Genomic DNA, 57500 nt, shown 5'->3' with positions numbered 1-57500 from the left:
AGAGACCACCTCTACTGCTATCTTTATAGTTGGATGAAAACTATAACTCTCCCTCCCTCTTTCTCGCCTTCCTTACCCAAGAAATCACAAAAGTCCTGCTTTTCCCAGAAATCCCGGTTTATTCTGAGGAAAAGAGAGAAACATTCTAGTCTGTTGTGCGCTGAGGGGGGGGGGGGGGGGGGAAGAAGAGGAGGAGGATGGTGGGAAAGACAGAGAGGAGGAGGAGAGGAGGATGATGGGAAAGACAGAGAGGAGGAGGAGAGGATGAGGAGGAGGAGGATGGTGGGAAAGACAAAGAGGAGGAGGAGAGGATGAGGAGGAGGAGGATGGTGGAATCTATAACTGTGGAGAACATCAAGCTGCATGCTTTTCAACCGTTCGCTGCCCGAACCCGCCCGTCCGACTAGCATCACTGCTAGCATCACTGCTAGCATCACTGCTAGCATCACTGCTAGCATCACTGCTAGCATCACTGCTAGCATCACTGCTAGCATCACTGCTAGCATCATGCGCTCCAGCAGGTTTATCTCACTGGTCTTCCCCAAAGCCAACACCTCTTTTGGCGCCTTTCCTTCCAGTTCTCTGCTGCCTGTGACTGGAACGAATTGCAAAAATCGCTGAAGTTGGAGACTTACATTTCCCTCACTAACTTGAATCATCAGCTATCTGAGCAGCTAACCGATCGCTGCAGCTGTACATAGTCCATCTGTAAATAGCCCACCCAATCTACCTACCTCATCCCCATACTTTGATACTCTTTTGCACACCAGTATCACTACTTACACACCATCATCTGCTCATCATCTAATTACTTTACTACTATGGCCTATTTATTGCCTTACCTCCTCACGCCATTTGCACACACTGTATATAGACTTTCTTTTTTTTCTATTGTGTTATTGACTGTACACTTGTTTATTCCATGTGTAACTCTGTGTTGTTGTTTTTGTCACACTACTTTGCTTTATCTTGGCCAGGTCACAGTTGTAAATGAGAACTTGTTCTCAACTGGCCTACCTGGTTAAATAAAGGTGAAATAAAATAAATATATATATATATTAAATAAAAAACATCTACAACTGTGGACAATATCATTCCATCAAACATCTATAATTGTGGACAATATCATTCCATCAAACATCTATAATTGTGGACAATATCATTCCATCAAACATCTATAATTGTGGAGAATATCATTCCATCAAACATCTATAATTGTGGACAATATCATTCCATCAAACATCTATAATTGTGGAGAATATCATTCCATCAAACATCTATAATTGTGGACAATATCATTCCATCAAACATCTATAATTGTGGACAATATCATTCCATCAAACATCTATAATTGTGGAGAATATCATTCCATCAAACATCTATAATTGTGGACAATATCATTCCATCAAACATCTATAATTGTGGACAATATCATTCCATCAAACATCTATAATTGTGGACAATATCATTCCATCAAACATCTATAATTGTGGACAATATCATTCCATCAAACATCTATAATTGTGGACAATATCATTCCATCAAACATCTATAATTGTGGACAATATCATTCCATCAAACATCTATAATTGTGGACAATATCATTCCATCAAACATCTATAATTGTGGACAATATCATTCCATCAAACATCTATAATTGTGGACAATATCATTCCATCAAACATCTATAATTGTGGACAATATCATTCCATCAAACTATAATTGTGTGGATGTTTCTTATCCGTTTATATCACTGTAGACTTCAGAGGAAGACCACACACACACACACACACACACACATACACACACACACACACGGTCCAGTGTTATCTGGTAAATATAATTATTAATTGTTATTATTATAAGATAATGAGTTAAGCAAACATATCTGTTCTTTAAGTTCTCTCAGATCAGTTACTGATGGGAACATGAACCAGTTTGAACTTGTCACTCAGGACAGATTCTCTTAAACTTCTTCTTCTAGGTATTTACAAGTGTTCCATAGAGTCACATGACGCCAGAGGCCAAAAGGCAACACTTAAGGTTACTATACAAGCTTCAATCTGTTTATCTAAGGAAGAGTCGTCTTCCTTGCTAGTAGTAGCTAGCTGGTAGCCTGGCTTTAGCATAAAAAAGAACCTAGCAAGGTACAGCTAGCTGGTGGCCTGGCTTTAGCATGAATAAAAACCTAGCAAGGTATAGCTAGCTGGTAGCCTGGCTTTAGCATGAATAAAAACCTAGCAAGGTATAGCTAGCTGGTAGCCTGGCTTTAGCATGAATAAAAAGGTTGGTAGCCTGGCTTTAGCTGGTATAGCTAGCTGGTAGCCTGGCTTTAGCATGAATAAAAACCTAGCACGGTATAGCTAGCTGGTAGCCTGGCTTTAGCATGAATAAAAACCTAGCAAGGTATAGCTAGCTGGTAGCCTGGCTTTAGCATGAATAAAAACCTAGCAAGGTATAGCTAGCTGGTAGCCTGGCTTTAGCATGAATAAAAACCTAGCAAGGTATAGCTAGCTGGTAGCCTGGCTTTAGCATGAATAAAAACCTAGCAAGGTATAGCTAGCTGGTAGCCTGGCTTTAGCATGAATAAAAACCTAGCAAGGTATAGCTAGCTGGTAGCCTGGCTTTAGCATGAATAAAAACCTAGCAAGGTACAGCTAGCTGGTAGCCTGGCTTTAGCATGAATAAAAACCTAGCAAGGTACAGCTAGCTGGTAGCCTGGCTTTAGCATGAATAAAAACCTAGCAAGGTACAGCTAGCTGGTAGCCTGGCTTTAGCATGAATAAAAACCTAGCAAGGTACAGCTAGCTGGTGGCCTGGCTTTAGCATGAATAAAAACCTAGCAAGGTACAGCTAGCTGGTAGCCTGGCTTTAGCATGAATAAAAACCTAGCAAGGTATAGCTAGCTGGTAGCCTGGCTTTAGCATGAACAAAAACCTAGCAAGGTACAGCTAGCTGGTAGCCTGGCTTTAGCATGAATAAAAAGGTTGGTAGCCTGGCTTTAGCATGAATAAAAACCTAGCAAGGTACAGCTAGCTGGTAGCCTGGCTTTAGCATGAATAAAAACCTAGCAAGGTATAGCTAGCTGGTAGCCTGGCTTTAGCATGAATAAAAACCTAGCAAGGTATAGCTAGCTGGTAGCCTGGCTTTAGCATGAATAAAAACCTAGCAAGGTATAGCTAGCTGGTAGCCTGGCTTTAGCATGAATAAAAACCTAGCAAGGTACAGCTAGCTGGTAGCCTGGCTTTAGCATGAATAAAAACCTAGCAAGGTACAGCTAGCTGGTAGCCTGGCTTTAGCATGAATAAAAACCTAGCAAGGTACAGCTAGCTGGTAGCCTGGCTTTAGCATGAATAAAAACCTAGCAAGGTACAGCTAGCTGGTAGCCTGGCTTTAGCATGAATAAAAACCTAGCAAGGTATAGCTAGCTGGTAGCCTGGCTTTAGCATGAATAAAAACCTAGCAAGGTATAGCTAGCTGGTAGCCTGGCTTTAGCATGAATAAAAACCTTGCAAGGTATAGCTAGCTGGTAGCCTGGCTTTAGCATGAATAAAAAGGTTGGTAGCCTGGCTTTAGCATGAATAAAAACCTAGCAAGGTACAGCTAGCTGGTAGCCTGGCTTTAGCATGAATAAAAACCTAGCAAGGTATAGCTAGCTGGTAGCCTGGCTTTAGCATGAATAAAAACCTAGCAAGGTACAGCTAGCTGGTAGCCTGGCTTTAGCATGAATAAAAACCTAGCAAGGTACAGCTAGCTGGTAGCCTGGCTTTAGCATGAATAAAAACCTAGCAAGGTATAGCTAGCTGGTAGCCTGGCTTTAGCATGAATAAAAACCTAGCAAGGTATAGCTAGCTGGTAGCCTGGCTTTAGCATGAATAAAAACCTAGCAAGGTATAGCTAGCTGGTAGCCTGGCTTTAGCATGAATAAAAACCTTGCAAGGTATAGCTAGCTGGTAGCCTGGCTTTAGCATGAATAAAAAGGTTGGTAGCCTGGCTTTAGCATGAATAAAAACCTAGCAAGGTACAGCTAGCTGGTAGCCTGGCTTTAGCATGAATAAAAACCTAGCAAGGTATAGCTAGCTGGTAGCCTGGCTTTAGCATGAATAAAAACCTAGCAAGGTATAGCTAGCTGGTAGCCTGGCTTTAGCATGAATAAAAACCTAGCAAGGTACAGCTAGCTGGTAGCCTGGCTTTAGCATGAATAAAAACCTAGCAAGGTACAGCTAGCTGGTAGCCTGGCTTTAGCATGAATAAAAACCTAGCAAGGTATAGCTAGCTGGTAGCCTGGCTTTAGCATGAATAAAAACCTAGCAAGGTATAGCTAGCTGGTAGCCTGGCTTTAGCATGAATAAAAACCTAGCAAGGTACAGCTAGCTGGTAGCCTGGCTTTAGCATGAATAAAAACCTAGCAAGGTACAGCTAGCCTTTTTACCTTCCCACATCTCCATGTGAAATAATCAGATTTATTTCAAATATATATATATATATATGTATGCCCTGGCAAATATTTTTCTACCTGCCGGTTTAACCTTAAACAATATACCAGTTTTAATATGATGATTGTGTCTTCATTACCATATCAGCTAAAAAAAAAAAAAGGTCATGGGGGAGGAGGGGGGGGGGGGGAGCACATGGCTGGCTACTGTTCTACCATTTCACAATAGCCTGGAATCACTAGTTGTTACTTATCAACAAAATACCTTTTTTGGGGGGTGGATTCTTGTTGTTTGGCTTAGTGGGTCTGCTGGTTTCTGGAGGGTCTGCTGTCCGGACCTCTGGCAGTCTCTATGGGGGTGCCACAGGGTTCAATTCTTGGACCGACTCTCTTCTCTGTATACATCTTGCAGCTGGTGAGTCTCTGATCCACCTCTACGCAGACGACACCATTCTGTATATTTCCGGCCCTTCTTTGGACACTGTGTTAACAACCCTCCAGGCAAGCTTCAATGCCATACAACTCTCCTTCCGTGGCCTCCAATTGCTCTTAAATACAAGTAAAACTAAATGCATGCTCTTCAACCGATCGCTACCTGCACCTACCCGCCTGTCCAACATCACTACGCTGGACGGCTCTGACTTGGACAACTACAAATACTAAGGTGTCTGGTTAGACTGTAAACTCTCCTTCCAGACCCATATCAAACATCTCCAATCCAAAGTTAAATCTAGAATTGGCTTCCTATTTCGCAACAAAGCATCCTTCACTCATGCTGCCAAACATACCCTTGTAAAACTGACCATCCTACCAATCCTCGACTTTGGCGATGTCATTTACAAAATAGCCTCCAATACCCTACTCAACAAATTGGATGCAGTCTATCACAGTGCAATCCGTTTTGTCACCAAAGCCCCAAACACTACCCACCAATGCGACCTGTACGCTCTCGTTGGCTGACCCTCGCTTCATACTCGTCGCCAAACCCACTGGCTCCATGTCATCTACAAGAACCTGCTAGGTAAAGTCCCCCCTTATCTCAGCTCGCTGGTCACCATAGCATCACTCACCTGTAGCACACGCTCCAGCAGGTATATCTCTCTAGTCACCCCCAAAACCAATTCTTTCTTTGGCCGCCTCTCCTTCCAGTTCTCTGCTGCCAATGACTGGAACAAACTACAAAAATCTCTGAAACTGGAAACACTTATCTCCCTCACTAGCTTTAAGCACCAACTGTCAGAGCAGCTCACAGATTACTGCACCTGTACATAGCCCACCTATAATTTAGCCCAAACAACTACCTCTTTCCCAACTGTATTTCATTTTAATTAATTTATTTATTTTGCTCCTTTGCACCCCATTATTTTTATTTCTACTTTGCACATTCTTCCATTGCAAAACTACCATTCCAGTGTTTTACTTGCTATATTGTATTTACTTTGCCACCATGGCCTTTTTTGCCTTTACCTCCCTTCTCACTTCATTTGCTCACATTGTATATAGACTTGTTTATACTGTATTATTGACTGTATGTTTGTTTTACTCCATGTGTAACTCTGTGTCGTTGTATCTGTCGAACTGCTTTGCTTTATCTTGGCCAGGTCGCAATTGTAAATGAGAACTTGTTCTCAACTTGCCTACCTGGTTAAATAAAGGTAAAATAAAAAAATAAAAAAAGTGTTTGAACAGTGATTATAGTTGGTTCTTAATGCAAAATAGGCTACTTTGATGAATTGAATCCCCCGAGCTGACAATCTGTCGTTCTGCCCCCTGAACATGGCAGTTAACCCACTGTTCCCCTGAACAAGGCAGTTAACCCACTGTTTCCCTGAACAAGGCAGTTAACCCACTGTTCCCCTGAACAAGGCAGTTAACCCACTGTTCCCCTGAACAAGGCAGTTAACCCACTGTTCCCCTGAACAAGGCAGTTAACCCACTGTTCCCCTGAACAAGACAGTTAACCCCACCGTTCCCCTGAGCAAGGCAGTTAACCCACTGTTCCCCTGAACAAGGCAGTTAACCCACTGTTCCCCTGAACAAGGCAGTTAACCCACTGTTCCCCTGAACAAGGCAGTTAACCCACTGTTCCCCTGAACAAGGCAGTTAACCCCACTGTTCCCCTGAACAAGGAAGTTAACCCCCTGTTCCCCTGAACAAGGCAGTTAACCCACTGTTCCCCTGAACAAGGAAGTTAACCCACTGTTCCTAGGGCCGTCATTGTAAATAAGAATTTGTTCCTTAACTGACTTGTTAAATAAAGGTAAAACAGATCAGATTAAGGAACCAAGCGACATCACTTCCCCCCACGGCTGCGGAAGGACTAACACGGCTCTTCTCAATTTTCAACAAGTACAAGAGTAGTCACATGCCTGAGTGTATTACGACACTGCGCACCTATCTTTACAGTATCGTCAACCTTTCACCTTTAACCTCTGAGCTTTCAGTGCTTATCAACCATTGGCTGTTGACCCTCTGGGGGTCGCCTGCCATTTTAGTCATTTAGCAGACGCTCTTATCCAGAGCAACTTACAGGAGCAATTAGGGTGACGTGCCTTGCTCAAGGGCACATCGACAGATTTTGTACCTAGTCAAGTCAGAGATTCGAACCAGAAATATTTTGGTTACTGGCCCAACGCTATTAACCGCTAGGCTACCTGCCACCCCTGGTCTGGTCTGCTCTGCTCTGGTCTGTTCTGGTCTGGTCTGTTCTGCTCTGGTCTGATCTGGTCTGCTCTGCTCTGGTCTGCTCTGCTCTGGTCTGATCTGCTCTGCTCTGCTCTGCTCTGTTCTGCTCTGTTCTGCTCTGTTCTGTTCTGGTCTGTTCTGGTCTGGTCTGTTCTGCTCTGTTCTGTTCTGTTCTGTTCTGTTCTACTCTGTTCTGCTCTGTTCTGTTCTGTTCTGTTCTACTTTGTTCTGCTCTGCTCTGCTCTGTTTTGTTCTGCTCTGCTCTGTTCTGGTCTGTTCTGGTCTGTTCTGGTCTGGTCTGTTCTGCTCTGCTCTGCTCTGTTCTGTTCTGCTCTCCTCTGTTCTGTTCTGCTCTGCTCTGCTCTGTTCTGCTCCGTTCTGTTCTGCTCTCCTCTGTTCTGTTCTGCTCTGTTATGCTCTGCTCTGTTCTGTTCTGCTCCGTTCTGCTCTGCTCGGCTCTGCTCTGCTCTGCTCTGTTCCGTTCTTCTCTGTTCTGCTCTGCTCAGCTCTGTTCTGTTCTGCTCTGCTCTGTTCTGCTCTGCTCTGTTCTGTTCTATACTCTCCTGAAGACATGGTACCAATGAGGAAAATGTCTTAAATCAAATTAGGATTTTATATCAACCAGACAACTTCCTTTTTGATATAAATCTTATTGGCTTCCTTGAACAGCAACAAATTAGATTTATTTCAGGAAAATAACCAAAGCAGTCTGATTTCACTGCTAATTAAAAGCTAACAGGCTAACATATCACACCACTTCAATGGTGATCTCATGTCTTTGAGCTAGCAGCTGATCCACTATATAGGTTTCATTAGAGGAACCACATCTGTTAGGTTGTTTCTTTTTGTTCCACCAGTATATGTGTGTGTGTGTGTGCGTGTGTGTGCGTGTGTGTTGTCCTTATTAGTTTTACCAGACTTAGTATGACTAATCATAAGCAGCATGTTTCCTATAGCATAGCAGACCAGACCTCAACACCCCAAACCACCAGTGGAACCTACTTTCTGGTAGCAGTTCCCAGTCACACAGTTATAAAAAACAAACCACTTCATCTGTATAGTATTGAGTTGTGAATTAAAAAAAAAATATTCTCTTCATCTAGTGTTTGTTATTAATATCATAAACTAGACTGGCGCCTCGTGATTTTCTGTTAATGTGATGGTGGTGATGTTCTGAGAGTCTAACTGCATGCCAAATGGCAACCTTTTCCGTTTGGCCCTGGTCCAAAGTAGTGAGCTAGATAGGGAGAACAGACAGCCGCTCACCCGTCAGACAAACAAGTCACGGAAGTCTAGTTTACTGGTCTAAACACAGGGGAAAAGATAATATAATAATAATATAATATAAAAACACAAGTTGATTAAATTGGTTTCTAATTACATCCTGCTTTTGTTGTTTAAATTAACAAATTCAAATCTTGTTATTTTTTTATTTGAAAGCACATTTATGTCTATTGTAACATCTATTTGAAGAAATTGCCAAATATTTATAGAATGTGCAGTTAAATTAATACATACCAATTTAATTTGAACACACACACACACACACACACACACACACACACACACACACACACACACACACACACACACACAATGAGTGAGAGAGAGAAAACGAGAAAGAAAGAGTGTGAGAGAGAGACAGACAGAGACAGCCACACACACAGTTCCCCCAAAATAGAGTAGGCTTTTGTTACATTTGGCAGCCTGTAATAAACATACTCTCCCTCCCATGTCCCATGGGTCAACGTTTTGTAAGTGATTCGTCTTTCTATGTGATTTTACAAAAAAAAAGAAAACAATTAGGAAGAGAGGGAGGGAGGCAGTTGAACAATTTTGGAACAAGGCCAAAAGTGTAGAACTTTCCTTGCGTTCCCGGAAGTGTTGCTATAGCGACTGTCTCGGCTGTATCAACCGACAGAGAAAACCCCGGATTTGATCAGGAAAGTTTTCGAACTTTTAAAAAAAAAAGTGTCCTAAACTACTTTTACAATATCGTTAACAGTTTACGTTTCAATCTCCGAAATATAATGCAAAAGCGGTCTAATTTCAAAATTACAACATTGATTGGATAAATCCACGTTTTCATACTTTGGGCAAAATTAACTGGAGAGGATGAGTGCAAAATTAACAACGACACAAAAAGTGACCTTCCTACCAGACATCAACAAACCGGGCCAAGAGCAGACCAGTCCATGGTCCAGGTGGGTCGATATAACAATTAAACCTTTCATTTATTTATTTGTATCCTCAAATACACAAGTAGGCCTAACTATAATTTAAAAAATATATAAATATATAATAAGTTTGATGCTTGCTGTAAACATATAAGCCTATTTAGAGAAGATCTAGTGGCCAGCTGCCTAAACTATAATCGATATAAGCCTATTTAGAGAAGATCTAGTGGCCAGCTGCCTAAACTATAATCGATAAAAGCCTATTTAGAGAAGATCTAGCGGCCAGCTGCCTAAACTATAATCGATATAAGCCTATTTAGAGAAGATCTAGTGGCCAGCTGCCTAAACTATAATCGATATAAGCCTATTTAGAGAAGATCTAGTGGCCAGCTGCCTAAACTATAATCGATAAAAGCCTATTTAGAGAAGATCTAGCGGCCAGCTGCCTATCATAAACTGGGTGGTTCGAGCCCCTGAATGCTGATTGGCTGACTGTCATGGAATATCAGACCATATACCACTGGTATGACAAAACATGTATTTTGACTGGTCTAATTACGTTGGTAACCAGTTTATAATAGCAATATAGCACCTCCCGGGTTTATGATTCATGGCCAATATACCACGGCTATGGGCTGTTTCCAGAAATAAGAACAGCCCTTAGCCTTGGTATAGTCTATTGGCCATATACCACACCTCCTCGGGTGTACGCACACACCTTCAGGCGCAACATGGGGGGGGGGGGGGATCTAACTTGGCCACATCTACTCCATTCATAGATGCTAACTGCTTTAGCACCTGACTGATAGTCAGAAGATGTGTCGTGAATCCGGATGACCAGATGACTAGCAACAATGACAAGAAGCTGACATGAGGGGAATCGTAGGTGGTTTGTTTCAGCTAGTTGTCTCCAACGGAGGGGACTGTGGATCTCTCTGTCTCTGTCTCTGTCTCTGTCTCTGTCTCTGTCTCTGTCTCTGTCTCTGTCTCTCTCTCTCTCTCTCTGTCTCTCTCTCTCCCCCTTAGTATGTTTGTACATTAGTCAGTCACATGTGATATCTCAGACAGCATTGGTCCAACCCATAGCCATAGAGAAATCCAATTTATCATAGAGATCCGGTGTTTACAACATGACCCTAATTGTCCCCAAGGGGATTAGCTATAGTCATTAACTGAAATGTGTTAGTCACACGCAATATCTCAATTGGCCCAAGGGGGAGAGGGGGCTGTTTCATTCGTGGGGGACGACATTACTGTTGCCTTGTTTTATCTTCTTAAATTATGATTTTTTTTTCAATTAATAAAATAATATCTTCTTAAATTATCTTCTTGATCCTGTCTTTAATTTTTTTTCTTTTAACTGATGTCACATCTATGCTAATATGGCTCAAATTAGCCAACCACTGTAATGATGTATTAGCTAGCCAACCACTGTAATGATGTATTAGCTAGCCAACAACTAATGATGATGTATTAGCTAGCCAACAACTGTAATGATGTATTAGCTAGCCAACAACTAATGATGATGTATTAGCTAGCCAACAACTGTAATGATGTATTAGCTAGCCAACAACTGTAATGATGTATTAGCTAGCTAACCACTGTAATGATGTATTAGCTAGCCAACCACTGTAATGATGTATTAGCTAGCCAACCACTGTAATGATGATGTATTAGCTAGCCAACAACTGTAATGATGTATTAGCTAGCCAACCACTGTAATGATGATGTATTAGCTAGCCAACAACTGTAATGATGTATTAGCTAGCCAACAACTGTAATGATGATGTATTAGCTAGCCAACAACTGTAATGATGATGTATTAGCTAGCCAACAACTGTAATGATGATGTATTAGCTAGCCAACCACTGTAATGATGATGTATTAGCTAGCCAACCACTGTAATGATGTATTAGCTAGCCAACAACTGTAATGATGTATTAGCTAGCCAACAACTGTAATGATGATGTATTAGCTAGCCAACAACTGTAATGATGATGTATTAGCTAGCCAACAACTGTAATGATGATGTATTAGCTAGCCAACCACTGTAATGATGATGTATTAGCTAGCCAACAACTGTAATGATGTATTAGCTAGCCAACAACTGTAATGATGTATTAGCTAGCCAACAACTGTAATGATGTATTAGCTAGCCAACAACTGTAATGATGATGTATTAGCTAGCCAACAACTGTAATGATGTATTAGTTAGCCAACAACTGTAATGATGATGTATTAGCTAGCCAACCACTGTAATGATGATGTATTAGCTAGCCAACAATTGTAATGATGTATTAGCTAGCCAACAACTGTAATGATGATGTATTAGCTAGCCAACCACTGTAATGATGATGTACTAGCTAGCCAACCACTGTAATGATGATGTATTAGCTAGCCAACAACTGTAATGATGTGTTAGCTAGCCAACAACTGTAATGATGTATTAGCTAGCCAACCACTGTAATGATGATGTATTAGCTAGCCAACAACTGTAATGATGTGTTAGCTAGCCAACAACTGTAATGATGATGTATTAGCTAGCCAACAACTGTAATGATGATGTATTAGCTAGCCAACAACTGTAATGATGTATTAGCTAGCCAACAACTGTAATGATGTATTAGCTAGCCAACCACTGTAATGATGATGTATTAGCTAGCCAACAACTCTAATGATGTATTAGCTAGCCAACCACTGTAATGATGATGTATTAGCTAGCCAACAACTGTAATGATGTATTAGCTAGCCAACAACTGTAATGATGATGTATTAGCTAGCCAACAACTGTAATGATGTATTAGCTAGCCAACAAACTGTAATGATGATGTATTAGCTAGCCAACAACTGTAATGATGTATTAGCTAGCCAACAACTGTAATGATGATGTATTAGCTAGCCAACAACTGTAATGATGATGTATTAGCTAGCCAACAACCGTAATGATGTATTAGCTAGCCAACAACTGTAATGATGATGTATTAGCTAGCCAACAAACTGAAATGATGTATTAGCTAGCCAACAACTGTAATGATGTATTAGCTAGCCAACAACTGTAATGATGTATTAGCTAGCCAACAACTGTAATGATGTATTAGCTAGCCAACAACTGTAATGATGTATTAGCTAGCCAACAACTGTAATGATGATGTATTAGCTAGCCAACAACCGTAATGATGTATTAGCTAGCCAACCACTGTAATGATGATGTATTAGCTAGCCAACAACTGTAATGATGTATTAGCTAGCCAACAACTGTAATGATGATGTATTAGCTAGCCAACAACCGTAATGATGTATTAGCTAGCCAACAAACTGAAATGATGTATTAGCTAGCCAACAACTGTAATGATGTATTAGCTAGCCAACAACTGTAATGATGTATTAGCTAGCCAACAACTGTAATGATGTATTAGCTAGCCAACAACTGTAATGATGTATTAGCTAGCCAACAACTGTAATGATGATGTATTAGCTAGCCAACAACTGTAATGATGTATTAGCTAGCCAACAACTGCAATGATGATGTATTAGCTAGCCAACAACTGTAATGATGATGTATTAGCTAGCCAACAACCGTAATGATGTATTAGCTAGCCAACCACTGTAATGATGATGTATTAGCTAGCCAACCACTGTAATGATGATGTATTAGCTAGCCAACAACTGTAATGATGATGTATTAGCTAGCCAACCACTGTAATGATGATGTATTAGCTAGCCAACCACTGTAATGATGATGTATTAGCTAGCCAACCACTGTAATGATGATGTATTAGCTAGCCAACAACTGTAATGATGTATTAGCTAGCCAACCACTGTAATGATGATGTATTAGCTAGCCAACCACTGTAATGATGATGTATTAGCTAGCCAACAACTGTAATGATGATGTATTAGCTAGCCAACAAACTGTAATGATGTATTAGCTAGCCAACAACTGTAATGATGTATTAGCTAGCCAACAACTGTAATGATGTATTAGCTAGCCAACAACTGTAATGATGATGTATTAGCTAGCCAACAACTGTAATGATGTATTAGCTAGCCAACCACTGTAATGATGTATTAGCTAGCCAACAACTGTAATGATGATGTATTAGCTAGCCAACCACTGTAATGATGATGTATTAGCTAGCCAACAACTGTAATGATGTATTAGCTAGCCAACAACTGTAATGCTGTATTAGCTAGCCAACAACTGTAATGATGTATTAGCTAGCCAACAACTGTAATGATGATGTATTAGCTAGCCAACAACTGTAATGATGATGTATTAGCTAGCCAACAACCGTAATGATGTATTAGCTAGCCAACCACTGTAATGATGATGTATTAGCTAGCCAACAACTGTAATGATGTATTAGCTAGCCAACAACTGTAATGATGATGTATTAGCTAGCCAACAACCGTAATGATGTATTAGCTAGCCAACAACTGTAATGATGTATTAGCTAGCCAACAACTGTAATGATGATGTATTAGCTAGCCAACAACTGTAATGATGATGTATTAGCTAGCCAACAACCGTAATGATGTATTAGCTAGCCAACCACTGTAATGATGATGTATTAGCTAGCCAACAACTGTAATGATGTATCAGCTAGCCAACAACTGTAATGATGATGTATTAGCTAGCCAACAACCGTAATGATGTATTAGCTAGCCAACAACTGTAATGATGATGTATTAGCTAGCCAACAACTGTAATGATGTGTTAGCTAGCCAACAACTGTAATGATGTATTAGCTAGCCAACCACTGTAATGATGATGTATTCGCTAGCCAACAACTGTAATGATGTGTTAGCTAGCCAACAACTGTAATGATGATGTATTAGCTAGCCAACAACTGTAATGATGATGTATTAGCTAGCCAACAACTGTAATGATGTATTAGCTAGCCAACAACTGTAATGATGTATTAGCTAGCCAACCACTGTAATGATGATGTATTAGCTAGCCAACAACTCTAATGATGTATTAGCTAGCCAACCACTGTAATGATGATGTATTAGCTAGCCAACAACTGTAATGATGTATTAGCTAGCCAACAACTGTAATGATGATGTATTAGCTAGCCAACAACTGTAATGATGTATTAGCTAGCCAACAAACTGTAATGATGATGTATTAGCTAGCCAACAACTGTAATGATGTATTAGCTAGCCAACAACTGTAATGATGATGTATTAGCTAGCCAACAACTGTAATGATGATGTATTAGCTAGCCAACAACCGTAATGATGTATTAGCTAGCCAACAACTGTAATGATGATGTATTAGCTAGCCAACAACTCTAATGATGTATTAGCTAGCCAACCACTGTAATGATGATGTATTAGCTAGCCAACAACTGTAATGATGTATTAGCTAGCCAACAACTGTAATGATGATGTATTAGCTAGCCAACAACTGTAATGATGTATTAGCTAGCCAACAACTAATGATGATGTATTAGCTAGCCAACAACTGTAATGATGTATTAGCTAGCCAACAACTAATGATGATGTATTAGCTAGCCAACAACTGTAATGATGTATTAGCTAGCCAACAACTAATGATGATGTATTAGCTAGCCAACAACTGTAATGATGTATTAGCTAGCCAACAACTGTAATGATGTATTAGCTAGCTAACCACTGTAATGATGTATTAGCTAGCCAACCACTGTAATGATGTATTAGCTAGCCAACCACTGTAATGATGATGTATTAGCTAGCCAACAACTGTAATGATGTATTAGCTAGCCAACCACTGTAATGATGATGTATTAGCTAGCCAACAACTGTAATGATGTATTAGCTAGCCAACAACTGTAATGATGATGTATTAGCTAGCCAACAACTGTAATGATGATGTATTAGCTAGCCAACAACTGTAATGATGATGTATTAGCTAGCCAACCACTGTAATGATGATGTATTAGCTAGCCAACCACTGTAATGATGTATTAGCTAGCCAACAACTGTAATGATGTATTAGCTAGCCAACAACTGTAATGATGATGTATTAGCTAGCCAACAACTGTAATGATGATGTATTAGCTAGCCAACAACTGTAATGATGATGTATTAGCTAGCCAACCACTGTAATGATGATGTATTAGCTAGCCAACAACTGTAATGATGTATTAGCTAGCCAACAACTGTAATGATGTATTAGCTAGCCAACAACTGTAATGATGTATTAGCTAGCCAACAACTGTAATGATGATGTATTAGCTAGCCAACAACTGTAATGATGTATTAGTTAGCCAACAACTGTAATGATGATGTATTAGCTAGCCAACCACTGTAATGATGATGTATTAGCTAGCCAACAATTGTAATGATGTATTAGCTAGCCAACAACTGTAATGATGATGTATTAGCTAGCCAACCACTGTAATGATGATGTACTAGCTAGCCAACCACTGTAATGATGATGTATTAGCTAGCCAACAACTGTAATGATGTGTTAGCTAGCCAACAACTGTAATGATGTATTAGCTAGCCAACCACTGTAATGATGATGTATTAGCTAGCCAACAACTGTAATGATGTGTTAGCTAGCCAACAACTGTAATGATGATGTATTAGCTAGCCAACAACTGTAATGATGATGTATTAGCTAGCCAACAACTGTAATGATGTATTAGCTAGCCAACAACTGTAATGATGTATTAGCTAGCCAACCACTGTAATGATGATGTATTAGCTAGCCAACAACTCTAATGATGTATTAGCTAGCCAACCACTGTAATGATGATGTATTAGCTAGCCAACAACTGTAATGATGTATTAGCTAGCCAACAACTGTAATGATGATGTATTAGCTAGCCAACAACTGTAATGATGTATTAGCTAGCCAACAAACTGTAATGATGATGTATTAGCTAGCCAACAACTGTAATGATGTATTAGCTAGCCAACAACTGTAATGATGATGTATTAGCTAGCCAACAACTGTAATGATGATGTATTAGCTAGCCAACAACCGTAATGATGTATTAGCTAGCCAACAACTGTAATGATGATGTATTAGCTAGCCAACAAACTGAAATGATGTATTAGCTAGCCAACAACTGTAATGATGTATTAGCTAGCCAACAACTGTAATGATGTATTAGCTAGCCAACAACTGTAATGATGTATTAGCTAGCCAACAACTGTAATGATGTATTAGCTAGCCAACAACTGTAATGATGATGTATTAGCTAGCCAACAACCGTAATGATGTATTAGCTAGCCAACCACTGTAATGATGATGTATTAGCTAGCCAACAACTGTAATGATGTATTAGCTAGCCAACAACTGTAATGATGATGTATAGCTAGCCAACAACCGTAATGATGTATTAGCTAGCCAACAAACTGAAATGATGTATTAGCTAGCCAACAACTGTAATGATGTATTAGCTAGCCAACAACTGTAATGATGTATTAGCTAGCCAACAACTGTAATGATGTATTAGCTAGCCAACAACTGTAATGATGATGTATTAGCTAGCCAACAACTGTAATGATGTATTAGCTAGCCAACAACTGCAATGATGATGTATTAGCTAGCCAACAACTGTAATGATGATGTATTAGCTAGCCAACAACCGTAATGATGTATTAGCTAGCCAACCACTGTAATGATGATGTATTAGCTAGCCAACCACTGTAATGATGATGTATTAGCTAGCCAACAACTGTAATGATGATGTATTAGCTAGCCAACCACTGTAATGATGATGTATTAGCTAGCCAACCACTGTAATGATGATGTATTAGCTAGCCAACCACTGTAATGATGATGTATTAGCTAGCCAACAACTGTAATGATGTATTAGCTAGCCAACCACTGTAATGATGATGTATTAGCTAGCCAACCACTGTAATGATGATGTATTAGCTAGCCAACAACTGTAATGATGATGTATTAGCTAGCCAACAAACTGTAATGATGTATTAGCTAGCCAACAACTGTAATGATGTATTAGCTAGCCAACAACTGTAATGATGTATTAGCTAGCCAACAACTGTAATGATGATGTATTAGCTAGCCAACAACTGTAATGATGTATTAGCTAGCCAACCACTGTAATGATGTATTAGCTAGCCAACAACTGTAATGATGATGTATTAGCTAGCCAACCACTGTAATGATGATGTATTAGCTAGCCAACAACTGTAATGATGTATTAGCTAGCCAACAACTGTAATGCTGTATTAGCTAGCCAACAACTGTAATGATGTATTAGCTAGCCAACAACTGTAATGATGATGTATTAGCTAGCCAACAACTGTAATGATGATGTATTAGCTAGCCAACAACCGTAATGATGTATTAGCTAGCCAACCACTGTAATGATGATGTATTAGCTAGCCAACAACTGTAATGATGTATTAGCTAGCCAACAACTGTAATGATGATGTATTAGCTAGCCAACAACCGTAATGATGTATTAGCTAGCCAACAACTGTAATGATGTATTAGCTAGCCAACAACTGTAATGATGATGTATTAGCTAGCCAACAACTGTAATGATGATGTATTAGCTAGCCAACAACCGTAATGATGTATTAGCTAGCCAACCACTGTAATGATGATGTATTAGCTAGCCAACAACTGTAATGATGTATCAGCTAGCCAACAACTGTAATGATGATGTATTAGCTAGCCAACAACCGTAATGATGTATTAGCTAGCCAACAACTGTAATGATGATGTATTAGCTAGCCAACAACTGTAATGATGTGTTAGCTAGCCAACAACTGTAATGATGTATTAGCTAGCCAACCACTGTAATGATGATGTATTCGCTAGCCAACAACTGTAATGATGTGTTAGCTAGCCAACAACTGTAATGATGATGTATTAGCTAGCCAACAACTGTAATGATGATGTATTAGCTAGCCAACAACTGTAATGATGTATTAGCTAGCCAACAACTGTAATGATGTATTAGCTAGCCAACCACTGTAATGATGATGTATTAGCTAGCCAACAACTCTAATGATGTATTAGCTAGCCAACCACTGTAATGATGATGTATTAGCTAGCCAACAACTGTAATGATGTATTAGCTAGCCAACAACTGTAATGATGATGTATTAGCTAGCCAACAACTGTAATGATGTATTAGCTAGCCAACAAACTGTAATGATGATGTATTAGCTAGCCAACAACTGTAATGATGTATTAGCTAGCCAACAACTGTAATGATGATGTATTAGCTAGCCAACAACTGTAATGATGATGTATTAGCTAGCCAACAACCGTAATGATGTATTAGCTAGCCAACAACTGTAATGATGATGTATTAGCTAGCCAACAACTCTAATGATGTATTAGCTAGCCAACCACTGTAATGATGATGTATTAGCTAGCCAACAACTGTAATGATGTATTAGCTAGCCAACAACTGTAATGATGATGTATTAGCTAGCCAACAACTGTAATGATGTATTAGCTAGCCAACAAACTGTAATGATGATGTATTAGCTAGCCAACAACTGTAATGATGTATTAGCTAGCCAACAACTGTAATGATGATGTATTAGCTAGCCAACAACTGTAATGATGATGTATTAGCTAGCCAACAACCGTAATGATGTATTAGCTAGCCAACAACTGTAATGATGATGTATTAGCTAGCCAACAAACTGAAATGATGTATTAGCTAGCCAACAACTGTAATGATGTATTAGCTAGCCAACAACTGTAATGATGTATTAGCTAGCCAACAACTGTAATGATGTATTAGCTAGCCAACAACTGTAATGATGTATTAGCTAGCCAACAACTGTAATGATGATGTATTAGCTAGCCAACAACCGTAATGATGTATTAGCTAGCCAACCACTGTAATGATGATGTATTAGCTAGCCAACAACTGTAATGATGTATTAGCTAGCCAACAACTGTAATGATGATGTATTAGCTAGCCAACAACCGTAATGATGTATTAGCTAGCCAACAAACTGAAATGATGTATTAGCTAGCCAACAACTGTAATGATGTATTAGCTAGCCAACAACTGTAATGATGTATTAGCTAGCCAACAACTGTAATGATGATGTATTAGCTAGCCAACAACTGTAATGATGTATTAGCTAGCCAACAACTGTAATGATGATGTATTAGCTAGCCAACAACTGTAATGATGTATTAGCTAGCCAACAACTGTAATGAGGATGTATTAGCTAGCCAACAACTGTAATGATGATGTATTAGCTAGCCAACAACCGTAATGATGTATTAGCTAGCCAACCACTGTAATGATGATGTATTAGCTAGCCAACCACTGTAATGATGATGTATTAGCTAGCCAACAACTGTAATGATGATGTATTAGCTAGCCAACCACTGTAATGATGATGTATTAGCTAGCCAACCACTGTAATGATGATGTATTAGCTAGCCAACCACTGTAATGATGATGTATTAGCTAGCCAACAACTGTAATGATGTATTAGCTAGCCAACCACTGTAATGATGATGTATTAGCTAGCCAACCACTGTAATGATGATGTATTAGCTAGCCAACCACTGTAATGATGATGTATTAGCTAGCCAACAAACTGTAATGATGTATTAGCTAGCCAACAACTGTAATGATGTATTAGCTAGCCAACAACTGTAATGATGTATTAGCTAGCCAACAACTGTAATGATGATGTATTAGCTAGCCAACAACTGTAATGATGTATTAGCTAGCCAACCACTGTAATGATGTATTAGCTAGCCAACAACTGTAATGATGATGTATTAGCTAGCCAACCACTGTAATGATGATGTATTAGCTAGCCAACAACTGTAATGATGTATTAGCTAGCCAACAACTGTAATGCTGTATTAGCTAGCCAACAACTGTAATGATGTATTAGCTAGCCAACAACTGTAATGATGATGTATTAGCTAGCCAACAACTGTAATGATGATGTATTAGCTAGCCAACAACCGTAATGATGTATTAGCTAGCCAACCACTGTAATGATGATGTATTAGCTAGCCAACAACTGTAATGATGTATTAGCTAGCCAACAACTGTAATGATGATGTATTAGCTAGCCAACAACCGTAATGATGTATTAGCTAGCCAACCACTGTAATGATGATGTATTAGCTAGCCAACAACTGTAATGATGTATTAGCTAGCCAACGACTGTAATGATGATGTATTAGCTAGCCAACAACCGTAATGATGTATTAGCTAGCCAACAACTGTAATGATGATGTATTAGCTAGCCAACAACTGTAATGATGTATTAGCTAGCCAACAACTCTAATGATGTATTAGCTAGCCAACAACTGTAATGATGATGTATTAGCTAGCCAACAACTGTAATGATGTATTAGCTAGCCAACAACTGTAATGATGTACTAGCTAGCCAACAACTGTAATGATGTATTAGCTAGCCAACAACCGTAATGATGTATTAGCTAGCCAACCACTCTAATGATGTATTAGCTAGCCAACAACTGTAATGATGTATTAGCTAGCCAACAACTGTAATGATGATGTATTAGCTAGCCAACAACTGTAATGATGATGTATTAGCTAGCCAACAACTGTAATGATGATGTATTAGCTAGCCAACAACCGTAATGATGTATTAGCTAGCCAACCACTGTAATGATGATGTATTAGCTAGCCAACCACTGTAATGATGATGTATTAGCTAGCCAACAACTGTAATGATGATGTATTAGCTAGCCAACCACTGTAATGATGATGTATTAGCTAGCCAACCACTGTAATGATGATGTATTAGCTAGCCAACCACTGTAATGATGATGTATTAGCTAGCCAACCACTGTAATGATGATGTATTAGCTAGCCAACAACTGTAATGATGATGTATTAGCTAGCCAACAAACTGAAATGATGTATTAGCTAGCCAACAAACTGTAATGATGTATTAGCTAGCCAACAACTGTAATGATGTATTAGCTAGCCTACAACTGTAATGATGTATTAGCTAGCCAACAACTGTAATGATGATGTATTAGCTAGCCAACAACTGTAATGATGTATTAGCTAGCCAACCACTGTAATGATGTATTAGCTAGCCAACAACTGTAATGATGATGTATTAGCTAGCCAACCACTGTAATGATGATGTATTAGCTAGCCAACAACTGTAATGATGTATTAGCTAGCCAACAACTGTAATGATGTATTAGCTAGCCAACAACTGTAATGATGATGTATTAGCTAGCCAACCACTGTAATGATGATGTATTAGCTAGCCAACAACTGTAATGATGTATTAGCTAGCCAACAACTGTAATGATGTATTAGCTAGCCAACAACTGTAATGATGTATTAGCTAGCCAACAACTGTAATGATGATGTATTAGCTAGCCAACAACTGTAATGATGATGTATTAGCTAGCCAACAACTGTAATGATGATGTATTAGCTAGCCAACAACTGTAATGATGTATTAGCTAGCCAACAACTGTAATGATGATGTATTAGCTAGCCAACAACCGTAATGATGTATTAGCTAGCCAACCACTGTAATGATGATGTATTAGCTAGCCAACAACCGTAATGATGTATTAGCTAGCCAACCACTGTAATGATGATGTATTAGCTAGCCAACAACCGTAATGATGTATTAGCTAGCCAACAACTGTAATGATGATGTATTAGCTAGCCAACAACCGTAATGATGTATTAGCTAGCCAACCACTGTAATGATGATGTATTAGCTAGCCAACAACCGTAATGATGTATTAGCTAGCCAACAACTGTAATGATGATGTATTAGCTAGCCAACAACCGTAATGATGTATTAGCTAGCCAACCACTGTAATGATGATGTATTAGCTAGCCAACAACCGTAATGATGTATTAGCTAGCCAACAACTGTAATGATGATGTATTAGCTAGCCAACAACCGTAATGATGTATTAGCTAGCCAACAACTGTAATGATGATGTATTAGCTAGCCAACAACCGTAATGATGTATTAGCTAGCCAACAACCGTAATGATGTATTAGCTAGCCAACAACTGTAATGATCTATAATAAAGTAGTTGATATCAGACATTACCCATCTATATAAAAAGTAGTTGATATCAGACATTACCCATCTATATAAAGTAGTTAGTTAATATTACAGACATTACACTTTGAAAGTCATATCAGAGAACGATCTTGACCAAGGCCTTCACATGTTTTTAGGATGCAGAAGAAGGGAAAAGAGACTGAAACAGCTCAGCCTGCAAAAAGCCAGACCCCAACAGTTTCCAAGGATGAAATCGCCCTGTAAGTCAATTCATTTGCCTTTAATCAGTTGAATCGCCCTGTAAGTCAATTCATTTGCCTTTAATCAGTTGAATCGTCCTGTAAATCAATTCATTTGCCTTTAATCAGTTGAATCGCCCCGTATTCAATTCACTTGTTTATTATGTGTGTAGGTCTGCTCAGCTCAATTCAGTGCAGTTTACATGTTCACCAGTAGAGGTCACCACAGACCAATGCTGGGTGATTGTCTACTTCACTTTAAAGCCCTGTTCTTCTGTCTGTCCATGACTGCCATCAACTAAAGGTAGTGATGGGGGAAACAAAGCTTCCTGAAGCATTGAGGCTTTTCAGCCAATTGGGTAAAAGAAAATAAAAAGGTTTAATTTCCCTGAGCTTCATTATCCGGTTACAGTGCACTTTAGTGACATCTGCTGGTCAGCGATAAATAGCAACGTGTGATTCGTAGTTTTTTCCCAATGCTGATATTATCAAAACTCCGAAGCGCAGCGCTAAACTGTTGGTTTTAGTAGCCTCTAGTTAGTTGGATTACCAGGTTAGTAGCCTCTAGTTAGTTTGATTACCAGGTTAGTAGCCTCTAGTTAGTTGGATTACCAGGTTAGTAGCCTGTCGTCAGTTGGATTACCAGGTTAGGAGCCTATAGTTAGTTGGATTACCAGGTTAGTAGCCTATAGTTAGTTGGATTACCAGGTTAGTAGCCTATAGTTAGTTGGATTACCAGGTTAGTAGCCTGTAGTTAGTTGGATTACCAGGTTAGTAGCCTATAGTCAGTTGGATTACCAGGTTAGTAGCCTATAGTTAGTTGGATTACCAGGTTAGGAGCCTATAGTTAGTTGGATTACCAGGTTAGTAGCCTCTAGTTAGTTGGATTACCAGGTTAGGAGCCTCTAGTTAGTTGGATTACCAGGTTAGTAGCCTCTAGTTAGTTGGATTACCAGGTTAGGAGCCTATAGTTAGTTGGATTACCAGGTTAGTAGCCTCTAGTTAGTTGGATTACCAGGTTAGTAGCCTCTAGTTAGTTGGATTACCAGGTTAGTAGCCTATAGTTAGTTGGATTACCAGGTTAGTAGCCTATAGTCACTTGGATTACCAGGTTAGTAGCCTCTAGTTAGTTGGATTACCAGGTTAGTAGCCTATAGTCAGTTGGATTACGAGGTTAGTAGCCTGTAGTCAGTTGGATTACCAGGTTAGTAGCCTCTAGTCAGTTGGATTACCAGGTTAGTAGCCTGTAGTCAGTTGGATTACCAGGTTAGTAGCCTATAGTCAGTTGGATTACGAGGTTAGTAGCCTGTAGTCAGCTGGATTACCAGATTAGTAGCCTGTAGTCAGTTGGATTACCAGGTTAGTAGCCTGTAGTCAGTTGGATTACCAGGTTAGTAGCCTCAAGTTAGTTGGATTACCAGGTTAGTAGCCTGTAGTCAGTTGGATTACCAGGTTAGTAGCCTGTAGTCAGTTGGATTACCAGGTTAGTAGCCTGTAGTTAGTTGGATTACCAGGTTAGTAGCCTGTAGTCAGTTGGATTACCAGGTTAGTAGCCTGTAGTCAGTTGGATTACCAGGTTAGTAGCCTGTAGTCAGTGTGATAACCAGGTTAGTAGCCTATAGTCAGTTGGATTACCAGGTTAGTAGCCTCTAGTTAGTTGGATTACCAGGTTAGTAGCCTATAGTCAGTTGGATTACGAGGTTAGTAGCCTGTAGTCAGTTGGATTGCCAGGTTAGTAGCCTATAGTCAGTTGGATTACCAGGTTAGTAGCCTCTAGTTAGTTGGATTACCAGGTTAGTAGCCTATAGTCAGTTGGATTGCCAGGTTAGTAGCCTGTCGTCAGTTGGATTACCAGGTTAGTAGCCTCTAGTTAGTTGGATTACCAGGTTAGTAGCCTATAGTCACTTGGATTACCAGGTTAGTAGCCTGTAGTCAGTTGGATTACCAGGTTAGTAGCCTATAGTCACTTGGATTACCAGGTTAGTAGCCTCTAGTTAGTTGGATTACCAGGTTAGTAGCCTATAGTCAGTTGGATTACGAGGTTAGTAGCCTGTAGTCAGTTGGATTACCAGGTTAGTAGCCTCTAGTCAGTTGGATTACCAGGTTAGTAGCCTGTAGTCAGTTGGATTACCAGGTTAGTAGCCTATAGTCAGTTGGATTACAAGGTTAGTAGCCTGTAGTCAGCTGGATTACCAGGTTAGTAGCCTGTAGTCAGTTGGATTACCAGGTTAGTAGCCTGTAGTCAGTTGGATTACCAGGTTAGTAGCCTCGAGTTAGTTGGATTACCAGGTTAGTAGCCTGTCGTCAGTTGGATTACCAGGTTAGTAGCCTCTAGTCAGTTGGATTACCAGGTTAGTAGCCTGTAGTCAGTTGGATTGGCAGGTTAGTAGCCTGTAGTCAGTTGGATTGCCAGGTTAGTAGCCTATAGTCAGTTGGATTACCAGGTTAGTAGCCTATAGTTAGTTGGATTACCAGGTTAGTAGCCTATAGTTAGTTGGATTACCAGGTTAGTAGCCTGTAGTCAGTTGGATTACCAGGTTAGTAGCCTCTAGTTAGTTGGATTACCAACCAGGATCACATCACCCTTCCCTTTGAAGCCTTCAGATTGACTATGGTTCTAAAACGGAATCGATGTCATTATTTAGGATGCTTAAGACTGAAGCGTATACTATATATACTATACTAAATTAAACCAATTATTTAAACCACTAGGCTACCCTGCCTCCCCTACACTCTAACCACTAGGCTACCCTGCCGCCTCTACACTCTAACCACTAGGCTACCCTGCCTCCTCTACACTCTAACCACTAGGCTACCCTGCCTCCTCTACACTCTAACCACTAGGCGACCCTGCCCCCTCTACACTCTAACCACTAGGCTACCTGCCACCTGTACACTCTAACCACTAGGCTACCCTACCGCCTCTACACTCTAACCACTAGGCTACCCTACCGCCTCTACACTCTAACCACTAGGCTTCCCTACCTCCTCTACACTCTAACCACTAGGCTACCCTACCGCCTCTACACTCTAACCACTAGGCTACCATACCGCCTCTACACTCTAACCACTAGGCCACGCTGCAGCCCCTACACTCTAACCACTAGGCTACCATACCACCTCCACACTCTAACCACTAGGCTACCCTGCCTCCTCTACACTCTAACCACTAGGCTACCTACCTCCTCTACACTCTAACCACTAGGCTACCTGCCTCCCCTACACTCTAACCACTAGGCTACCATACCGCCTCCACACTCTAACCACTAGGCTATCATACCACCTCTACACTCTAACCACTAGGCTACCATACCACCTCTACACTCTAACCACTAGGCTACCCTGCAGCCCCTACATTCTAACCACTAGGCTACCATACCGCCTCTACACTCTAACCACTAGGCTACCATACCGCCTCTACACTCTAACCACTAGGCTACCATACCGCCTCTACACTCTAACCACTAGGCTACCCTACCCCCTCTACACTCTAACCACTAGGCTACCATACCGCCTCTACACTAACCACTAGGCTACCCTACCCCCTCTACACTCTAACCACTAGGCTACCATACCGTCTGTACACTAACCACTAGGCTACCCTACCCCCTCTACACTCTAACCACTAGGCTACCCTACCCCCTCTACACTCTAACCACTAGGCTACCCTACCCCCTCTACACTCTAACCACTAGGCTACCCTACCCCCTCTACACTCTAACCACTAGGCTACCCTGCCGCCTCTACACTCTAACCACTAGGCTACCCTGCCGCCTCTACACTCTAACCACTAGGCTACCCTACCCCCTCTACACTCTAACCACTAGGCTACCCAGCCTTGAATGAGAGTTGCCCACTCTACCTGCTGAGCTGTGTAGAAAATCCTAACTAGATGTACAAGTATGGTATCCATTAACTAGGTAACTAGATTCCAGTACAGGTGGGTGTTGGAAAGCAGCAACAGGAAGTTGTTCTTTGATGTTTTTGTTTTCCTTTCTTTGTTCAGGTTTTAAATCTTCTCTGTCTGTTGTCAGGTTCCGTAACAGCGTGAGACAGAACGCCTGTGTAGAGATGCTGCGTGGAGGGTTCCACAGGTCAGAAACACACACACGCACACACACTTCATAACTAATTAAACACAGGTACACACTTCATAACTAACTAAACACAGGCACACACTTCATAACTAATTAAACACAGGCACACACTTCATAATTAAACACAGGTACACACTTCATAACTAATTAAACACAGGTACACACTTCATAACTAATTAAACACAGGTACACACTTCATAACTAATTAAACACAGGTACACACTTCATAACTAATTAAACACAGGCACACACTTCATAACTAAACACAGGTACACACTTCATAACTAATTAAACACAGGTACACACTTCATAACTAATTAAACACAGGTACACACTTCATAACTAATTAAACACAGGCACACACTTCATAACTAAACACAGGTACACACTTCATAACTAATTAAACACAGGTACACACTTCATAACTAATTAAACACAGGTACACACTTCATAACTAATTAAACACAGGTACACACTTCATAACTAAACACAGGTACACACTTCATAACTAATTAAACACAGGTACACACTTCATAACTAATTAAACACAGGTACACACTTCATAACTAATTAAACACAGGTACACACTTCATAACTAAACACAGGTACACACTTCATAACTAATTAAACACAGGTACACACTTCATAACTAATTAAACACAGGTACACACTTCATAACTAAACACAGGTACACACTTCATAACTAATTAAACACAGGTACACACTTCATAACTAATTAAACACAGGTACACACTTCATAACTAAACACAGGTACACACTTCATAACTAATTAAACACAGGTACACACTTTAACTACAACAGGTAAACACAGGTACACACTTCATAACTAATTAAACACAGGTACACACTTCATAACTAAACACAGGTACACACTTCATAACTAAACACAGGTACACACTTCATAACTAATTAAACACAGGTACACACTTCATAACTAATTAAACACAGGTACACACTTCATAACTAAACACAGGTACACACTTCATAACTAATTAAACACAGGTACACACTTCATAACTAAACACAGGTACACACTTCATAACTAATTAAACACAGGTACACACTTCATAACTAATTAAACACAGGTACACACTTCATAACTAAACACAGGTACACACTTCATAACTAATTAAACACAGGTACACACTTCATAACTAAACACAGGTACACACTTCATAACTAATTAGACATACACACTTCATAACTAACTAAACACAGGTACACACTTCATAACTAATTAAACACAGGTACACACTTCATAACTAATTAAACACGGGTACACACTTCATAACTAACTAAACACAGGTACACACTTCATAACTAATTAAACATACACACTTCATAACTAATTAAACACAGGTACACACTTCATAACTAAACACAGGTACACACTTCATAACTAATTAAACATACACACTTCATAACTAACTAAACACAGGTACACACTTCATAACTAAACACAGGTACACACTTCATAACTAATTAAACACAGGTACACACTTCATAACTAAACACAGGTACACACTTCATAACTAATTAAACATACACACTTCATAACTAACTAAACACAGGTACACACTTCATAACTAAACACAGGTACACACTTCATAACTAATTAAACATACACACTTCATAACTAACTAAACACAGGTACACACTTCATAACTAAACACAGGTACACACTTCATAACTAATTAAACACAGGTACACACTTCATAACTAATTAAACACAGGTACACACTTCATAACTAATTAAACACAGGTACACACTTCATAACTAACTAAACACAGGTACACACTTCATAACTAACTAAACACAGGTACACACTTCATAACTAATTAAACACAGGTACACACTTCATAACTAATTAAACACAGGTACACACTTCATAACTAATTAAACACAGGTACACACTTCATAACTAATTAAACACAGGTACACACTTCATAACTAATTAAACACAGGTACACACTTCATAACTAATTAAACACAGGCACACACTTCATAACTAAACACAGGTACACACTTCATAACTAAACACAGGCACACACTTCATAACTAAACACAGGCACACACTTCATAACTAAACACAGGTACACACTTCATAACTAATTAAACACAGGTACACACTTCATAACTAATTAAACACAGGCACACACTTCATAACTAAACACAGGTACACACTTCATAACTAATTAAACACAGGTACACACTTCATAACTAATTAAACACAGGTACACACTTCATAACTAATTAAACACAGGCACACACTTCATAACTAAACACAGGTACACACTTCATAACTAATTAAACACAGGTACACACTTCATAACTAATTAAACACAGGTACACACTTCATAACTAATTAAACACAGGTACACACTTCATAACTAAACACAGGTACACACTTCATAACAAATTAAACACAGGTACACACTTCATAACTAATTAAACACAGGTACACACTTCATAACTAATTAAACACAGGTACACACTTCATAACTAAACACAGGTACACACTTCATAACTAATTAAACACAGGTACACACTTCATAACTAATTAAACACAGGTACACACTTCATAACTAAACACAGGTACACACTTCATAACTAAACACAGGTACACACTTCATAACTAATTAAACACAGGTACACACTTCATAACTAATTAAACACAGGTACACACTTCATAACTAAACACAGGTACACACTTCATAACTAATTAAACACAGGTACACACTTCATAACTAAACACAGGTACACACTTCATAACTAATTAAACACAGGTACACACTTCATAACTAACTAAACACAGGTACACACTTCATAACTAATTAAACACGGGTACACACTTCATAACTAACTAAACACAGGTACACACTTCATAACTAATTAAACATACACACTTCATAACTAATTAAACACAGGTACACACTTCATAACTAAACACAGGTACACACTTCATAACTAATTAAACACAGGTACACACTTCATAACTAAACACAGGTACACACTTCATAACTAAACACAGGTACACACTTCATAACTAATTAAACACAGGTACACACTTCATAACTAACTAAACACAGGTACACACTTCATAACTAATTAAACACAGGTACACACTTCATAACTAATTAAACACAGGTACACACTTCATAACCAATTAAACACAGGTACACACTTCATAACTAAACACAGGTACACACTTCATAACTAATTAAACACAGGTACACACTTCATAACTAACTAAACACAGGTACACACTTCATAACTAATTAAACACAGGTACACGCTTCATAACTAAACACAGGTACACACTTCATAACTAATTAAACACAGGTACACACTTCATAACTAATTAAACACAGGTACACACTTCATACTAATTAAACACAGGTACACACTTCATAACTAATTAAACACAGGTACACACTTCATAACTAATTAAACACAGGTACACACTTCATAACTAATTAAACACAGGTACACACTTCATAACTAATTAAACACAGGTACACACTTCATAACTAACTAAACACAGGTACACACTTCATAACTAATTAAACACAGGTACACACTTCATAACTAAACACAGGTACACACTTCATAACTAATTAAACACAGGTACACACTTCATAACTAATTAAACACAGGTACACACATCATAACTAACTAAACACAGGTACACACTTCATAACTAATTAAACACAGGTACACACTTCATAACTAATTAAACACAGGTACACACTTCATAACTAAACACAGGTACACACTTCATAACTAATTAGACACAGGTACACACTTCATAACTAATTAAACACAGGTACACACTTCATAACTAATTAAACACAGGTACACACTTCATAACTAAACACAGGTACACACTTCATAACTAATTAGACATACACACGTCATAACTAATCAAATATAGATATATACTTCACTCTTGATCTAACACTGTCCAGTGCTAACTGAACTAGATTAGAAATAATTTAGTTATTAAAGTTATTGAAGGCCAAACTGTGTCCCCCTCTCATCCCTCCCCCTTTCTGCTTCAGCCAGTGCTCATATTGATAGAATTAGCTTGGAATGAATAAATGATAGGCAAACTCTCTCTCTCTCTCTCTCCCTCTCTCTCTCTCTCTCTCTCTCTCTCTCTGTCTCTCTCTCTCATCTGTCTCCCTCCCTCTCTCCCTCTATATCTCTCTGTCTCTCTCTCTCTGTCTCTCTCACTCTCTCATCCGTCTCTCTCCCTCTATATCTCTCTGTCTCTCTCTCTCTCTCTCTCTTTCTCGCTCTCTCTCCCTCGCTCTCTGTCATCCGTCTCCCTCTCTCTCTCATCCGTCTCTCTCTCTCTCTCTCTCTCTCTCTCTCTCTCTCTCTCTCACTCTCTCTCTCTCTCTTCTCCAGGTCATTCTCTGAGCTATTCTCTCTACTGCAGCGCTGGAAGGAGATCAGGTTAGCAGCAGGTCCTGGATCAGCTATCTGGCAGCATAAATCACTGGAGGAGCAGCCAGCCAAACTACACACACTACGACACTACCTGACTAAGGCTGAGACAGCTCTCAGAGCAGGTAGACACTACGACACTACCTGACTAAGGCTGAGACAGCTCTCAGAGCAGGTAGACACTACGACACTACCTGACTAAGGCTGAGACAGCTCTCAGAGCAGGTAGACACTACGACACTACCTGACTAAGGCTGAGACAGCTCTCAGAGCAGGTAGACACTACCTGACTAAGGCTGAGACAGCTCTCAGAGCAGGTAGACACTACCTGACTAAGGCTGAGACAGCTCTCAGAGCAGGTAAACACTACCTGACTAAGGCTGAGACATCTCTCAGAGCAGGTAGACACTACGACACTACCTGACTAAGGCTGAGACAGCTCTCAGAGCAGGTAGACACTACGACACTACCTGACTAAGGCTGAGACAGCTCTCAGAGCAGGTAGACACTACGACACTACCTGACTAAGGCTGAGACAGCTCTCAGAGCAGGTAGACACTACCTGACTAAGGCTGAGACGGCTCTCAGAGCAGGTAGACACTACGACACTACCTGACTAAGGCTGAGACAGCTCTCAGAGCAGGTAGACACTACGACACTACCTGACTAAGGCTGAGACAGCTCTCAGCAGGTAGACACTACGACACTACCTGACTAAGGCTGAGACAGCTCTCAGAGCAGGTAGACACTACCTGACTAAGGCTGAGACGGCTCTCAGAGCAGGTAGACACTACCTGACTAAGGCTGAGACAGCTCTCAGAGCAGGTAGACACTACCTGACTAAGGCTGAGACGGCTCTCAGAGCAGGTAGACACTACCTGACTAAGGCTGAGACAGCTCTCAGAGCAGGTAGACACTACGACACTACCTGACTAAGGCTGAGATAGCTCTCAGAGCAGATAGACACTACGACACTACCTGACTAAGGCTGAGACAGCTCTCAGAGCAGGTAGACACTACGACACTACCTGACTAAGGCTGAGACAGCTCTCAGAGCAGGTAGACACTACGACACTACCTGACTAAGGCTGAGACAGCTCTCAGAGCAGGTAGACACTACGACACTACCTGACTAAGGCTGAGATAGCTCTCAGAGCAGGTAGACACTACGACACTACCTGACTAAGGCTGAGACAGCTCTCAGAGCAGGTAGACACTACCTGACTAAGGCTGAGACAGCTCTCAGAGCAGGTAGACACTACCTGACTAAGGCTGAGACAGCTCTCAGAGCAGGTAGACACTACGACACTACCTGACTAAGGCTGAGACAGCTCTCAGAGCAGGTAGACACTACCTGACTAAGGCTGAGACAGCTCTCAGAGCAGGTAGACACTACGACACTACCTGACTAAGGCTGAGACAGCTCTCAGAGCAGGTAGACACTACGACACTACCTGACTAAGGCTGAGACAGCTCTCAGAGCAGGTAGACACTACGACACTACCTGACTAAGGCTGAGACAGCTCTCAGAGCAGGTAGACACTACCTGACTAAGGCTGAGACGGCTCTCAGAGCAGGTAGACACTACCTGACTAAGGCTGAGACAGCTCTCAGAGCAGGTAGACACTACGACACAACCTGACTAAGGCTGAGACAGCTCTCAGAGCAGGTAGACACTACCTGACTAATGCTGAGACGGCTCTCAGAGCAGGTAGACACTACCTGACTAAGGCTGAGACAGCTCTCAGAGCAGGTAGACACTACGACACTACCTGACTAAGGCTGAGACAGCTTTCAGAGCAGGTAGACACTACCTGACTAAGGCTGAGACAGCTTTCAGAGCAGGTAGACACTACCTGACTAAGGCTGAGACAGCTTTCAGAGCAGGTAGACACTACCTGACTAAGGCTGAGACGGCTCTCAGAGCAGGTAGACACTACGACACTACCTGACTAAGGCTGAGACAGCTCTCAGAGCAGGTAGACACTACCTGACTAAGGCTGAGACAGCTCTCAGAGCAGGTAGACACTACCTGACTAAGGCTGAGACAGCTCTCTGAGCAGGTAGACACTACCTGACTAAGGCTGAGACAGCTTTCAGAGCAGGTAGACACTACCTGACTAAGGCTGAGACAGCTCTCAGAGCAGGTAAACACTACCTGACTAAGGCTGAGACAGCTCTCAGAGCAGGTAGACACTACCTGACTAAGGCTGAGACGGCTCTCAGAGCAGGTAGACACTACCTGACTAAGGCTGAGACAGCTCTCAGAGCAGGTAGACACTACGACACTACCTGACTAAGGCTGAGACAGCTTTCAGAGCAGGTAGACACTACCTGACTAAGGCTGAGACAGCTTTCAGAGCAGGTAGACACTACCTGACTAAGGCTGAGACAGCTTTCAGAGCAGGTAGACACTACCTGACTAAGGCTGAGACGGCTCTCAGAGCAGGTAGACACTACGACACTACCTGACTAAGGCTGAGACAGCTCTCAGAGCAGGTAGACACTACCTGACTAAGGCTGAGACAGCTCTCTGAGCAGGTAGACACTACCTGACTAAGGCTGAGACAGCTTTCAGAGCAGGTAGACACTACCTGACTAAGGCTGAGACAGCTCTCAGAGCAGGTAAACACTACCTGACTAAGGCTGAGACAGCTCTCAGAGCAGGTAGACACTACCTGACTAAGGCTGAGACAGCTCTCTGAGCAGGTAGACACTACCTGACTAAGGCTGAGACAGCTTTCAGAGCAGGTAGACACTACCTGACTAAGGCTGAGACAGCTCTCAGAGCAGGTAAACACTACCTGACTAAGGCTGAGACAGCTCTCAGAGCAGGTAGACACTACCTGACTAAGGCTGAGACGGCTCTCAGAGCAGGTAGACACTACCTGACCCAACGCTGGTAACCTCTGACCTGGTGCAGATTGAACCCGTAAGTCACCGTGTGTGTATCTCTACTCTGCCAGGTGCGTGGAGTGCTGTGTACGACCAGCAGGTGTTTTTGGCCCAGTACTTCAGAGAGCCAGAGGACAGGTGGTTGTCCTGCCACTTCTACCAGACCAGCCTGAACTCGGCCCGCAGGGTCAAGATAGATGGAGGGAGGAAGGAGGCTGAGGCTTTAGCTAACATGGGACAAGTCTACATGGAGCAAGGTAACACACACACACACACACACGGAACAAGATAATACACCACACACACACACACGGAACAAGATAATACACACACACACGGAACAAGATAATACACACACACACACACACACATGCACACACACACACACACACATGGAACAAGATAATACATACACACACACACACACGGAACAAGATAATACACACACACACACACGGAACAAGATAATACACACACACACACACGGAACAAGATAATATACACACACACACACACACACACGGAACAAGATAATACACACACATACACACACACACACGGAACAAGATAATACACACACACACACACGGAACAAGATAATACACACACACACACACACCACGGAACAAGATAATAGACACACACACACACACACACGGAACAAGATAATACACACACACACACACGGAACAAGATAATACACACACACACGGAACAAGATAATACACACACACCACACACACACATGCACACACACACACACACATGGAACAAGATAATACACACACACACACATGCACACACACACACACACACATGGAACAAGATAATACACACACACACACACACACACACACACACGGAACAAGATAATACACACACACACACACACGGAACAAGATAATACACACACACACACACACGGAACAAGATAATACACACACACACACACACACACGGAACAAGATAATAGACACACACACACACATGCACACACACACACACACACACATGCACACACACACACACATGCACACACACACACACACACACACACACACATGCACACACACACACACATGCACACACACACACACACACACACACAGGGTGTAGATACTGTAGATGGAGGAAGGAGGCTGAGACGGGTCTAAATGGACATTCATGTCTCATCTCCGTCTCTCTCTCTCTCCCCCTTTCCCTCTCTCTCTCTCTTTCTCTCCCCCCCTCTCTCTCTCTCTCTCTCTCCCCCTCTCTCTCTCTCTCTCTCCATTCCCCTATTCTCTCTGTCTCTCTCCCTCTTTCTCTCTCTGTCTCTCTCTCTCTCTCTCTCTCTGTCTCTCTCTCTCTCTGTCTCTCTCTCTCCCCCTTTTCCCCCTCTCTCTCTCTCTCTCTCTCTCCCCATCCACTCTCTCTCTCTCTCTCTCTCTCTCTCTCTCTCTCTCTCTCTCTCTCTCTCTCCTCTCTCTCTCTCTCTCTCTCTCTCTCTCTCTCTCTCTCTCTCTCTCTCTCTCCCCACCCCCCCCTCTCTCTCCCTCTCTCTCTCCCTCTAGGTCAGTTAGACAGTGCCAGGGAGCAGTATGAGTGTTTCTACCAGCTGACGGCAGGGCGGGCATGGCGCAGCGAGGGGGGCAGGTCTCTCCACTGCCAGGCCTGTGAGGGTCTCTGGAGGGTGTACACCCAGCTGGCAGAAAGACCACTACAGGCTAACGACTACAGAGCTGCTATAGACACGCTGAGCAAGGCCTTCCAGATGGCCAAGGAAGGTGAGGGAGACCAGTGTGTGGCTTTACAAATAAAACTCACTAAATGTTCTCATTCAATCAATACATGTCTGTCTGTCTGTCTGTCTTCTCTAGCTGGAGACCATAGAATCGAGGGGGAGGCGGCCTACCGTGTGGGTCTGGCCTATCAGTGTGTCGGCGACCAGGTACCTCTAAATCAGTGTTTCCCAACTCCAGTCCTCCAGTCCTCCCAACAGCCCAACTCCAGTCCTCCAGGCCTCCAGTCCTCCAGGCCTCCAGTCCTCCAGTCCTCCCAAACAGCCCAACAGACTGGAGTTGGGCTGTTGGGTGGACTGGAGTTGGGCTGTTGGGGGGACTGGAGTTGGGCTGTTGGGTGGACTGGAGTTGGGCTGTTGGGTGGACTGGAGTTGGGCTGTTGGGGGGACTGGAGGACTGGAGTTGGTCTGTTGGGGGGACTGGAGTTGGGCTGTTGGGGGGACTGGAGGACTGGAGTTGGGCTGTTGCGGGTACTGGAGTTGGGCTGTTGGGTGGACTGGAGTTGGGCTGTTGGGGGGACTGGAGGACTGGAGTTGGGCTGTTGGGGGGACTGGAGGACTGGAGTTGGGCTGTTGGGGGGACTGGAGGACTGGAGTTGGGCTGTTGGGGGGGACTGGAGTTGGGCTGTTGGGGGGACTGGAGGACTGGAGTTGGGCTGTTGGGGGGACTGGAGGACTGGAGGACTGGAGTTGGGCTGTTGGGGAGACTGGAGGACTGGAGTTGGGCTGTTGGGGGACTGGAGGACTGGAGTTGGGCTGTTGGGGGGACTGGAGGACTGGAGTTGGGCTGTTGGGGGGACTGGAGGACTGGAGTTGGGCTGTTGGGGGGACTGGAGGACTGGAGTTGGGCTGTTGGGGGGACTGGAGGACTGGAGTTGGGCTGTTGGGGGGACTGGAGGACTGGAGTTGGGCTGTTGGGGGGACTGGAGGACTGGAGTTGGGCTGTTGGGGGGACTGGAGTTGGGCTGTTGGGGGGACTGGAGTTGGGCTGTTGGGGGGACTGGAGGACTGGAGTTGGGCTGTTGGGGGGACTGGAGGACTGGAGTTGGGCTGTTTGGGGGACTGGAGGACTGGAGTTGGGCTGTTGGGGGACTGGAGGACTGGAGTTGGGCTGTTGGGGGGACTGGAGTTGGGCTGTTGGGGGGACTGGAGGACTGGAGTTGGGCTGTTGGGGGGACTGGAGTTGGGCTGTTGGGGGGACTGGAGGGACTGGAGTTGGGCTGTTGGGGGGACTGGAGTTGGGCTGTTGGGGGGGACTGGAGTTGGCTGTTGGGGGGACTGGAGTTGGGCTGTTGGGGGGACTGGAGGACTGGAGTTGGGCTGTTGGGGGGACTGGAGGACTGGAGTTGGGCTGTTGGGGGACTGGAGTTGGGCTGTTGGGGGACTGGAGTTGGGCTGTTGGGGGACTGGAGTTGGGCTGTTGGAAGACTGGAGTTGGGCTGTTGGGGACTGGAGTTGGGCTGTTGGGGGGACTGGAGTTGGGCTGTTGGGGGGACTGGAGTTGGGCTGTTGGGGGGACTGGAGTTGGGCTGTTGGGGGACTGGAGTTGGGCTGTTGGGGGACTGGAGTTGGGCTGTTGGGGGACTGGAGTTGGGGCTGTTGGGGGGACTGGAGTTGGGCTGTTGGGGGGACTGGAGTTGGGCTGTTGGGAGGACTGGAGTTGGGCTTGGTTGGGGGGACTGGAGTTGGGGCTGTTGGGGGGGACTGGAGTTGGGCTGTTGGGGTGACTGGGGGACTGGAGTTGGGCTGTTGGGGGGACTGGGGGACTGGAGTTGGGCTGTTGGGGGGACTGGGGGACTGGAGTTGGGCTTGTTGGGGACTGGAGTTGGGCTGTTGGGGGACTGGAGTTGGGCTGTTGGGGGACTGGAGTTGGGCTGTTGGGGGGACTGGAGTTGGCTGTTGGGGGGGACTGGAGTTGGGCTGTTGGGGGACTGGAGTTGGGCTGTTGGGGGGACTGGAGTTGGGCTGTTGGGGGGACTGGAGTTGGGCTTGTTGGGGGGGGACTGGAGTTGGGCTGTTGGGGGACTGGAGTTGGGCTGTTGGGGGACTGGAGTTGGGCTGTTGGGGGGACTGGAGTTGGGCTGTTTGGGGGACTGGAGTTGGGCTGTTGGGGGGACTGGAGTTGGGCTGTTGGGGGGACTGGAGTTTGGCTGGGTTGGGGGACTGGCGTTGGGCTGTTTGGGGGACTGGAGGTGGGCTTGTTTGGGGGGGATGGAGTTGGGCTGTTGGGGGGACTGGAGTTGGGCTGTTGGGGGACTGGGAGTTGGGTCTGTTGGGGGACTGGAGTGGGCTGTTGGGGGGACTGGAGTTGGGCTGTTGGGGGGAACTGGGATGACTTGGAGTTGGGCTGTTGGGGGGACTGGAGTTGGGCTGTTGGGGGGGACTGGAGGACTGGAGTTGGGCTGTTGGGGGGACTGGAGTTTGGGCTGTTGGGGGGACTGGAGGACTGGAGTTGGGCTGTTGGGGGGACTGGAGTTGGGCTGTTGGGGGACTGGAGGACTGGAGTTGGGCTGTAGGGGGGACTGGATTTGGGCTGTTGGGGGGACTGGAGGACTGGAGTTGGGCTGTAGGGGGGGACTGGAGTTGGCTGTGGGGACTGGAGGACTGTGGGTTGGCTGTTGGAGACTGGAGTTGGGACTAGTTGGGGGACTGGAGGACTGGAGTTGGGCTGTTGGGGGGACTGGAGTTGGGCTGTTGGGGGACTGGAGGACTGGAGTTGGGCTGTTGGGGGGACTGGAGTTGGGCTGTTGGGGGGACTGGAGGACTGGAGTTGGGCTGTTGGGGGGACTGGAGTTGGGCTGTTGGGGGACTGGAGGACTGGAGTTGGGCTGTTGGGGGGACTGGAGTTGGGCTGTTGGGGGGACTGGAGTTGGGCTGTTGGGGGGACTGGAGTTGGGCTGTTGGGGGGACTGGAGTTGGGCTGTTGGGGGGACTGGAGTTGGGCTGTTGGGGGGACTGGAGTTGGGCTGTTGGGGGGACTGGAGTTGGGCTGTTGGGGGGACTGGAGTTGGGCTGTTGGGGGGACTGGAGTTGGGAAACACTGCTCTAAATGAATTAAGTGTTTTTGTTTTGTTGCTTTGTTTTTTAATCATTAGATGTTTTTACCAGGAGGACCACTTTGGAAAGTGTTTTAATTATAAGTGCTCTCCTCTGGGATCTCTCCTCTGGGATCTCTCCTCTGGGATCTATTCTCTGGGATCTCTCCTCTGGGATCTCTCCTCTGGGATCTATTCTCTGGGATCTCTCCTCTGGGATCTCTCCTCTGGGATCTCTCCTCTGGGATCTCTCCTCTGGGATCTTCTCTGGGATCTATTCTCTGGGATCTCTCCTCTGGGATCTCTCCTCTGGGATCTCTCCTCTGGGATCTATTCTCTGGGATCTCTCCTCTGGGATCTCTCCTCTGGGATCTCTCCTCTGGGATCTATTCTCTGGGATCTCTCCTCTGGGATCTCTCCTCTGGGATCTATTCTCTGGGATCTCTCCTCTGGGATCTCTCCTCTGGGATCTATTCTCTGGGATCTCTCCTCTCGGATCTCTCCTCTGGGATCTATTCTCTGGGATCTCTCCTCTGGGATCTATTCTCTGGGATCTCTCCTCTGGGATCTATTCTCTGGGATCTCTCCTCTGGGATCTATTCTCTGGGATCTCTCCTCTGGGATCTCTCCTCTGGGATCTATTATCTGGGATCTCTCCTCTTGGATCTATTCTCTGGGATCTCTCCTCTGGGATCTCTCCTCTGGGATCTATTCTCTGGGATCTCTCCTCTGGGATCTCTCCTCTGGGATCTATTCTCTGAGATCTCTCCTCTGGGATCTCTCCTCTGGGATCTATTCTCTGGGATCTCTCCTCTGGGATCTCTCCTCTGGGATCTATTCTCTGGGATATCTCCTCTGGGATCTCTCCTCTGGGATCTATTCTCTGGGATCTCTCCTCTGGGATCTATTCTCTGGGATCTCTCCTCTGGGATCTATTCTCTGGGATCTCTCCTCTGGGATCTCTCCTCTGGGATCTATTCTCTGGGATCTCTCCTCTGGGATCTATTTTCTGGGATCTCTCCTCTGGGATCTCTCCTCTGGGATCTATTCTCTGGGATCTCTCCTCTGGGATCTATTCTCTGGGATCTCTCCTCTGGGATCTCTCCTCTGGGATCTATTCTCTGGGATCTCTCCTCTGGGATCTATTCTCTGGGATCTCTCCTCTGGGATCTCTCCTCTGGGATCTATTCTCTGGATCTCTCCTCTGGGATCTATTCTCTGGGATCTCTCCTCTGGGATCTCTCCTCTGGGATCTCTCCTCTGGGATCTTCTCTGGGATCTATTCTCTGGGATCTATTCTCTGGGATCTATTATCTGGGATCTCTCCTCTGGGATCTATTCTCTGGGATCTGTCCTCTGGGATCTATTCTCTGGGATCTATTCTCTGGGATCTATTCTCTGGGATCTCTCCTCTGGGATCTATTCTCTGGGATCTGTCCTCTGGGATCTGTCCTCTGGGATCTGTCCTCTGGGATCAAATGTACATCTGGTGTATTATTTTCCCAAATAAATTCTACTAATTTCAGGTGACAGCCAAGCGCTTCCTGAACATGTACATGGAGATGTCAACAGCCCTGGGGGACGCAGGAGGACTGGGGAAGGCCTATAAAGCCATAGCCAAGTCACTGGAGAGGTAGACTGGTAGTGCTGAGCCGTTAACCACATTCGGTTATTATCAACGTCGGTTCAATGACTTCAATTCCATTTAGCTCTGTATTGTTTTATGTGTGCCCAACGTGCCGTTTCTCTAGAGAGAAATCATGTCCAGAATTATGTGAGACGCTGGGCTGAAGGGAGTTGTAGTTTTCATTAAGCAAATATTCAACCTAGTCCAGCGCCAAAACGTGATAATTAACTACATTGACCATAATCCATTGCAGCAGTTTTTTTTTTGGGGGGGGGGGGGCTTAGACAGACCAGAGAGGAAGATGTGAAGCGAGAGGTTTCACTCTCGCCAAAATCTGTCCAAAATCTGTCCAATGCGTTTCTATGGGCTTATTTTGGGCTCCCATTGTTAGGGGGGAGACATGAGCATCTTGTCATTATATACAGATCTCTGGATGGATCCATTTTTACCCCTGTTAGGTTAGATACACACAGACCAGATATACCATCTAACAACAAGAGAGAGGGATCCACTTTTACCCCTGTTATGTTAGATACACACAGACCAGATATACCATCTAACAACAAGAGAGAGGGAGCCACTTTTACCCCTGTTATGTTAGATACACACATACCAGATATACCATCTAACAACAAGAGAGAGGGAGCCACTTTTACCCCTGTTATGTTAGATACACACATACCAGATATACCATCTAACAACAAGAGAGAGGGAGCCACTTTTACCCCTGTTATGTTAGATACACACAGACCAGATATACCATCTAACAACAAGAGAGAGGAATACAGAGTTACTACAGACAGGTGATTACTACAGACAGGTGAATAGTACAGACAGGTGATTACTACAGACAGGTGAATAGTACAGACAGGTGATTACTACAGACATGTGATTACTACAGACAGGTGATTACTACAGACATGTGATTACTACAGACAGGTGATTACTACAGACAGGTGATTACTACAGACATGTGATTACTACAGACAGGTGATTACTACAGACAGGTGATTACTACAGACAGGTGATTACTACAGACATGTGATTACTACAGACAGGTGAACACTACAGACAGGTGATTACTACAGACAGGTGAATACTACAGACAGGTGATTACTACAGACAGGTGAATACTACAGACAGGTGATTACTACAGACAGGTGATTACTACAGACATGTGATTACTACAGATAGGTGAACACTACAGACATGTGATTACTACAGACAGGTGAACACTACAGACAGGTGATTACTACAGACAGGTGATTACTACAGACAGGTGATTACTACAGACAGGTGATTACTACAGACAGGTGATTACTACAGACATGTGATTACTACAGACAGGTGAACACTACAGACAGGTGATTACTACAGACAGGTGAATACTACAGACAGGTGATTACTACAGACAGGTGATTACTACAGACAGGTGATTACTACAGACAGGTGATTACTACAGACAGGTGAATACTACAGACAGGTGATTACTACAGACATGTGATTACTACAGACAGGTGATTACTACAGACAGGTGATTACTACAGACAGGTGATTACTACAGACAGGTGAACACTACAGACAGGTGATTACTACAGACAGGTGATTACTACAGACATGTGATTACTACAGACAGGTGATTACTACAGACAGGTGAATACTACAGACAGGTGATTACTACAGACATGTGATTACTACAGACGTGTGATTACTACAGACAGGTGATTACTACAGACAGGTGAATACTACAGACAGGTGATTACTACAGACATGTGATTACTACAGACAGGTGATTACTACAGACAGGTGAATACTACAGACAGGTGATTACTATAGACAGGTGAATAGTACAGACAGGTGAATACTACAGACAGGTGAATACTACAGACAGGTGATTACTACAGACAGGTGATTACTACAGACAGGTGAATACTACAGACAGGTGATTACTATAGACAGGTGAATACTACAGACAGGTGAATACTACAGACAGGTGAATACTACAGACAGGTGAATACTACAGACAGGTGAATGCTACAGACAGGTGATTTTTGGCCATTTTATGTTTTGGAATTTCCATTAAAAAGCTCTAAATCATTGTCATTATATTATATTATATTATATTATATTTCCTAATGAATTTAATGTTGAAAAACTATATTGAAACAGAAAATCGAAAACTGATTTTAATAAATGTAATAAATGAAATAATAAATGAGTAAATTAGATTTTACCCCCTTTTTTTCGTGGTCTCCAATTGTTGTAGTAGCTACTATCTTGTCTCATCGCTTACAACTCCCGTACGGGGCTCGGGAGAGACGAAGGTTGAAAGTCATGCGTCCTCCGATACACAACCCAACCAAGCCGCACTGCTTCTTAACACAGCGCCATCCAACCCGGAAGCCAGCCGCACCATTGTGTCGGAGGAAATACCGTGCACCTGGCAACCTTGGTTAGCGTGCACTGCGCCCGGCCCGCCACAGGAGTCGCTGGTGTGCGATGAGACAAGGATATCCCTACTGGCCAAACCCTCCCTAACCCGGACGACGCTAGGCCAATTGTGCGTCGCCCCACGGACCTCCCGGTCGTGGCCGGCTGCGACAGAGCCTGGGCGCGAACGCAGAGTCTCTGGTGGCACAGCTAGCGCTGCGATGCAGTGCCCTAGACCACTGCGCCACCCGGGAGTCCAAACGGATTATTTATTAATAATCTAACCGAACCTACCTCATAAAGCGCTAATCGCTCAGCACTATTTTACACACAAAGACACACACACAGAAGGATGGACGAACACACACAGACACACACAGACACGCTCAAGGACGGACGGACACACACAGATACACACACAGACACACACACAGACACACACACAGATACACACACAGATACACACACAGACACACACACAGACACACAGACACACACTGAAGAATGGACGGACACACACAGATACACACACACACACACACAGATACACACACAGATACACACACAGACACACACACAGACACACAGACACACACTGAAGGACAGACACACACACCTGACATTTTGTGTTGTTGGACCTTCGGTGGAAGGTTCCTGTACAGTTTGTGTTGTTGGACCTTCGGTGGAAGGTTCCTGTACAGTTTGTGTGTGTGTCCTAGTGAGGGGAAGCTGAGTGAGACGGTCCAGTATCTGGAGAAGTTTGCAGAGGTTTCCCAGGGCAACAACCAATACCACAACCTAGAGGAAGCATGCATGTGTCTAGGAGTCATCTTCAACTCTAGAGTAAGAGAGGGAGGGAGAGAGGGAGGGAGGGAGGGAGGGAGGGAGGGAGGGTGGGTGGGGGGAGGGTGGGGGGAGGGCGGGAGGGAGGGAGGGAGGGGAGTGGGGAGCAAGGGAGGGAGAGAGCATGTGTCTAGGAGTCATCTTCAACTCTAGAGTCTCTCTGTCTATCCCCCCCTCTCTCTCTCTCTCTCTCTCTCTTTCTCTGTCTCTCTCTCTCTCTCTCTCTCTCTCTCCGTCTATCCCCCTCTCGTATTCCTCTCTCTGTCTATCTCCCCCCCCTCTCTCTCTTTCTCTGTCTATCCCCCTCTCTCTTTTCCTCTCTCTCTCTCTCTCTCACCCCTCACACTCTCTCCTCAGGGTCAGTACGAAAGAGGCTGTACGTACTTTGAACGGGGGTACGAGATCGCCCGTGACCTGGAGGAGGTCCCCCTGCTCCAGAGGGCTCAGGTATGATGCTCTTTCTGTAAATAATGGGGCCCAGTGTGTGACATTGGGATCAACATCTCAAAATGGTTTGTGACAAAAAATAAAAGGATTTTCATGCAGTTTCTAATGTGTTCTTAGAAGAACACAAGTAATGCAAATTGTCCCATAACTCCACAACAACAGGAGTATACATCCTATAAGCAGGGGTCATACTAACATTGACAAGTCAAATTCAATTACTTTCAGGGACTTTTTCAAGCAGTTAAAGGTAATTTTCAAGGACCTCAATGTTATACAATTGTATAATTTATATAATTGTACATATAGGGTCTAATATAAAATAACATGTAAAAAGTGTTTTAAAAAAGTGCCATTATCACTTTAAGAATACTTCTTTAGGCCTTGATATTCTAATTTACATTCTAATTGACATTCTAAGTGTTCTTACATTCTAAACTATGAGGTAATAATGTGGACATTGCCACTTTAAGAATACTTCTTTGGGCCTTGACATTCTAATTGACATTCTAATTGACATTCTATTTACTCTACCAACTAACCCTACACTCATTACCCTTCCAACTAACCCTACACTCATTAAAACCCACCACGTCATTACCCTACCAACTAACCCTACACTCATTATCCTACCAACTAACCCTACACTCATTACCCTTCCAACTAACCCTACACTCATTACCCTTCCAACTAACCCTACACTCATTACCCTTCCAACTAACCCTACACTCATTACCCTTCCAACTAACCCTACACTCATTACCCTACCAACTAACCCTGCACTCATTAAAACCATCACCTCATTATCCTACCAACTAACCCTAACCCTGCAATACACTCAGTCACTACAAAGATACAGGTGTCCTTCCTAACTCAGTTACCGGAGAGGAAGGAAACCACTCAGGGATTGCACTGTGATGCCAATGGTGACTTTAAAACAATTACAGAGTTTAATGGCTGTGATAGGTAGAACACCGAGGATGGATCAACAACATTGTAGTTACTCCACAATACTAACCTAAATGACAGAGTGAAAACAATGAAGCCTGTACAGAATTGTGCATCTTGTTTGCTATAAGGCACTAAAGTAAAAAATGTGGCAAAGAAATGAACTTTATGTCCTGAATACAAAGCGTTATGTTTGGCACAAATCCAACACAACACATCACTGAGTAACACATCTCATATTTTCAAGCATGGTGGTGGCTGCATCATGTTATGGGTATGCTTGTCATCGGCAATACCCATAACATGGATAAAAAGAAAGGGAATACAGCTATAAGCACAGGCAATATCCTAGAGGAGAACCTGGTGCAGTCTGCTTTCAGACAGACAATGGGGGACAAATTCACCTTTCAGCAGGACAATAACCTAAAACACAAGGCCAAATATATCCTGGAGTTGCTTACCAAGATGACATTGAATGTTCCTGAGTTGGCCTAGTTACAAGTTTTGACTTAAATCCACTTTAAAATCTATGGCAAGACTTAACTACCAACTTGACAGAACTTAAAGAATTTTTAAAAGAATAATGTGCAAATATTGTACAATCCAGGTGTGCACAGCTCTTAGACTTACCCAGAAAGATTCACAGCTGTAACCCCACCACCCACTAGAGAAATAGACAACTCATATATGGATTGTGAGAAAGGTCCCTTACCTCTTAGTTTTGGCGCAGGAGTTGTCTTGTTTCCCAGCGGGCGATATGGGTTCGGGTCCTGCTGTAGCGATCCGGGGTCACGGCACCAAGTATTGTGGTGGAAAAATGACTCAGAAGGCAGTCCGATCTCAATATTCAAAAGCTTTATGACGAGCATGTACGCAAGGGGAAACTAGATAGAGTCTCTCTTTGTTCTCACAGACATTTATACAGACCCAGGATAGGGGGGGGGGGGGGTGTTCACATGCCCTTGGATTGAGTCGGGTGCTTCTGCTTATCACCACAGTTGGCCTAGAGAAAGACTAATCATACCATGGACATGTCCACTCCCCCACACATCCTGGGACAACAGGAACCATTAAAGATCGTTTCACAGAAAGTTTGAACAGGACAGTTTAGAAACAGTTATATAACAGGCTGCTTATGTTACAAAAGGGCTACTACACTCAGCATCAAAAGAGAAAACCTTCTCACTGTCAACTGCGTTTATTTTCAGCAAACTTAACATGTGTAAATATTTGTATGAACACAACAAGATTCAACAACTGAGACATAAATTTAACAAGTTCCACAGACATGTTACTAACAGAAATTGAATAATGTGTTCTTAAACAAAGGGGGGGTCAAAATCAAAAGTAACAGTCAGTATCTGGTGTGGCCACCAGCTGCATTAAGTACTGCAGTGCATCTCCTCCTCATGGACTGCACCAGATTTGCCAGTTCTTGCTGTGAGATGTTAACCCACTCTTCCACCAAGGCACCTGCAAATTCCCAGACATTTCTGGGGGGAATGGCCCTAGCCCTCACCCTCCGATCCAACAGGTCCCAGACGTGCTCAATGGGATTGAGATCCGGCCTCTTCGCTGTCCATGGCAGAACACTGACATTCCTGTCTTGCAGGAACTTACACACAGAACGAGCAGTATGGCTGGTGGCATTGTCATGCTGGAGGGTCATGTCAGGATGAGCCTGCAGGAAGGGTACCACATGAGGGAGGAGGATGTCTTCCCTGTAACGCACAGCGTTGAGATTGCCTGCAATGACAACAAGCTCAGTCCGATGATGCTGTGACACACCGCCCCAGACCATGACGGTCCCTCCACCTCCAAATCAATCCCGCTCCAGAGTACAGGCCTCGGTGTAACACTCATTCCTTCGATGATAAACGTGAATCCGACCATCGCCCCTGCTGAGACAAAACCACGACTTGTCAGTGAAGAGCACTTTTTGCCAGTCCTGTCTGGTCCAACAACGGTGGGTTTGTGCCCATAGGTGACGTTGTTGCCGGTGATGTCTGGTGAGGACCTGCCTTGCAACAGGCCTACAAGCCCTCAGTCCAGCCTCTTTCAGCCAATTGCGGACAGTCTGAGCACTAATGGAGGGATTGTGCGTTCCTGGTGTAACTCGGGCAGTTGTTGTTGCCATCCTGTACCTGTCCCCCAGTGATGTTTGAATGTACCGATCCTGTGCAGGTGTTGTTACACATGGTCTGCTGTCCGTCCTGTCTCCCTGTAGCGCTGTCTTAGGCATCTCACAGTACAGACATTGCCATTTATTTCCCTGACCACATCTGCAGTCCTCAGGCCTCCTTGCAGCATGCCTAAGGTAAGTTCACACAGATGAGCAGGAACCCTGGGCAGAAGACCCTGAGTCAGGAGAAAGGCCTCTTTAGTGTCCTAAGTTTTCATAACTGTGACCTTAATGGCCAACCGTCTGTAACCTGTTAGTGTCTTAACGACCGTTCCACAGGTGCATGTTCATTAATTGTTTATGGTTCATTGAACAAGCATGGGAAACAGTGTTTAAACCCTTTACAGTGAAGATCTGTGAAGTTATTTGGATATTTACGAATTATCTTTGAAAAACAGGGTCCTGAAAAAGGGAAATTTATTTTTTTGCTGAGTTTAGAAACAGAGCAACCTTACAGAGAAGAGGGGGGGAGGGGGGTGACCCTAGAGGGGGAGGGGGGTGACCCTAGAGGGGGAGGGGGGTGACCCTAGAGGGAGGTGACCCTAGAGGGGGAGGGGTGTGACCCTAGAGGGGGGGGTGACCCTAGAGGGGGAGGGGGGTGACCCTAGAGGGGGGGGGGTGACCCTAGAGGGAGGTGACCCTAGAGGGGGAGGGGGGTGACCCTAGAGGGGGGGGGGTGACCCTAGAGGGGGAGGGGTGACCCTAGAGGGGGGGGGGGTGACCCTAGAGGGGGGGGGGGGGGGTGACCCTAGATTATAAACTGTGTGGATCGAGCCCTGAATGCTGATTGGTTGACAGCCGTGGTATATCAGACCGAATGACAAAACATTTAGTTTTACTGCTCTAACTACGTTGGTAACCAGTTTATAACAGCAGTAAGGCACCTCAGGGGTTTATGGTATATGGCCAATATACCACGGCTAAGGGCTGTGCCCAGGCACTCCGCCTTGCATCGTGCCTAAGAACAGCCCTTAGCCTTATACCACACCCTCTTGTGCCTTATTGATAATTTCACTCAGGGGTGGGAATACTTACGTAAATTCGATTTCTTTATTTAATTCTCAATGAATTAGCAAACATTTTCTAAAACCATGTTTTCACTTTGTCATTATGGAGTGTTGTGATGTCATTATGGAGTGTTGTGATGTCATTATGGAGTGTTGTGATGTCATTATGGAGTGTTATGTGTTGATTGGTGTGAGCGAAACAATTGAATCCATTTTGAATTCAGGCTGTAACACAACAAAATGTGGAAGAAGTCAATGGGTGTGAATACATTCTGAAGGGGACTTATCAACAGCTGTAACAAGTTGTCCAGCGTAGGACACCCACACTGGCACCCTAGTTTATAGATAGACCCATATACATTATGGATGGGTCCCACACTGGCACCCTAGTTTATAGATAGACCCATATACATTATGGATGGGTCCCACACTGGCACCCTAGTTTATAGATAGACCCATATACATTATGGATGGGTCCCACACTGGCACCCTAGTTTATAGATAGACCCATATACATTATGGATGGGTCCCACACTGGCACCCTAGTTTATAGATAGACCCATATACATTATGGATGGGTCCCACACTGGCACCCTAGTTTATAGATAGACCCATATACATTATGGATGGGTCCCACACTGGCACCCTAGTTTATAGATAGACCCATATACATTATGGATGGGTCCCAAATGGCACCCTAGTTTATAGATAGACCCATATACATTATGGATGGGTCCCACACTGGCACCCTAGTTTATAGATAGACCCATATACATTATGGATGGGTCCCAAATGGCACCCTAGTTTATAGATAGACCCATATACATTTTGGAATGGGTCCCAAATGGCACACTAGTTTATAGATAGACCCATATACATTTTGGAATGGGTCCCAAATGGCACACTAGTTTATAGATAGACCCATATACATTTTGGGTGTGTCCCAAATGGCACACTAGTTTATAGATAGACCCATATACATTATGGATGGGTCCCAAATGGCACCCTAGTTTATAGATAGACCCATGATCCTTCTTATATAGTGGAAACAGCCTGTGTGACCAGGGCTGATAGTGGACACAGCCTGTGTGACCAGGGCTGATAGGGGACACCGCCTGTGTGACCAGGGCTGATAGTGGACACAGCCTGTGTGACCAGGGCTGATAGGGGACACAGACTATGTGACCAGGACTGATAGTGGACACAGCCTGTGTGACCAGGGCTGATAGGGGACACAACCTATGTGACCAGGGCTGATAGGGGACACAACCTATGTGACCAGGGCTGATAGTGGACACAGCCTGTGTGACCAGGGCTGATAGTGGACACAGCCTGTGTGACCAGGGCTGATAGGGGACACAGACTATGTGACCAGGGCTGATAGGGGACACAACCTATGTGACCAGGGCTGATAGGGGACACAACCTATGTGACCAGGGCTGATAGGGGACACAACCTATGTGACCAGGGCTGATAGTGGACACAACCTATGTGACCAGGGCTGATAGGGGACACAACCTATGTGACCAGGGCTGATAGGGGACACAACCTATGTGACCAGGGCAGATAGATTCTTCTGTCTTGTATATTCTATGTATTGTCGTCACCATGGTTACATGGAAATGTACTTGGCATGTAAAGGCGATCCCGTCTGGGCCTGGTTCCTCCTCTAGGTTCCTCCTCTAGGTTTCTTCCTAGGTTCCTGCCTTCTAGGGAGTTGTTCCTAGGCGCTGTCCTTCTGCCAACCTCTGCATTGCTGTCTCTTTTGGGGTGTTTTTTGGGGGGGGGGCTGGGTATCTGTAAAAACAGTTTGTGAAAACTGCTGACGTAAAATAAAAGGAATTTATAAAAAATAAAAAACGTTTTTTTCTTTTTTCCCGTTGTGATTGTCAGGTGTTTGTGGGTAGTGCCCGTGCCTACAGTATGATCAGGAAGTACAGTCGTTCCGTTGAGACGGCGTCACACAGTGACCTGCTACTCCTGACAGCCTGGAAGGAGAGCAGGCAGAACGTATTTACTGATACAACAGGATCAGCAGGTGAGTCTGGTTAGGAGGGGTATTGTCTGCTTCTTGAAATAGTGTAACGGATTTGAAACGGCTAGCTTAGTTAGCGGTGCGCGCTAAATAGCGTTTCGATCGGTGACGTCACTTGCTTTCCATGTATCATCTGTGTCGGTGCCATTTAAGGAAACGGCATATAGTGGAGGTCATCAGAATAGAACGTTTTAATCCGTGTTGTCACTGGAGATAGTAGTTTATATAGGCTAGTAGCATGTTCTACATTTTAAAACGTTTTCTACTGTTTTGCTGCCAACTGAACGTGACCCTATTGTTTCCAACAGAGGGAAAGATATGAGGAGGAAGAGGAGGAGGAGGAAGAGGAGGACCAGAGGAGAAGATGAAGTGCATGCTCTTATCAACGTGTTGATAATAATAAATAAAAAAATCTAACTCTCTTCATAGCGAAGGTGTTTTATCTTTCATTTTACAATCTGTAGAAACTATGAGAATAGAAAGGTTCAGAACTTTTGTGAAACATTCACAGCACAGTTGGGGAAAAAAATATGGAAATTAGAAATCAAAACTGGATGGTGTTCGGAGATGGGGCGGCAGGTAGCCTAGTGGTTAGAGTGTAGGGGAGGCAGGTAGCCTAGTGGTTAGAGTGTAGAGGAGGCAGGTAGCCTAGTGGTTAGAGTGTAGAGGAGGCAGGTAGCCTAGTGGTTAGAGTGTAGAGGAGGCAGGTAGCCTAGTGGTTAGAGTGTAGAGGAGGCAGGTAGCCTAGTGGTTAGAGTGTAGAGGAGGCAGGTAGCCTAGTGGTTAGAGTGTAGGGGCTGCAGGTAGCCTAGTGGTTAGAGTGTAGAGGAGGCAGGGTAGCCTAGTGGTTAGAGTGTAGAGGTGGCAGGTAGCCTAGTGGTTAGAGTGTAGGGGAGGCAGGTAGCCTAGTGGTTAGAGTGTAGGGGCGGCAGGTAGCCTAGTGGTTAGAGCGTAGAACTAGTAACCGGAAGGTTACAAGATCAAATCCCCGAGTGGGACAAGGTAAAAAATCTGTCCCTGAACAGGCAGTTAACCCACTGTTCCTAGGCCATCATTGAAAATAAGGATTTGTTTTTAACTGACTGAGATGGGAGGGGTTGAGGGGAGCTGAAGGATGGGACTGGATGGTGTTCAGAGATAGATGGGAGGGGTTGAGTAGAGCTGAAAGACTGGTGGTGTTCAGAGATAGATGGGAGGGGTTGAGTAGAGCTGAAGGGTGGGACTGGATGTTGGTCAGAGATAGATGGGAGGGGTTGAGTAGAGCTGAAGGGTGGGACTGGATGGTGTTCAGAGATAGATGGGAGGGGTTGAGGGGAGCTGAAGGGTGGGACTGGATGGTGTTCAGAGATAGATGGGAGGGGTTGAGTAGAGCTGAAAGACTGGATGGTGGTCAGAGATAGATGGGAGGGGGTTGAGTAGAGCTGAAGGGTGGGACCAAAAACAAACTAAATATACCTATTGTAAAATAGATTGTGTCTGTATAATGTATATAGTAGAAGCTGGAAGTGGAAGCCTAAGCTTTGTTGTCCATTAGTCCACTCCAGTTAGGAGTGGTGGTAGTATGCGAGAGTGAGTAGATTACTTTTAAATCTACGGGCGGACATCTTGGACGCAATGTTCAGTTCTTATCATACCTCAGATATTCCTATAATAGAGTTACAAGTAAATGACTGTAAACTGCATATTGGGACTGTAAAAGCGTAATACCCATAATAGATGAACCATTCTAATTTCAAATAGCTAATCAAGGATACTAACATCGGAATCAAACGAGTGATAAAGTCTGTTGTTCGTAGTTGACTGTTATTTAAATAATAACTTTCAAAAGGAGATTTGATCTGCGTTTTTATTACACTGTTGTGGACAGCCGTTCAACGCAGATTAAAAAGTTGTGCACGTTTACTACGGTGTTTTACGCCAACGATTTGATCATGTGTCAGGAAGTAAACGAGAGTTACGGTGTTTGCACTAGTTAACGCAGCCACAAAGTAAAAATTGACTCTATCGTCAAAATTCAGAAAACAAAAATTGTTGTTCTTAATTTAAGGTTAGGCATAAGGTTAGTAGTGTGGTTAATGTTATGGTTGAGGTTAGGGGTTAAAATCAGATTTTAAGAAGATAAACCGTAGAAATAGGCAGGGTTTAGGACGTTGTGGCTGTAGTAACTAGTGACGAACACGTTACCGATCCGATTTCCGTTCTCCCGGCAGCAGGATAACATGCTGGCTACACAGCCGCGGATTTTTTTCTTTTTCAAAATAAGAGTCCTCTATTGACGGGTTGGTTGTTTAGCAACAAAACTGACTGTACAACTATGGGGTAGCCTAGTGGTTAGAGCGTTGGGCCAGTAACCAAAAGTTTGCTGGATCAAATCCCTGAGCTGACAAAGTAAAAAATATGTTGTTCTGCCCCCGAACAAGGCTGTCATGAACAAGGTAGGCTGTCATTGTAAATAATAATTTGTTCTTAACTGACTTGCCTAGTTAAATAAATAAAAACAGATGGGGTTGGCTTAGATTGTTGACAACATGTAAACTATTTTTTGTCTCCAATGTTTATTGAACACGTTAGTACATTTGCACAATGAACGTTTGTCTCTCAAATACATTGTTACAGTTGTTGGTCCCATCTATCTCTGACCACCATCCAGTCCCATCCTTCAGCTCCCCTCAACCCCTCCCATCTATCTCTGACCACCATCCAGTCCCATCCTTCAGCTCCCCTCAACCCCTCCCATCTATCTCTGAACACCATCCAATCCCATCTTTCAGCTCTCCTCAACCCCTCCCATCTATCTCTGACCACCATCCAGTCCCATTCTTCAGCTCCCCTCAACCCCTCCCATCTATCTCTGACCACCATCCAGTCCCATCCTTCAACTCCCCTCAGTGGATTAGTTGTTGGTTAGCTATTGAGTGGATTTTTATCATAGACGTTACTTCAGTCAAAACACCTCAAACCAAGACATGGTGTCAAGAACAAAATAAAACGAGCTGAAACGAGCCACCTGCGATTCCCCACATGGCATCTGCTTGTTGCCATCTGGCCAATCACAACTCAGGACTTCTGAGGCCGACGTTGTCAACTAACCCGTCTATATGGACCTCTGTGTTCTCATTGGGCCCTGCCAGTAACCAGTGGTGGACCTCTGTGTTCTCATAGGGCCCTGCCAGTAACCAGTGGTGGACCTCTGTGTCCTCATAGGGCCCTGCCAGTAACCAGTGGTGGACCTCTGTGTCCTCATAGTCAGGGCCCTGCCAGTAACCAGTGGTGGACCTCTGTGTCCTCATAGGGCCCTGCCAGCAACCAGTGGTGGACCTCTTTGTCCTCATAGTCAGGGCCCTGCCAGTAACCAGTGGTGGACCTCTGTGTCCTCATAGTCAGGGCCCTGCCAGTAACCAGTGGTGGACCTCTGTGTTCTCATAGTCAGGGCCCTGCCAGTAACCAGTGGTGGACCTCTGTGTCCTCATAGTCAGGGCCCTGCCAGTAACCAGTGGTGGACCTCTGTGTTCTCATAGGGCCCTGCCAGTAACCAGTGGTGGACCTCTGTGTTCTCATAGGGCCCTGCCAGTAACCAGTGGTGGACCTCTGTGTCCTCATAGGGCCCTGCCAGTAACCAGTGGTGGACCTCTGTGTCCTCATAGTCAGGGCCCTGCCAGTAACCAGTGGTGGACCTCTGTGTCCTCATAGGGCCCTGCCAGCAACCAGTGGTGGACCTCTTTGTCCTCATAGTCAGGGCCCTGCCAGTAACCAGTGGTGGACCTCTGTGTCCTCATAGTCAGGGCCCTGCCAGTAACCAGTGGTGGACCTCTGTGTTCTCATAGTCAGGGCCCTGCCAGTAACCAGTGGTGGACCTCTGTGTTCTCATAGGGCCCTGCCAGTAACCAGTGGTGGACCTCTGTGTTCTCATAGTCAGGGCCCTGCCAGTAACCAGTGGTGGACCTCTGTGTCCTCATAGTCAGGGCCCTGCCAGTAACCAGTGGTGGACCTCTGTGTTCTCATAGTCAGGGCCCTGCCAGCAACCAGTGGTGGACCTCTGTGTCCTCATAGTCAGGGCCCTGCCAGTAACCAGTGGTGGACCTCTGTGTCCTCATAGTCAGGGCCCTGCCAGCAACCAGTGGTGGACCTCTGTGTCCTCATAGTCAGGGCCCTGCCAGTAACCAGTGGTGGACCTCTGTGTTCTCATAGTCAGGGCCCTGCCAGTAACCAGTGGTGGACCTCTGTGTCCTCATAGTCAGGGCCCTGCCAGTAACCAGTGGTGGACCTCTGTGTTCTCATAGTCAGGGCCCTGCCAGCAACCAGTGGTGGAAAAAGCACCCAATTATCATTCTGGAGTAAAAGTAAAGATCCCTTAATAGAAAATGACTCAAGTAAAGGTGAAAGTCACCCAGTAAAATACTATTTGAGTAAAAGGTCTAAAAGTATTGGGTTTTAAATATACTGAAGAATCAACATGACATATACTGAAGAATCAACATGAAATATACTGAAGAATCAACATGAAATATACTGAAGAATCAACATGAAATATACTGAAGTATCAAAGTAAAATATACTGAAGTGTGTGAGGGAAAATGTATGGAGTAAAAAATAACATTATTTTCTTCGGAAATGTAGTGAAGTAAATTTAAAAGTTGTCAAAAATATAAATTGTAAAGTACAGATACCCCCAAAAACGACTTAAGTAGACATTTAAAGTATTTGGCCCTAAGTACTTTACACCAGTGGCAGCAACACTCCGTATTATTCAGTTTCACATGAAATGACACTATATATAGATTCTACAGCCTCTACCGAGTATTCCCAACCTCACTGTTTCACATCTGCACAAATGATCGTGTTTCTTTTCTCTAGAAAGCCCAACATTGTCACCATACCAGTCTGAACATTGTATTTTTCAATAGTGGTCTTAAAAAAAAAAAATCCTTCTTGCATTTGCTTATAAGCACAATAAATAAATAAAATATCGTCATTGATTTGATTGGAATGAGTTTATCCACCTTTACAAGGTTTTGAAATGCGGGCTTTTATTTTGAAGATTTCCTCATTACAATAGGAAAGTGACGTCATCGTCACTGCTGCTAGCAGAATATTAGTACGGATATGAAATCGTGTGTCTCTTTTTAATCCTTCTTCAAAACGACAATCTGACAAAGTTTCTGTCGCTATTGGGGCTTGTCCGGACGGGACAGTGAAGTCAGGTTCGGCCCGGGGGAGCCGTGTAGAGGCTTGGTAATATGGGCCTGTTGGCTAGAGTACGGAAAGAATGGTTTATTATCGGTATAGTGGCAGCAATCGTGTCTGCGAAACTACAGCCTGCAGTTGGACTGAAAGGAGGTAAAGTTGCAGTTGACACTGATCTGATGTTCTTCAATAGTCACGTCAACATTGTTTTTAGTTGTTTTTTTAGCTAAACAGTTTATTCAACACACAAGTTAGATCTTGTGATTTGCCATAATGGTTCGGACAAGAATGGTAGGTAAACTACATGAGCAGTTGTGTTTGCAAATTGGGACAGTGATATCTGTTGAGCTGTCAGACCCCACTCATGCAGGTGAGCTAACATATCTCATGATCATCACTCCATTACACTCTAGTCATTGGACGAAGGCATCTTCTGTGTGGGTGTTAAGAGCCCCGATGCTTGGTCTGAACATTAACAGGCATCTTCTGTGTGGGTGTTAAGAGCCCCGATGCTTGGTCTGAACATTAACAGGCATCGCTTGCGGTAGGGACCTTTTTCATATCAGCGAGAAAAAATATAATATCTCCACGTTACAGCGCGTTTATTGAAGACATACTGAAGACAGAAGACTAATTAGCTATCTAGCAATTCTCCAAACCCCTGTGTGTGGGGACCACCAGAAACGTCACTGAAAAATACTGTCCACGGAGACTTTGATAAAAGCCGGTTTTAAAAAGTGTACAGAAAGTGCGTATTTTTCATTTAGAAATGATTTTGATATGAAAGTATAAGGCTTGAAGTTTCTAGAACCATATCGCAAAATCTGAGAATCGATTCACGCTTAGATGGCGTTTTTGGCTGCAAGAGTCAGTCTACCTCAGGTTCAACGACCTAATGTGTTATTTTCTAAAGGGTAACGATAGATAGTACATCTTGGGCTAAACTAACCGCCAACAACACACCTCCCTGATTCACAGGGGTTGGGTTAAATGCGGAAGACGCATTTCAATTGAATGCATTCAGGTGTACAACTGACCAGCTTTCCCCTTTTCCAACAACCGTCAGCTAGTTGCTCCCACACGATTTCAGCTACTGTTCCAGCCTTCAGTATCATATTCATAGTTTCTCAGCGATAACCGGACAGAAAGCGGAAGTGACCAGATAACGCTTAGATAACGCTTCGCACCCAGTAAACCAACGCGTTAGACAGTGCGCTCCCCCGGCCCAGTGCGCAGGCCTGGCACTGTCCAACACACACACCCTATATCCGGGAGGACTATATGCACTGTCCAACACACACACCCTATATCCGGGAGGACTATATGCACTGTCCAACACACACACCCTATATCCGGGAGGACTATATGCACTGTCCAACACACACACCCTATATCCGGGAGGACTATATGCACTGTCCAACACACACACACCCTATATCCGGGAGGACTATATGCACTGTCCAACACAACACAACCCTAGATCCGGGAGGACTATATGCACTGTCCAACACACACACCCTATATCGCGGAGGACTATATGCACTGTCCAACACACACACCCTATATCCGGGAGGACTATATGCACTGTCCAACACACACACCCTAGTCCGGGAGGACTATATGCACTGTCCAACACACACCCCTATCCCGGGAGGACTATATGCACTGTCCAACACACACACCCTATATCCGGGAGGACTATAGGCAACATGTCGCAACACACCAACCCTATATCCGGGAGGACCTATATGCACTGTCCACACACAAAAACACCCTATATCCTGGAGGACTATTGCACTGTCCAACACACACCCCTATATCCGGGAGGACTATATGCACTGTCCAACACATGCTTCATTGTGTGTTCTAATACTTGTGTTTTCTTATGTATTTATCTCTGTCTGTCTCTCTCTCTCTGTGTCTCTCTCTGTCTCTCTCTCTCTCTCCTCTGATCTCAGTCTCTCCTCTCTCTCTCTGTCTCTCTTCTTCTCTC

General features: G+C 43.7%; 2 protein-coding genes across 3 annotated transcripts in view; both read left to right on the top strand.

Moving 5' to 3' along the window:
• The first annotated feature begins 9028 nt into the window (after positions 1-9028).
• Positions 9029-50751, top strand: ttc29 (tetratricopeptide repeat domain 29). 2 transcript variants are annotated; one of them, XM_031791613.1, is made up of 12 exons: positions 9029-9324; positions 22464-22547; positions 26561-26620; positions 31059-31222; positions 34064-34249; positions 35546-35758; positions 35852-35922; positions 40334-40440; positions 43584-43707; positions 44065-44154; positions 50182-50326; positions 50632-50751. In XM_031791613.1, exons 1-12 carry the CDS (start codon positions 9236-9238, stop codon positions 50643-50645), a joined length of 1347 nt encoding a protein of 448 aa, XP_031647473.1. In that variant the 5' UTR covers positions 9029-9235; the 3' UTR covers positions 50646-50751. The 2 variants fall into 2 exon arrangements, with proteins under 2 accessions (XP_031647473.1, XP_031647474.1); XM_031791614.1 differs by lacking the exons at positions 40334-40440; positions 43584-43707.
• Positions 50752-55368: 4617 nt separating this feature from the next.
• Positions 55369-57500, top strand: part of slc10a7 (solute carrier family 10 member 7) — a 9828-nt gene continuing 7696 nt past the window's right edge. The window contains 1 exon segment of the mRNA XM_031791612.1: positions 55369-55660. Coding sequence (XP_031647472.1) covers positions 55561-55660 — 100 coding nt within the window. The 5' untranslated portion in view covers positions 55369-55560.

The sequence above is a fragment of the Oncorhynchus kisutch genome, linkage group LG16, assembly GCF_002021735.2.
Source record: "Oncorhynchus kisutch isolate 150728-3 linkage group LG16, Okis_V2, whole genome shotgun sequence".
NCBI lineage: Eukaryota > Metazoa > Chordata > Actinopteri > Salmoniformes > Salmonidae > Oncorhynchus > Oncorhynchus kisutch.
Note: the sequence above shows the minus strand (reverse complement) of the source record. Positions and strands in the feature narration are given on the sequence as shown.

Excerpts from the sequence above, each read along its gene's own strand:
- ttc29 (XM_031791613.1), top strand. The coding sequence starts at position 9,236 with ATGAGTGCAAAATTAACAACGACACAAAAAGTGACCTTCCTACCAGAC. Across the intron at positions 35,759-35,851 it reads CTTCCAGATGGCCAAGGAAG|CTGGAGACCATAGAATCGAG; the intron begins GTGAGGGAGACC and ends TGTCTTCTCTAG. Across the intron at positions 44,155-50,181 it reads CCCTGCTCCAGAGGGCTCAG|GTGTTTGTGGGTAGTGCCCG; the intron begins GTATGATGCTCT and ends TGTGATTGTCAG.